This window comes from Eutrigla gurnardus (genome assembly GCF_963514095.1).
Source record: "Eutrigla gurnardus genome assembly, chromosome: 11".
Taxonomy (NCBI): domain Eukaryota; kingdom Metazoa; phylum Chordata; class Actinopteri; order Perciformes; family Triglidae; genus Eutrigla; species Eutrigla gurnardus.
Window position 1 is genome coordinate 9,919,790 of NC_139925.1, and position 53,768 is coordinate 9,973,557.

General features: G+C 43.3%; 4 protein-coding genes across 6 annotated transcripts; 3 read left to right on the top strand and 1 right to left on the bottom strand.

Moving 5' to 3' along the window:
- Positions 1–2,535: 2,535 nt before the first annotated feature.
- slc25a28 (solute carrier family 25 member 28) lies at positions 2,536–8,668 on the bottom strand. Its single transcript, XM_084020996.1, has 4 exons — positions 8,145–8,668; positions 5,637–5,865; positions 4,808–4,864; positions 2,536–4,367 (listed from the first exon to the last, which is right to left on the bottom strand). Exons 1-4 carry the CDS (start codon positions 8,487–8,489, stop codon positions 3,817–3,819), a joined length of 1,182 nt encoding a protein of 393 aa, XP_083877122.1. The 5' UTR covers positions 8,490–8,668; the 3' UTR covers positions 2,536–3,816.
- Positions 8,669–11,808: 3,140 nt separating this feature from the next.
- Positions 11,809–17,247, top strand: pyroxd2 (pyridine nucleotide-disulphide oxidoreductase domain 2). Its single transcript, XM_084021159.1, has 16 exons — positions 11,809–12,071; positions 12,465–12,484; positions 12,584–12,677; positions 12,754–12,827; positions 12,937–13,092; positions 13,260–13,413; positions 13,534–13,595; positions 13,674–13,771; positions 13,860–14,001; positions 14,104–14,238; positions 14,320–14,392; positions 15,290–15,443; positions 15,644–15,795; positions 16,014–16,120; positions 16,463–16,583; positions 16,846–17,247. The coding sequence occupies exons 1-16, from the start codon at positions 11,948–11,950 to the stop codon at positions 16,914–16,916; spliced, it is 1,737 nt and encodes a 578-aa protein (XP_083877285.1). The 5' UTR covers positions 11,809–11,947; the 3' UTR covers positions 16,917–17,247.
- Positions 17,248–18,102: 855 nt separating this feature from the next.
- LOC311020867 (uncharacterized protein) lies at positions 18,103–26,202 on the top strand. Of its 3 annotated transcripts, none has more exons than XM_084021117.1 (16): positions 18,103–18,298; positions 20,791–20,873; positions 20,960–21,040; positions 21,134–21,190; positions 21,281–21,490; positions 21,678–21,791; positions 22,225–22,270; positions 22,415–22,505; positions 22,601–22,742; positions 22,846–22,950; positions 23,028–23,121; positions 23,223–23,256; positions 23,348–23,422; positions 23,584–23,686; positions 23,779–23,900; positions 24,002–26,202. In XM_084021117.1, the coding sequence occupies exons 1-16, from the start codon at positions 18,241–18,243 to the stop codon at positions 24,135–24,137; spliced, it is 1,551 nt and encodes a 516-aa protein (XP_083877243.1). In that variant the 5' UTR covers positions 18,103–18,240; the 3' UTR covers positions 24,138–26,202. The 3 variants fall into 3 exon arrangements, with proteins under 3 accessions (XP_083877243.1, XP_083877242.1, XP_083877244.1); XM_084021116.1 differs by having other exon boundaries at positions 18,105–18,298; positions 23,345–23,422; XM_084021118.1 differs by having other exon boundaries at positions 18,106–18,298; positions 21,281–21,463; positions 23,345–23,422.
- A 2,909-nt stretch (positions 26,203–29,111) lies between these two features.
- On the top strand, positions 29,112–52,137 carry loxl4 (lysyl oxidase-like 4). Its single transcript, XM_084021908.1, has 15 exons — positions 29,112–29,252; positions 30,342–30,692; positions 31,543–31,820; positions 31,903–32,117; positions 38,525–38,563; positions 38,976–39,189; positions 39,278–39,455; positions 44,224–44,378; positions 44,471–44,638; positions 45,087–45,249; positions 45,344–45,587; positions 46,512–46,627; positions 46,929–47,065; positions 49,273–49,384; positions 49,472–52,137. The coding sequence occupies exons 2-15, from the start codon at positions 30,368–30,370 to the stop codon at positions 49,540–49,542; spliced, it is 2,415 nt and encodes an 804-aa protein (XP_083878034.1). The 5' UTR covers positions 29,112–29,252; positions 30,342–30,367; the 3' UTR covers positions 49,543–52,137.
- The last annotated feature ends 1,631 nt before the right edge of the window (positions 52,138–53,768 follow it).

Genomic DNA, 53,768 nt, shown 5'->3' on the forward strand with positions numbered 1-53,768 from the left:
GTTTAATAAACAACACAATTTTATAGAACATGTAATAAGGGATCCCTCCACCGTGTCACTATAGGCCTAGGGGTCTAGCCTTTTAAATGGCAAATGAACATTTATATTATTAATATTAAGTTTTCATGACCTCTATCAAATTCGTCCACTACATCTGACACCAACGGTCATGTCCTATACCGGGCAGATTAATTGAACCACTCTAGCAAAACCAGCAACATACAGCCAAACCAACACAACAACAACGCATTCTTAGTATCGTCATTGTATTCACAACGTATTACCATGCTATGCATCATTCAACGGCCGTGGCAGGCCTGTAAGTGTTGTATTTTACCTTGGGTGGCTTCTGGTGGAGACGCCGCCGTCATCGAAGGCCGCAGGCCGCGCCGGTTGGAGTTTGAATATGGAGATGATTTAATCCAATGGAAGTCTGTTTGTTCGTGTTTCAATCCCGTTTGTTGTTGAAACCAGTCTGGAAGTTTGGCAATGATCATGAGGGGTGGATTTATCTTGGGAGGAAAGTCACCTTATGTTATATCCATGGAAGAACAGTGACATTTACGTGTTTTTGTGTGTTTCCAGCTGCTCGGTGAAAACAGAGTTCGGCGTTAACATGTTAGCTCCTCCTGCTGTTCTAGCTAGCTTCGTTTAAACTAGCTAATCCACGCTTGTTTCGTGTAGTTTAGTTTACTTCTCGCTCCTCCGTCCTATGGGTATAACGTTTGACTCGTTAATTACACAACTCGGTAGCTGACTTTCACTGCAAAGTCGGTATATTTCTGAACCCGGACTCCTCCAAACACTGGAAAAACCGGCGAAAGCTGCGGACAAACGTTTTTGACACGGGGTTAAAGGTTGGCCACGCCCACACTGATATAGACTTTTAATTGGCTAGCGACATCTCCGGGAAAACCAATCATATTTACAACTGTGGTGGAATCGTTAATCCGCGTCATTGATATATGATAACATAAATTTGTTTTCAGATTCAGATTCTATACACAAAATATAAATCAAACAATAAATTATTATGTAATGTTATAGATATTTATGTCGACAACTCTGCATACTTATACACTTTTACTTTTGGTAGGCTAATGTAAGCGGGCTATATTTTGATGCTAACATTTTTGTACTTTTACATAGGTAGGATATTGATTCCAGGACTTTCAGGTTAGGCCTTGGCTACATGCTAGAGAGAGAGAGAGCGAGAGAGAGAGAGAGAGAGAGAGAGAGAGAGAGAGAGAGAGAGAGAGAGAGAGAGAGAGAGAGAGAGAGAGAGAGAGAGAGAGAGAGAGAGACTCTTACACAGTGTTAAAGAAGGGAGTAAATGACCAGACTAAATTGTTTACTCATCTCAGACTGCTGAGATTTGGAGCAGACAGTCTCAGCAGGCTCAGTCCCAGTCTCCCACACAGACAGACAGACTCTCTGTGTCATTTCTGCACATATTTCAACCCATTCTCGCTCATGTAAAGCCTTTCACTCAGGCCCTCATGCATTTTAATGCTGGAGACAGGGTGGATAAGAATTAGCAGCATCAGTGGAGGAAAGAGAGACACAAAAACAGCATTGGAAAGGCCACACATAGTGTACAAGTATAGTGGGAGAGAGAGCGACAGAGACGGTTCGTTAACACTGTTTGAACAGGTGTCTGCCTGACAAGCATGGGTGTGAGTGTGAGTGTGTGTGTATATATATAGAGGCTGAGGTGGTGGAGCTGTCACTCCTCACCACGATTTATAAAATCGTTAAACTTGCTGCTCTTACTGCTGATGTGTCCACAAATTCTAACTGAAGGATTTTGGTGTTTGTAGACCTAAAGGGCACACAAACCTGTTTTAATTTATAAGCCGATTTCCCCATTTACATGCATATAATGACGTCAACCTCAGCAAAGATCACGGCAGTTAAAGAGTCCTTCAAGCACAATTATTCCCTCGGATTCTTGCCTAATCTCACACTTAATGTCTCAAAGGTCCTCTTTTCATTAAAGGGTTTCTCCTGCAATTTTGAACATGGATATGATAACTAGTTCTAAAAGGTATCAAGGCCTGCTATCTCCTATTCATGGAATTTGTCTTTGTTTGTATTCTCTATCTTTTTAGCAAGTGGTTCAATATCCAATCAACCTTTCAGTACATTTTTACTTTCTAAGGTTATCAGAGTTTACTTTATCACGCATCATTTCTTGTATTCCAAAGCTTTTCTCTCCTGGACATTTGCACGCAGGCCATGTGTCTACAAGTTCAAATTCCATTTCCAGTGTTCAGGGTCAAAGTTGAAATCCGCACCTGTGTTCAAGACTAAACAACTGTACCTGCCACCATGTGTTTCTGGCAGTACAGATGTGGCACGGACATTTTCTACTTTTCCTCCTTTCCATTCTTTGATTTCTATTCACAGACGTAAACAAAGACTTACTTTTATACACACCCAGATTGTTGTTTTTGCAATGACTGGTGAATAGGCAAAATTACTCTATTACTATTCAGACATATTCAAAGACATCAAATCAAAAGAGAGCTCCCATCATTTATGAACAGCGAGGGGAGCCCCGCTGCTCCGTCTTTATTCAACAAGTGCAATTCAGTGTCGGAAACAATCAGACATCAATCAATAAGAATGACTGTCAAGCACAGATATTGAAACTCAGTAGTTCACAGGCTGATAGCTTCAGTTAATGCACGAAAATGACCGTCTAAATGCTGCCCTGGTCTGCTTTGCCAAACATGTATACAAGGCATTACTGGTGAGTATTTGGATGGTCCAAGGGCTGATTAAAGAGATAAATGTGGGGGAGGGGGGGGCTAAAGGTAAAGTTTAAAGCAATATATTTCCTGGAAATAAAAAATACCATTTAAGGAATCAAAATTATTAAAAATAAATTAAACTCTTCAGATACCCCCAGAGATACTGAATATTTGTAGTTCTGTCCAATTATATCATACGTTACAATATTGTACTTCGACATTTGAGAGGGGGAAAAAGTATTAATCATTATTCCTTTAACTGCATAAAGCAAGAAGAAAAAAGAAAAAAAGGGAATTCAAACACTACATTTCAATTTACACTTCAGTTAATCAAGATAAAAAAGATGGTCTTATCTTTTGCTCTCACTTTGAGTTGCCATGTTGGCAGGGTTTCATTGCATTTCTACAAAGCTATCTGGAAACTGATCCATGCCAGGAAATGAATGTGTGTAACAACAAAACATTGTCAGCGAGAGTTAATTTGCTTAAAATGCTGCAATATTTCTAAATGGGATCAAATCAAAAGATACTTTTAACGCCTGTGAACTTACTTTGACAATAATCTTATGAGATATTTTAAAAGGGGTTGATTTATTCATACAGAGAGGGGTCTGGAGTCAATTGTAATTTTAATTTGCAAACTCAAGGCTTGAATGGATGATAACAAAAACCTGGTCCATGGAGTCGACTAGGTAACACTACTGCCCTCTGCTGACTGCTTTTCCAACTCAGAACTTGTGCGTTCTTGACATTTATCCTCAGCCTTAACAAACGTAGTGGTCACTAGAATGGCTTGAGTAAAAAAAACCTCAAGTTTTACTAGCTCTATAATAATGGGTGTAGTGGGTTATATTCTACAGGAGAGAAGCAAGATAACTCAAACCATACTTAGTCTTGAAATAGCGTAGCAGAAACAGGACTGACTTATCAAACTGTCTTTGAAGAGGTTTTTTCTTATCTGCGATGTCTGAAAATCACGGGACAACCGAGGTGGATTTTAGTCTGATTCTATGTGCGTATTGACAGAACAATATTAGAGAAAATTAAACCAAGGAGATATCTACACCTCGGCCTCCATGTGCTGCGATCTCCTCTTGTTGTGCTGGTGTTTGGTGAGTCCATACTTGAAGAACTCATAGACCGACCAGCTGATGGCTGTGGAGGGCATCTGGTAGATGATCCTCGCCTGGACCCCCTTGAAGAAGCCCTTCAGGCCGCCCAGCCTGTACACTGTCCTGAAGGCATGGGCCAGGCCTGAGATGTGTCTGTGGGCTCCTTTGCTAGAGGACAGGGAGCTGATGGCTACAGACTCCTGGGTGTTGAGCAGGGTCTTGCAGACGTCTAGCGGTGTGGTGGATGCAGCCGCGATAGCTCCAGCCAAAGCTCCGGACAACATATGGGATGAGGGATTGTACTGTCTGTGGGGGTTGAGCTGCTCCTGCAGGTACTCGTAGGTCATGAAGTGGAGCGCCTGGAAGGGCACGTTCATGGTGAGTTGGGTGGTGTAGCTGCGGTAGAACGCACCAGGGCCCTCTTTTTGCCACACGGCGCGTACACAGTCCTTGACGCCGCGGTAAGGCGAATTGTACATCTGCATGCGCTGCTTCACAACTAGGGACACGTGGGTAAAGGATTGATGGAGGAGAAGGCCAAATGTATCCAGGGTCGGCAGTGGGAAGATGAGCAGGATGTAAAAAAAAGAAAAAAGAAAATTAATGAGCAATTACCTACTGTAAATCAGTCTTTAAAGCACAGAGAGATGTAGTTGAACAGCGTTTGCTCAGACAGCTGCACTCCATCTAACAGCTGCACATGAGGATTACGACCAGTGTCCTTCTACTAACATGTTTGGGCAGGTGGACTAGAGGCAGCTGTGGGAGTCAATATGTGAGACCATGGTTAAGGCCAACATGTGAAGATGGTTGACCCAGGCACCTGCAATTTCCTTCACTGAAATGTCTGCATGTACTTTTTGTTTGGAGGCAGAAAATCTCTTAATACTGTCCTAATTCTGCGGTGAAAGACAAATGGCATCGTGAAGTTGCCCTTACCTTCAGCCGGGTTCATGATTGCGTCGTGAAGCAGTGTGGCAAAACACCCAGCCGTTCCTGAAACAAATAGACCTTGGAAATGACTACACGTTGAGATAATCATGAAGACTACAGAAGGGAAATAGAGGAGGCTACGCTGCCGCAAAGAGGCATAGACATGAGAAGCCTCCACTGCCTAAAAGCTGCAGATGTCATGCTCAAAACAATAAATCATAGCAGAACTGGTGCATATTCAGAAAATTGCTCATGTGTAAAATAGAGGTCAGGCTCACTGAAATCAGGTGGCCAAACCTGAGCAAAGAGAGACACCTAGTGGACAAGGCAGTTCATTGCTCCTTTTTTTTTTTTCAAAACAAAAAGTAAGTTAAAGAGGAGAGCGAAGATGAGATGGGAGAAAGAGGACTTACCCAGCCTCCCACTAAACTGGAAAAGAGGGGAGAGAGTAGGGAGAACAAGGAATAAGGAAATGGTTGATATTCAGATCACGGTTTTCAAATTTAAATCTTTGGTTGAATCTCTTTCTATTTAGTAGCCACGGTGAATTTTCTTCACTTGACCCACAAAAGGACAAACGGGTTTAACTTTACTAAAAGCCAACAGCAGATCCACTGCCTTACAGTGAACTATGAAAAATGATCTATCCAATTGTTAATGGCCTGAAACAGGGGGGTTACACCTGGTCAGGCCATGTTAACGCTATACACGGATTAGGCTGAGTCAGCAGCTTCATAGAGATCACACTGACGGTGCTTAACATTAGCCATAGATGATCTGTACATCTACGGTACAGGTCACTGTTTAATGTGTGTGTATGCGTGTTTTATGGTACCATTAGCCAAATGACTGTTAGCCCCTGGGTGAATGACATCACTTAGAGTCTTTTTGAGTTTCTCATAGCTGGCAAAATAGAGGGCATGGGCAGGTCCCGCTCCGACGGCTGTTGCATTCAGCCCTCTCATTGGCCGCCAGACTCCCTCTGTGGCTACAATTCGGCGAAGGGCATCCATCACATTCCTGTAGCGGGCTGCGGGGTCGGGCTGGAGGCTCTGCATTCGTGTCTGGAAAAAGAGCACAGCTAGACTGTAGCAAAATTCAACAGCGTGCTCCCTTCCCACCTTCCCATTCACCAGGGCTAGGGGTTAAGTTCAGTAATATGTTCACTGAATATAGAAATAGAATGTAATTCATTATTTAAGTCTTACCATATGTCTGACTAATATAACAAAGAATAGCATGCCAATGAAAAGAGTCCTGAATAGATTGCAGTGGGAGTGAGAGGTCATATAAGGGAAATTCGACATTGTGTGTGTACATGCATAATTGAATAGAAGGAAGCATGGAGTAACAAGCTCCAAGGTCACAAGGGGACATAAGCGGACATCCTGTAAGCCTCTTTTCCCACTGACCCTGAAGCACACACCTTTCTCTCTTCCTATTAACACACACAAACACACACACACACACAGATAACTTATAAGATTACAGAAACCTTGCCTAAATAACAAGTGCAATTGCTCAGCATTTCAGTCACCTACTAGTTGCTATTTAGAGAGGGCTGCCTGGGGTCACACTGGGTGAGTGTCTGTCTCTGAGGAACAAGCAGCGAAATAATCTCTGAATACCAAACTTCCAGCTGAATGGACAAACTTCCTCCCCACTGTGAATGTGTATGTGCATGCGGGTAGCGCTCTAGCAAAAGCCATGGCCTCATGTCACTCCATACTACAGCTGCGGAACGCAGGGCCCAAAGACAGCCAGCCAACAGTGGTATGGACTTCTTGCATGAAACAGCTATGGGTCTGGCCTGTTTGTTTATGGAATATTTGCACATCTAGGAAGCAATGACCTTTGTGCTTTACTGCAAACACTACATCAAGGCCTCTTTGGGGTCAACACTGTGGCTTTTAGGGCTTCTTTCAGCGACATATGCAATGCAATTCAAATTCCAGTCATGTGCACTGTGCAGTATACACTCTAGCAAGGCAGACCTACAAATGCCACACGCTTTTAAAATCCGCAACCAATTACTGGGATTTAGGAATATGTTAAGGGAGAATGGCAGCCTATCCAAAACTATAATTACACAACAGTCTCTTAAGTGAGAGGCTTATTGCAAAGGAGCAAACGTCTTTAGTTGGTGTAGGGGGTAAACTAAATAGGAACCCTTTATAGATAAAAAAAAAAGGAATGTTAGATGTATCTCAAATATGTCCAGTTTGCAGCAAATAGCTATTTATCCGCATTAATGTGTGGCTAATTATGTGCTTCATCTTGCTGAGTCACAATGCCCCTGATCCCCAGAGGCTTGCTTGGAAAAGATGCAGGGATGCGATAGCTGTGAAGCAGAACGACAAGGCCTGGAAAACATTGGCCTTGTGTAGGTCCAGGGCTGGACAGGCTGTTGCAGAGTTAGACTACAGGTGGAGGAGACATGGATGAAGCACGGGCACATACACAGCTTTACAGTCTGCCATGGACAGCTGACTATGCTAAGCTCATTGCCACTTGCTCCAGCTCATCCCTGTGTTATACAATGAACGCTGCTGCATGCCCCCCCATCTTGCAGGGCAACAGACAATATAGCTGTGTTTGAGTTGAACAAAAACAACATTTGTGCACAACAAAGAGGGCCACGTGACAAGAACTGTGAAGTTGCATGACTCTCATGTGATAAAATTCGTTCTAAAGAGTAGGCCTACTGCATAAAACTACCAAACTGTGTGTTGGGAAAGTAACCGTTGGTGCTGGAGGGGGCAAATTGTGCAGTGTGCTTTATTTATGTGTCTTGTAAAAATAATAATAGACAAAGTTACAAGAAACAACCAAATTAAACTATCCCCCCGTCGTGTCCCAGAGCTGTTGTTGCAGCTGGAATTAATAGCGTGTTCCTCTTAACTCTTGCTACTTGAATTAGTTGGCTAACTTCCGTTTTGCTTACGTACGCGTTAATTAACTATGTACTATTATAATCCGTTAACGGAACGTCGATTTGATGGTGTTAGATTCAAGCAGTAACCAAATGGCGCCCCCGTGTCTCACCCAGCCAAATGGTTGTCATAACTACTAGCCAGTGGCTAACGTTAGTCGCGCTAATATTATAACAGCATTGCTAACGAGTTAGCTAGTAGGGATGCGGAGCGCTAACTGAGCCGACTGACCTTGTCCCCGCAGCCGTCACCGCTGCAGCGTGTTTAGGTTAGCGGGCATGCTAGCAAGCTATGCTAACAAACACGTTGGCTACGATGATAACAAAACACAGAAACACGACGGAGACGCGAAAGCACTGCACATTCATACGACGTTGCGGGTCAGCCGGTGGGCCACCGAACTATGCTACCTTGACACAGTCGATGGGGAACATGAGGCAGTGCTCCATGATCCCGGCCACGGCTCCAGCCAACATGTGGGTGCTAGTGGAGGCTCCCTGTGGCAAACCCTCATAGTCTGGTTCAGAGTCCTCCGTCGGTGCATCTTGTGCACCGCGGATTAAATCAACAGTCTGTAGCTCCGTTTCCCCTCCGATCCGGGGCGTCAGGCTCCCCACGATACTTTCCGAAACTCCCCAGAATCTGCCCCCCAGCCATCTAACTTCTGCCCCGGCAGATGCACCAGCAACCCCGGGATCGTTGCCTGCGCTCTCCGCTGTCATCCGACGCCTCCTCACAAATCCATCCGCTTCCATGAGAAACCAGGTGAAACGTATTTAGGCAGAGCGGACGCGGCGTCTCGTGGGTTGATTCCGGTCCTGAAGTTTCACATTCCCGTGGGCTGGTATCACGGCGTCTTGCCCGCTGTACCGTTCCCTCCCCGCCTCTATGCTTCCCAGCCAGGGCCAAGCGAGGGAGGCCGCGGCGGACAAATACACACCGAGCACCACCACAGGCCGCGACGGGGGAATGACCTCTGATTGGTTGCTGTAGCCAGGTCCCTCTCATCCTATTGGGCGACAGACACGCCGCTCATGACCGAAGCCTTCAAACGCCAATCAAGTGGCAGCTTACTGTAAAGGCGATCGTGCCTGTAGGTCAATGCAGGTCATCCTACTAGATTCTTCTTAAATAGCCTGGAGAAAAATGTGTTTACACTTAGTGCTCATCTACAGTGTTGTGATCTACAGCTTTTAGCCAATATTGCATGTTCCCGAAACTTTTTTCCAGCTTACATAACGGAGCCCTGGAGGACCTTCAGCTCACATGTTTTCACGTCAATAATCTTTCTCATTCTGTTTTTTTATCAGTAATAAACAAAGTTTTTTAACAGTTACCTGAATCAAATGTGCAGTTTTCTTTAAAACTAATATATATATATTTATTCAGAATAAGAAAAACAACAATTTCAGCTTTGGAGAGTTTATTATCTGTTTATTTATTAACATATAACAATTTCAAAATGATAAGAAAAAGAATGTGCAACTGAAAACCAAGTGAAAACATTTACATGTAAAGATATGAATAAACAAACAGCACATCATGTTTTCACTTTAGAATGTTAGTATCACAATGAAGTAATCGTGTTTGGATCAGTGTAGGGCTGCAAACTATCACTTTACTTATCTTTTATTTTTGATTGAGGGTTTAGTCTACGCCCCCCCTCCCGCGACCCTGAATAGGATAAGGATAAGCAGTAGACAATGAATGGATGGATGGATGGATGGATGGATGGATGGGTTTAGTCTACAAAATATCAGAAACAAGTCTTAAAAGATATACCCATAACCAATGAGCTATTTGCTTGATATATTAATTCAACAATTCATAAACGTTTCAAATTGTCAGCAGTTATTATTCTGTCGAAGAAGTGAATTAATAGACTAATTGGTAGTGACTGACATTTCTCCACACCACACAGAAAAGTCTTTTGGCTCTTTCTTGTGCTGCTGTTGTTCAAATACATTGCGTTTTGCAGTCATTCTCCATAATCAAGAAACATGACACAGTAGATTCTTCAAAATCTATAGCCTTTTTTTCATATTTAAATTAATTTAGTTTTCTCCCGGGTCACATGATACTTCCTCTTGAAGCAGAACGGGGGTTTCTTGGCATGACTTCAGCTAAATCCAAGGTGTGTAGGAGATGGGAAAAGGTCAGAAGAGGTCAAAACTCCAACATATTTACTGTAAGACCAACAACTTTGGCTTATGGCCTTCATCAGACCTCATGGGTAAAAAAACTAAACACGGTAAACTTCCTCAGTGTAGGAAGACACTCACAAACGCTTCTTATTTTTAGTAACACCTTTTATGATCTGCTCTGAGACAGGAGCTTAGATTTAATAATTAGGAATGTTGAAAGCTCCAGGCCAAACATATTCACCACCCTTTTGTCTGAAGATAAAGGAGCACTTTTTTCCACCCAGAAAATGAGGTAATTATGTTTTGGTCCGGCACTGTTATAACATAATTGAATTTTCTCTTTTATTGCCTGGGAGAGCCTTCAAGGGCTGTAGTGTTGAATTTCTGCCGACAAAGGGGAATGAAGTGTTAATTTCTGCTTACAAGAAGAAATCTCCTGCTTCTGATCTAGTTATGGTTGATTGGCTGTTGTCCGCAGACGTTCCTTAAAGGAAAACCAAGCAGACAGCATATCAGGGTAATTTCTCTTCCCTGAAACTAATGCTACTCTAATACACCAAGGGAGAGGCATGTTAGGTCTAGCAGGAAACTCTAGAGCACCGTAACACCTCATTTCATTCCCACCGCCAAGAGAGTGCACGATCTATACAAACCTCAGGAATTATTTTACACTGTCTAAGCAAAACATAGTCAAAATCCCCCATTATATAGACGGGATGTGAAGATAACTGGATTCTGTTCTGCTGTGTTTGGTTGTTTTTGGACCAATTAACAACCTTCCTTCCTTAGATCCCAATGGACAATCCCCCTTTTTCTATCTACTCCCTGGACTGCTGCTCAGGCCCACACTTGATGTATGGCCTCTTATCTTATTAATGCATGGTAAGTGAACCACTAGGCCAATATGACATCTTCAAAAGCAGCACTAAGAAACCATTCCTTGTTGAGAGCTCATCTTAAAACTCTTAAGGTGGGTCGTTACTGTGGACGTGAGCCCGACCCCCGACCAGCTGAGAGGGGAAGTTTTGAGCTGCACATTTTGATATTCTTTTTTTCATATATATTTTTTGCATATTATAAACAAATACCCACACAAAAAACTCACGTGTGCTCTGTGGAGCTGAACATGCACTTTGACCTCAGTGTATTCTGACTTTTAAAAAAAAATATTACATGACATATTTGTAAATTGTCAATATCTAAAAAGAGCGTGGAGCAACCAAAGAGACTGCAAGTTACTGTCATCAAGGTATTTTTTTTTCATAAACTGATTTCCATCTCTTACGGAAACAATAAACAAATGTGAAATGAGTAAATAAGAATTTACTGAAAACCACGACACGGGGCTCTGGAGCTGGATTAAATGGAACAACGGTGCCACCTAGTGGACAGTTGGATAATGACAGGCTGATAGAGCCAAACCCGTTTAATGAGCCAACAATCTCACGCGAAACATGGGTTCAAGAAATGACCCGGAAGTAAACAAGTGGCAGACACGATAAGAGCCGTTGGAATTTAAATCTAAATGCAAATGCTTCCTTCCAGATGCTCCTTTAGCATCAGATACAACAGATCTTCCTTTACGAAAGGAAAGGAGATTAAACCATATGCCATATTTATACTATAATTACTTTCATGCAGACATATAGTAATTGGAATTGTGTTGATAGATGTGTGTGGACAGTGGTACTAATTTAATGGTAGGCCTATTTGTATGTGTCATGTTACAAATGTTAAAACAACTAAAACAACACATGAAATGTAAATACAGCAAACGGTCAAACAGGAAGGATTAGCTGCTGGAACTGAAGCCGTGTGTAGTGTACACACTGGCTAGGCCCCCTATGTAGTGTACACACTACAACTTCTGGCAAACTCAGCCAGCTCTGACCTCGATCGATCTGATTGGCTGACGGATCCGTCGGCGCCTGAAAAGTTAAAAACTTTTCTCAACTTTTTTCACCCAAGCGACGCAACGGAGCGGACCCACAATTCTTTTCGGCATGTGACGTAACTCAATGGGGTCAGTCAACGGCAAGGTGTAGTGTGTACGCGGCCACACTCCTGCCATGGCTGCAGCGGTGTGGACTGGTCGAGGACGGAGCTCCGTAATCGTTGCGGGTGCAGTGACGAGATCCAGATCCAGCCGCGCCGCGTTAAAGTCCCAGTATGACGCAGTGGTCATCGGAGGAGGTGAGATCTGTCAAAATGTTGCGTTCAAGTGCAGTGCCGATATGCCACAGGATAACAATGACGGCATGTGTTTCTGCAACATTGATACAACGTGGAAGCTCAGTTTGAGTTTTTTCTCACTTGTTAAACGCATCTACCCGTCTGACAGAAGCGGTTCGGCAGGTATCTTGCTACGCATTTAGTGCATTTTGAGTTTTGCAAGCTTCATCTGGAATGCTCAACTTTGACCTCATTAAACTGGACTATAAAAAGTGCTGGAGAGCAGCTTGGACAAAAAAAACTTTATTAAAACTGAATCTGCTGTTTGTCTGACTTTGAGAATGTTTAGTCATTTCTGTGGTGAGTTTACATTTTTTAGGAAAACTGTCTGATGCATGTTATGTTTTATTGCAGGGCACAATGGACTGGTGGCCGTGAGTTACTGCATTGGTTTCCCAGTATGATGCGATACATTATAAGGTTTAACAGCAGATTAAAGGTGTGTGTGTGTGTGTGTGCGTGTGTGCGTGTAGGCTGCCTATCTCCAGAAGGGAGGACTGAAGACAGCCGTGCTGGAGCGCAGACATGTGCTGGGAGGAGCAGCCGTTTCAGAAGAAATCTTTCCAGGTTAGGGTTTGATCCACTGTGTCAATCAAGTCATGCTCAAAAGAAGAGTCAAGAGTAACAATATTCTCGTACACAGGGTTCCACTTCTCCAGGTGCTCCTATTTGCTCAGTTTATTAAGACCCCACATATATGCAGACTTGGAGCTCAAGGTAAAGATAGTGAAGTCTGTAACGTATATGAATTTGGCTCATGTTGAGGAAGGTTTAAAGTGGTTTGTCTCGTTTGCTGCCGTTTGTTTTTTCATGCACGTATCTTCAGAAACATGGGCTGAAGGTTTATATGAGGGACCCCCATGCCTTCACCCCCATGTTGGAGGAGGGGGTGGGCGGTGCCCCTCCAAGGTCTCTCACCCTGGGCTCAGATCTGGCCCTGAATCAGTTGGAGATCGGCAAGTTCTCACAGAAGGACGCTAAGGTGAATGAAGCATCATTACACTTTAGTGCAGATGTATTAAGCTCTTGTTACAATAGTAAGAACTGGAAAGTTCTGACTCTCTTCTGTAAAAAATGTATTTTTCCTCACACAAATCCACATCCCACTCACCCTCATTTCCCCCCCCCCTTTCTTTGACGTGTACCCAGGCTTTCCCAGAATACAATGCGTACCTTGAGAAGCTAGCAGAAGCTATTCACCCTCTTCTGGACTCGGCTCCTGCCGACATCCCGGGTATTACCTCCGGATCACTGAGGAAGAGGCTGGCTGCAGCTAAGACACTGATGCCAATAGTCAAATGCGGTGCGTTTGTTGCATGCATGCTCGAGAAATAAAAAAAAAAAAAACATTCTAGTTTCTATGCCAGAATAAGAAGTGAATCACCATCTTCTCGGTCACTTTGTTTTGCTTCTGAAATTAAAGGTCTGAAACTGGGCAGAAACGTGCCAGACTTTTATGAGCTTGTATCTGCACCAATCATGAAGGTTCGTGATAGCTTACACCAAGTTTGCCCTTGATTAGTTTCGACCTATTGCATCGAGCCTGACTGCTCTGCTCCGTAGATCCTCAATCGGTGGTTTGAGTCGGAGCCGCTGAAAGCGACGCTGGCTACCGATGCTGTGATCGGAGCCATGACGAGTCCTAGTAATCCTGGCAGTGGGTGAGGCACATTCGAGGATAACCCTGGGGCATGCAAACACTCTTACAGGTTCAACTGCATTGAATTAAACACCGCCCTTGCCCTGAAGGTATGTGCTCTTGCACCATGTGATGGGAGAGCTGGAGAAGGAGAAGGGATCGTGGGGATACGTGGAGGGAGGCATGGGAGGCGTGTCTCAGGCCATTGCTAGCTCTGCTCGAAGCTACGGTGTAGACATTTTCACCGAGAAGGTAACGCATGAATGAATTCCACTTATTTTTGCTGCTGTGTACTTTGTGGAAATTAGATTCCTTCCTTATATTTAACCCTTACACGACGCGTGTCCTTGGCAGGATGTAGGACAGATCCTGGTCGGTTCAGATGGTGCTGCCAACGGGGTGGTGCTGAAGGATGGCACAGAGATCCACAGCAAAGTTGTTTTATCAAATGCGACCCCATATGTTACCTTCAAGAAGCTCACGCCACAGGTAACGCGGAGAAACGAACGCCATGTGTGACCACTGGCACCAGACATTATGACTTATTCTGGCTTCCTGTTTTCATTGTAGGCCGCCCTTTCTCCGGAGTTCATCAAAGCCGTAGATCAGATAGACTACACCTCACCTGTGACCAAGATCAATGGTAAATCTCCTCTTTCCTGTTAATTGAGCTGCAAAAAGTTTAATTTGCTGTTGTAGGAAGATTTTTATCAATTTTATTCAAAGGTGCTGCCTGTCAGAACAATATAAAATGTTACCACTCCTGAGATACAGAGGCCTTTTTCCCTCTTTAAAGCTGACCGAAACCATGATAATGTTTACCGTCATCGCAAGCAAACAAAAAAAAAAAAAAAAAAGATGCCACATAGGCTACAAGCTGCAAGGCTTCCTGTCTTGTCTCGGTGCAGATGTAATGTCTCATGCCATGTGTTCACAATGTTTAATTGAAACTTAGCGAAACTAAGGCGACTGGGATTTTTTTTTTTATTTGTGGTGAACCACTACTTACACACTTTGAAAGCTGCAAGGCAGCGGCAAGTTGTAAGGCATACTTTGCAATAAGACACAAACAGATGTAGTGTATCAAGAGGGATCAGCTCCAAGTCGGCCACTATTGAGTATTATTGCTGTATTATTACAGTGTGCTCCTGGTGCTGTAAACACAAGTTTAAACGTTTTGGGGTATTATAATAAAACGGCGTAAAGCGCACACAACTAAGAAGATATTTACAGTGCTTCTGCTTCCTGTGTGGTGCCATTTGTAGCTCCTGCTTGTTAATTACAGTTGAGCTGTAGGGCTTTATTACTCAGGAAGTCTGTACTTCCAAATGATCCTTTACAGTGCATAGACTTGGTTTATGGTGAAGGAATTTGGCAGCGTTCCACGGAGCATATACCTTCCACTGTGCACATTGTAATTCAAATATTTAGTGAGCTAAAGATTTAAAGTAATATTTTATTTAAATAAATGTCTTAAATCACTATCTATGGGGTAACACAATTGTTATTTAGCATCTCTTTTTCTTTATTTTTTTTACAGTGGCAGTGGACAAGCTACCAAACTTCCTAGCATCTCCCACACCAGATGATAAACCCGGACCTCACCATCAGTGCTCCATTCATCTCAACTGTGAAAGTGTGGAGCTGCTGGAGACCGCATACAAAGAGGCCATGAATGGACGTCCTTCAGCAAGGTACACACTCCAAGTTAGCACTTTATAGCAACCAAATCATCCAGAAATACGACTCGAGGCAATCACAGTAAAACGCCAACATTCGTCAACGTGAGGACAAACCGCCACAATTAATCTTTCTAACATACTTTTTCCCCCCCTGAATTTTCATCAACTACTCACCCACCATCTTGTATCGCCATGCCCCTCTGTTCCTGTAGACCCATGCTGGAGATGACCATCCCCTCTGTGTTGGATCCCACTCTGGCGCCCCCTGGCTGTCACGTGGTGTCACTCTTCACCCAATATACCCCCTACCACATAGAGGGCAGAGAGTGGACTGACCAGGACAGGGATGCCTATGCAGACACTGGTTTGAAACACATAAATGATCCAGGAGGATGATGAAAATATTGTTTTTAGTTATTTGATGGCAGATTAAAGACAGGAAACGGTTAATCCAAAGTGAGACGTCCACCTTTTAAGGCCAGGATCTGTTGAAATTCTGGTGTTTGAAGTTAATACTGAATGTTTAAAATGCCTACTGACTCACCTGTTTCAGTGTAAGCCTGTGTTTGTCTGTCTGTTCAGCGTTTGACTGGGTGGAGCGATACGCCCCTGGGTTTAAACAGTCAGTGGTGGGCAGGGACGTGCTGGTTCCACCTGACCTGGAGAGGATCTTTGGGCTCACTGGAGGGGTACATACACTGTAGACATTGTAATGCCGAGCAGCAATTTGACTGTTGATCCACAGCTGATTTGCCTTCCAAAAGCCACTGTCCGACAGATGAGGAAGTCATTCTGTGTCCTCCGCGTTGTTCTGTCACTCATTATCTGCTCAGGGACAGACCCGTTGTATAAGCAGTTAATGGTTACAGACTGTTTTAATGCAACCAAGGAGTCCGAATCAAAGGTCACATCAGCCGTGTGAGATGACGCCAACCTTTACGAGGCCTTTAAACAAAGGCCAGGCTACATTTATCATAATAAACATATAGCAATATGTTATATGAAGAAACATTTTGGTCTCATGTTCACAGAATATCTTCCATGGATCGATGTCACTGGACCAGCTCTACCTAGCGCGACCTTTGCCCTCTCTCTCAGACTACCGGACACCTATTAATGGGCTGTACCTGTGTGGCAGTGGCTCTCATCCAGGTTTGTATTTAATGCTGATCCCTGAATACGGAAGTTTGTTGAGTGCGTGTGGTTATATTGCAGTGTAACTAAAATAATGAATGTGGTCTGGCGAAGAGCACAGTTCATGGACCTTTGGATGAAATCTCCTCCTTACTGCTGATGATAAAGAAATAAAGTCACTTAATGATGTCAAGTCGCAGCGAAATCGGGTTCTGATTTTTTTTTCCACGTTGAACAAGATTAATTCTTGACCATTTTATATATTTTGGTTTTTTTTAAGGTGGTGGAGTAATGGGTTCTCCCGGCTGGAACGCAGCGCTCACCGCCCTGGCCGACAAGAAACGTCGCTGAAACATGTGACGGCATCACATGTTCAACCTCTCTTTTGTATCGTTTATGTGAATATGACTGATATGAGAACTGACACAGGATGAGAGAGGCAAGGAGAGACTCTTTAAAATTGGTTTCTTTATAGTGTGACAAAAGTCCACCAGTAAATCACTCCTGATATTGAACATAGTGCAATACTGCCACGCTAAATTCCGCTTGCAACATCACTTATGACTTCATCTGAGTCAGCAGAAAAATCACTGATACTGTACTAAATGTTTAGAATAACTGACACGTGTCCTCGTAAAACACAGTGGGACTTTTTACAACTTTGTATGAATTAATTAAAATGAATTCAAGCAAATGCATTTCATTTTCTTTAAACTGTGCATAACGATGCCATTGGTGTGTAATCTAATAGGCTCTTTCATAGCAGATATGATTTTGTCATGAAGGAAAACGCAGGTGCTTCTAATAACATCAACGATGACTCTGTAAGTATCAGGACCCTGAAACTGAAGCAGCTAAATGGAATCCAGCCATCATTCATTTGATTATTTACACCAGTGCTTACCCAACCATATACAGGACATGATGTTCAGTGTATAAACATTAAAACAATTAACATTAGATGCTTATTAAGATAATGTCGGATGACTGTTTAATTGAATGTGGGCGTTTTAAGTATGACATTTTAAATACCATATTATGACAATACATCAATTGTATTAATAATATTGTATTAATTCTTATTTAAGTAAAACGTGCAATTACTTTGTTACTGTACTTAAGTAGAATTTATCAGGTATCTGCACTTAAGTATTTATTTTCCTGAATTTTTTTTTTTACTTTATACATTTTAAAACAAATATCTGTGTTTTCTATTCCTTACCATACAGGCTCGTTTTCGATTATTTTTTCTTACTAAGACTCAGTTAGCCTTACAAAGAAACATCCAGTAAAAATGTCCTTCACATGGATACTTTAGTACTTTTCAGAGCCTGTACTTTTTCCACTTTGACTTGAGTTATAGTATTTATGAACACAAGTATCTGTACTTTTACTCTGCTTATTTATCAATCAGATGCACGGATGAATGTAACTCTCTGCTGGTGCGACGGTGAGCTGTGAGCCGTTCAATAATCGATAACGGTGTACTGTCCCTTTAAGACGCCGCTGTTCAGGGTGGATCCAGCGTCTGCGTTTGACGCTCAGGAAGTGGACTAAACCACCGAAAGATTCCCGCAGATTCGATATCGATCGTCCCGATGTTAGAAACGCGTTCACCCTGACCGAAACATTTGTTCAAACCCGTCTGGTGGGACATCCGGGACGAGAATGCTGGATGGTTGCACTCATGAAATTCACCAGAGACATATGCAGGCTGCTGGGACTCGGGAGTGGTAAGAAGAAAAAAAAACGTCCCACTTTTCTCTCTCTCTCCCTCACCCTCTCTCTCTCTCTCAAAACTTTCTGAACTCGACCACAAGTCAAAGTCGATCCCGTGTGCGATAACGAAGCGCGCGCGCGACGATGAAAAAATGTGGTCGCTAACCGACACGCGGCTCGTTTTAAGCAGTTTTATCTGCGAAGTTCAAACCGAGTTCTTGGTGTAACAATGAAAGTTCCCCCTCCTGCCAGTTACACCCTTCGCTTGCACCACTTCCAAGTTTGCGCAGTCGGTGCCGTCAAGGGTTTTTTTTTGTGTGTGTTTTCTGTGCGTGTGGTTGTTATAACGCACGCGAACACACACTAACTATTTTTTACGTGCACGAGGTCAGCGGTGAGAAGATGTGCGGTTAAAAAAAAAAAAAAAAAAAAGCCGCACCAACGTAGATTAGAAGCACATTCCCCGGGTGTGTTGGTATGATAACAATGCCTCTCGACTAGGTGGCAAAAAGCCTCCGCAGCCCCAGAACTTGCGCAGTGATACATTTTTAAATATCACGTTATGCGTCTTTAAATAATGTCATGTGCCAACACTTTGTTCCTCTTCGTGGTTCTCCCTCTGTGTGTTTGTGTGTTTCGTTTAATGCGAACTGTGGAGCAGGTTAGTCCACTGATTGTAATCTAAATGGGCTACTTCAGATGTCACATTTTCAGATTATTCATAATAATAATAATAATTCATATCACTTTTATAGAGAATTTAGGTTCTCAAAGACACTTAACATGAGATGCTGGAAAAATACAGAATACGAAAGTGAAATAAAAACACCCATGAGTGGAAAAGTACTAATAAAAAACAATTAGGGGTTTTACAGTTCAGGTGTGGAGAGGCAGTGGGAGTCAGATTATTACATATTATTTCCCTCTGACCAGAGAGCAGGCTGCATGTTTGTGATGATGAGGTCATGGCATATAAACTGCCCTTGGCATGTTAACTCAACTGGGATGGACTATCTATGCTATTTCAATGTCGTGCAAACACATCTTTAGTCAGTTTAAAAATCACCTAAAACCACGACTCTTGATTTATTAGAGATCGTGTTAGAGATACGCTTATGTCCTCTTTCTCTGTTATTCTGTGTAAAGAGGGGAGAAAAGACGACACAGCGGATTTCTAGGTTAAAGCTCACGTCAGGATGATACTGTTATTTTACATTCCTGTTGAAAGAGCTCACCTTTCAACTCAACACTAATTTAAACAGTCTCCTTGAAGGGGAGGGAGGGGGACAAAGACTCTTTTGTTGCTTTTTTTTTTTTTTGTCTCCTGATCTTGGATCATATATTTGATATTATAGTTGAAATTTAAAACAAAAAGCCTGATCTGGGTGATGGGATGGAGCTGCGCGTTTCAGCCGTGGTCGTTTTGGTGACATTTGAGTCGTGAGCCAGACGCGGACAGCTGAAATTCCTTCCGCTTTCTATGCGTGCTCGGAGACGCTAACTCGTTGCAATGGTAGACTCGCTCTTTACCTAAGCTAATGAGGCCTGGTTCGACGGATGCAACAACAACGACAAAATGTGCTGGAATGTACAAGGATGGTGCAGCCAGTGACTTTTGAGTATTGTGCAATCGTAGAGTTTCAATCGCTCCCATCGATGTCTCCCGATCACAACATGAGTCACAGACCAAGTATGAATTTAGTCACTGCTGAGCAAATGGAAATCTGACGCCGGACAGAATCCTGCATGGTCCAGTGTTTTGATCTCTTTTGTCTTTTAAGTTGTGTGCTGCCATTGGGTTTAAATTAGCTTCAGGGTTCTGGTTTGATTGGCTCTATGCCCCCCCAACACACACACACACACATTAACATTCAAGGCAGTGGTTGTTTGTTTTCCGTGACTTTTTTCAACCGAGTTACTGAGAAAAGATACCATGTTCTCAAACAGCAGCGTCTGAGGCAGCTGTGTGCTGCATGTTGAGCCTGTGGCAGTGGAAAAGTTCTGGGAAAACATCTCTCTCTCTCTCTGCAGACTAAAAAAAGAAATGACTCGAAGCAATCAACTCGCGTGTGCATTTTTATCTCATGTTGTGCTTTCCTGGCTCTTTTTATATATATATAAAAAAGCATCATCCTCCCCCGTCTCCACCTGGTGACATTTAGAGTTTCTGATTCTGTTATCAAGGTCAGACCTGAACGTAAATCAGGAAGGAGGACAAATTCATGCTCGTTGATGTGTATAAAATAAAGTCACTTTACATGTTGTGTAGAGCAACATTATTGCAAATCATCACTGTTGTTATTAAGGCATGTGCAGCTGACGTCTGCCTCAACACACTTTACTATTTGATGGAGCATGATTTGAGTTTAACATGTTGCATAATTTTAAGAATAATAACTATTTACCAGATGAAAACTGTTTTCACTGACAACATATCTGGTTCCCAAAAATAATAAACAGTGTAATCGGGTCCCAAAGAGCTGATGTGCTGTGTTTCTCCCAACAGGCGCTCCTGCCCAGCAGCAGGAGGAGCAGATGGACTGTGAGGCCACAAACCCCGACCCGGGCGACGATGCTACTTTGTCACAGGTAAACAAATGGTGTCAGACTGACTGGGCATTGTCGCAGCTGCAAGGGTGAAGGTGCAACGTTCATCTGTGTGCATTTGTGTCTAGGATGCATTAAACGGGGAGGAGGATCTGAGCGAGGAGGAGAAGGTCAGACGAAGGGCAGAGCGACGCAAAGCCAAGAGGAAGGTCTGCACGAATCCTTACCTTCCCTTTTTAAAGAGCTGACCTGTTGCACCATTTTAATAAAGTCATGCACGTTCTGATGTGTATCTGTTTCAGCGCCGTCGGAAACGTAAGAAGCAGGAGCAGGTTAAGCAAAATGACAGTGTTGAACGGGTAATAATCACATTATTCCTTCTAGGAATGCACCCTCCTTTTGCCTTTTTACTGTGAATAACTGGATATCTGTATGGTCCTCCGTGTTAGGATGACGAAGACGAGGATGGGGGTGCAGAGTCTGAACTGGATGACAGCGAGTCGGAAGCAGAAGTTGGTGCTGAAGAGGAGGAACAAGTGGAAAAAGAGGAGAAAAAGTTTGACGCCACTCCGATCATGGCTCCTGCAGGACTCAAAGGACCCCAGAAGGGCCAAGCCAGATCCACTGAAGAGGTAGAGGAAGTACACTGTATTATGCATGTAAGAACCCTCTGCTGCTATCATTTGACGTTCTAACAAGACTCAGTATGCAGGTTTTAACTCCACAGTAGAAACATCTCTAGTTAAAGCCAATGAATCAGTCGGGGGAGTGTGTTTGAAATTAAAGCCTGCATCTTGTTGGCCCAGATGGCACATCATTGAACACCAGACTTTCCATGTCCCCCAGGAGCCCGAGTGGGATGTGAGCAGTGCCTTCTTTGCTAATGCTGCTAGCCACCTCAAACCAAAAGGATCAAGTCGCAAGTCCAAAGAAAACAAGGAGAACGAAGCCAGGAGAGAGGTGAATGAATGCTAATAGTCGACGTAAGATACGTCATAGCAACAACGCCGGTCATAACAATGCACTATTTTTTCTTGTGGCAGCAGAATGTTTGTCTGGCAGTTCCAAAGTCTGATGTGTGGAAAAGTGGACTCTTGACCATGAAAGCAGATCTTTGTGTGTGTGTGTGTGTGTGCACTTGGGTGTTGACTTGTGGTACCTCAGCTATAGGATGAATACATGTGAGGCTACTGTCTGTTATTGCATAACATAGTTGATGCATTGAACAAAAACACTCTTCTAAAAGCTGTTTTGATTGTTAAAAACTTCTGTCAGCAATTAATTTATGCATTCAAATCAGAGTACTTCCTGTTGAAAATGTTCAGAACTTGACAATCAAGTACACTGTCACAGCTTTTATCACAAACTGATCAAAACGGTCGGTTTCTTACAGACAAATGGGACGGACACCATGACCAAGAAAAGCGCGTCGCTGACAGGTGAAGACTGGTTCTCGCATGGCAGCGTACATAACCAGCCTTTTAATCAAATGACTAAAGCAAATCACCAAAGCCACCAAAATAATCGATTACACATTTCCTTTGCCAGAGAATTATTTACAAGCATTTCTTTGTTTCTCGCAGAAAAAGGCATCAAGCTGGTACAAGAGGGGCAGTACGCACAAGCCGTCAGTATGTTTACAGAAGCAATCAAATGTGATCCGAAGGATTACAGGTACGTCTGTGGGCATGAATAGTTTATCACGGAGGGAGTAATTCATTTTAAGAAACATGTAATGTATCCTTTTTGCATTTAACTCCGTCCTGCAGGTTCTTTGGGAATCGATCCTATTGCTATTACTGCTTAGAGCAGTGCCCTCAGGCCCTGGCAGACGCTGAACGCTCCATTCAGATGGCCCCAGACTGGCCCAAAGGACACTTCCGCAAGGGGAGTGCTCTCATGGGAATGAAGGTGGGTACATAGCATGTAATCAAATACATTTCTGCTGAATAGCTTCAGGTTTATAGTGCGATAGCATCGGCCTTTGCTAACTCGTGTTTTATGTGTGCTGCAGCGGTACGGTGAGGCAGAGAAGGCCATGGAGCAGGTGCTGAAACTCGACAAAGACTGTGAGGAGGCTGTCAACGACCTCTTTAACTGCAAAGTGCTGCAGTTAATGGTAAATACATCTGCAAACAAAGTGACAAAGGTAACGGAATGAAAATAACCAATAACTCTGTATTTTATTCTCCTCAGGAGCTTGGTTTCGAAGAAGTGCAAAGTGTCCTACTGCTGGAGAAATTCACAACCGTGCAGGCCGTTCTGGCATCGTGTTCTGATGCTGCCAGAGGTAAGATCACATTGCATTTCCCTTTTTGGAACACTGGAGAGTAGTGATGCAAGCCGTCGCCTTTTTGTTTCTATTGATGAAGCTCACTTTTTGTTTTGCAGCTGGGAGCCAAGATCCATCGGGTGTGCAACCAGGGTAGGTTTCAACTAATCGTGTATCGGAGATGTGATTTTTTTTTTTTTTATGCTTTAAGTCACGTTCTTTTTCTCTGCCTTTCTCCCAGAAGCCCTTGCCCATCTCTGTGGGTGGGAAATGTGACCACTGAGCTAACGGAGAAACACCTATGGGACCTTTTTAAAATGTACGAACCTAATTCACGAATTGAAAAACAGTCGATGAACACACAACATTCTATTCCTGATTCAATAATTGGAGAGAGACTTCAGCAAACACCTGTGTGTATTTAATAATTAGCAAGGTGGTTATTGACTTCTCTATTAAGTTGTTTGCCTTGCATTCTAGGTACGGTGACATCGAGAGCATCCGTGTTCTGCACGAGAGATTCTGTGCCTTTGTTAACTTCAAGAATGCAAACATGGCAGCGCGTGCCATGGAGAAACTGAACGTGAGTACTTCTTTGGTCCCCGTCGATATTCAGTCGGCTTGTAAAGAACATCGTTATGGACTTAAGAGTTGCATCTATGCCTCTTCTCACAGGGTTATTGTATTGAGAACACTCGTTTAGTGGTGCGCTATCCGGACCGCCGCACTCAGAGGGTCCTTCCTGTTCCGCTTAAGGCCTGTCTCCCTGTCACACAGCAGGCAGGGGCAGCTGCTGGGTAAGAAGCACTTTAGAAACGCTGAAATCACACACTAGGACTGCCGTTTTCATTGCTTTTGTACTTTTTTTCTATTTTATGTCATCTTCTTATCTTTGAAGACCTCGACGACGTGGCCCGGTGAACGGAGACGAGTGTTACTTCTGGAGAACCACCGGCTGCCACTTTGGGGACAAATGCCGCTACAAACACATTCCTGACCAGAAAGGCAAGGACAGGAAGCCCTGGCAGCCTTGAGCTCGGTTTACTCTCTGCCTCAGGAAACTGGGACGCTCAGACTACGCCGAAGGAGCCGGTACTTACTGCACCAGGTTCTCTGGGCTTCAAATATTTACTGTAGCAGAATGGACCCGACTAGTCAAAAGGAACAGAGCCAGCACGAAGCCTCCAAGGCGAGGGAAGTCACACATGTGCCACAAAAGACTGGGAGCATGAAGCTTTTTATGTCGACTAAAGACTGTACTGGATATTAGTCCAACGTTAACCAGAGGGCAGCGACAAAATGACCTGGTGTAGTCTTTGTTTTCAATGAAAACCTTCACATTCGCAGCCCTTCATGACACACGGTGGCCTTTTACCAGCTTAAAAAGTACAACCCGGCCTCACAATGCAACATAATGAGGAAGTGAGACTGCCTTGTCCTTGGTGGAAAAAAAAAAGAAAAGAAAAAAAAAGAAGTAATGGCTCTGACATGTACCACAGCAACGAAGAGGACTCCGTGTGGTTTTTCAGAGTTGATCCGGGGGACCATCAGTCTTTAGAAATTCCATCACAAATCGGTGTTCCTCCCCATTATTATTATTATGTTTTTTTTTACTACAGTCACTCAACCAATACTTCAACTTGCAGTCTGTGAACCAGACTTTCAACTGTGTAGGCTTAGCCGTGGCCCACAACTGCTCACATCAGTCTGCGGTTCAATCTGGGACTTCCCACTTGTTGTTTCGGTTCCAATATCAACGCATTGGCCGCCAGACCAAAGATTTACCAACAGACGTAAGAGAAGTTTCAGGACCTCCCCTACACACATGAGGATATTTTAGCCATAAGCTACAGAGGCCCAGAGAGCTGCCTTTTATACTGTGCCGTGTAGCCTTGGTTAAGATGATCATACATGGGGCATAAGAACCACACATTTGTCTTGAGGGGTTTCAAATTGTATGTATTAACGCTTAAATTAAGTGCATATTTCACTCTCTATTGGCTACCGCTTTAATGAAAGATTGAACAGACACTGTATGCCTGTTCAGTTGTCATGATGGAAGCAGTGATAGAAACACAGAACCTGCTAAATGTCTATGCAAAACTAAAGTGCCGACTTTGTGTCAGACAAACATACACCTACTTAATGCCTGTGAAATGGCAACGTCAATGACAGACAAATTCATACTGCAGTGACTTACAAAAAGAGTAAAAAGTTCAGTCTTGTGCGCCCACTACTTAATGGCCACACGTGTGACACGATCCACTCACAGAACTTTTAGAATATTGAAAAGCAGTGTTTTTGACCTGAGGGCCTCCATTTCAGTATTTCAGTGAACCAAAGAATGCTTCATCTCATGGCTCTGCACTGAAAACAGCCTTGTTCTTTAATGAGTTTCATCAGTAGACCGTGCATTCAAACTCGTTGGTGTGTGTCCGTATCATCCACTAGATACCCACACAGCTACTACACCTGGTGTCAGTCCACACTACATTCACTAGAAGCCTATGCACAGCATAGTGAGAGTATTTATTTCCCCTATTTATACCAACGTTTTTCTCTTTCTATTCCTTTATGTCCCCTTTTCTGTTTCTTTCTGGCTTTAAGGGGAACGCATCATTTTAAACCGTTTGATGCAAAAAATGGTCACATGCTGCACTTCTGCTTTTCTTGTATTTACTTTCTGTCTTGTGGCAAAAACTTGCTAAAAAGGAATTGGACACCAAACCTTAAGACTGCACTTGTTGATTTAACCTACTTGTTTCTATTTTGACCGGTGCTGTTAACTATGGTCGCTCATTACATCTAATTTTGCAGACTAATAAAATGCATTGGATGTTACCAGAGCATATTTTTTTTATTTAATCTTTTATCAGAAATTGGACAAAAGATTTCCCCGAGTTTAATTTTAACTATTTGATGTTTGTTTTTTTAAAGTCTTACCTTGTTTGAAACTATTTCAGGAAAAAGCATCTTTAATTATCATATTACACGTTGATGACCAGAGCGCGTCGATCCTGTTAATCATCCAACTATTTTGTATTATCTTTACTGCACTGCAAAGAGACTTTTATATTTAATAAATGTATTTGAACCACCTGTCTGCATCTACGTGATTAATGGCACGACTGGGGAGGAAATGTCTGAGGTATGCAGTTACTCTAATAATCACTCATTTTCCGGCAGTGTTGTGTGGTTTTCCTGTCTTCCACAAGGGGGCCGTGTTGCATGTGAAAGTTTTGTACTGAAATCTGTCACCAATTTAAACAGCCTATGCAATGACTACACTTTCATCTTTTTTTTTATCAGCAGGAACTAAGATGCTTCTTAGTCATTTCTAATACTTTAAGAAGTAAATCAAAGCAGGCCTGGCTGGTGAAGGGGGGGCTTATGGTAACCCTGTGATCTCTAGTAGGAGACCACTTCTGTGGCCAGCATGAGAGATGCATTAGGGAATCTAACCACACAGACCAGTGGGAGATGGAGGCATGACCAACACTACTGAGAACGTGGGAAAAGCAACCAACATGATATTCTGAAAGCGATTAAAGCCTAAAACCTGCAAATGCACGTGTAGTCCGTGCAAGTATGAGAGCAGATTTTCACATGACGTACTCAAAGGGAGAACCACTTAACCTGTGACACCAGTTGTATAATGCAAGTGTATATAAGTGATTTTAAAAACAGCGTGTAAAACTAAGGTGATGGATTTGAAAGGAGTGGGCATTGAAATATGCCATTGGAGTGTTTTTATGAGCTTGATTCATGCTAGGGACTAAAATCTGAATTTATTTGGCCTCCGCTTTGACTTTTCTTCTGACTAAGAACAAAATAATAGATCATATTACTCCGGTTCTCAGATCTTTAAACTGGCTCCCTGTCTGGCAAAGAATTGATTTCAAAATACTAGTGTAGCACTGAATGGTTAAGGGCTCATAAAATCTTCTGCTGAAACATCCAGACCTCTCCGATCGTCTGGGTCTGCTCTGTGTCCCCAGAGTCTCGGGACTAAACATGGAGATGCAACATTCAGTTTTTATGCACCACATGTGGAGCAAACTTCCCGAAAGATGCAGGTCTGCTGCCTTTCAGTAAACAATACAATTCATGAATTCCTTATACTGCACTGTAACTTCTATTCCTTTGATATCCTTGGTTTTATTTTTGATTTCTATTCTAATTGCATGTTATGTGTTTCTTTCTAGTGCACCTTGCGGTTAATGCAAAGCTGGCCTGTGATGCTAGATCTAATGAGATCAACCTCTGTGTAGCTTTCTGCACTCTCAGCCCTATAACCCATACAACATATCCTCTATACAGTATGTGCAAACATGCTCCAAGTTAAAGCATTATGAAAGCCTGGAGAGACTGTGGTGGGGGGGGTTCTGTCGTTTGAAAAGGCACTTGTTTATTGTTGGAGAGCATGTATTTATTTCATTCCTCCACAGATTGTGGGTAAGGGCAGAGCCGGCTCGGTCGGTGTAATTAGAGAGGTGGGGAGGGAGAGAAAGCGTTTTTTTTGCCACAGAGTTGCTCAGATACTCTTCGCCCTCAGAGAGCCCTGCGATGCCCCAGCACACACACCGGGCCGTTAAGTACTGGCACACCGGTCTGCACTTAATTAGTCTGATATGCAATAGTTATAATGAAAGAATGTCACACACAGCACTGGCTTATATTTTTAACCTCAGTCCCCTCCTTTCCTTTCCTTTTTTTTTCTTTTAACATCTCTTTTTCCTCTCCGTGTCGGCCTTGGAGATCCCTCTGATTTGGCCCCACTAATAGGGGGTCTGCTCTTCCTGTTCGGGTTTACCAGTCAGGGAGGGACCACCATCCTGCCACCCAGTCGCACCATCACTCGCACACACAAATATCTCAATTACAGCTTCAAAGTTGACACGTGCGCACACAAATACACATATATGTAACGTATGATTTTTTTTTTTTCACCCTAAAAGAACTCTGCATCCTTCCTCCCCTGTCATGATTGTAATTTGTCATGTCTATGAATAAACCGTGTCTCCTGAAAAAGGTGCCCGCTGAGGTTTACTTCAAAACTGGAATACAGTTTATCAACAAAACACCCTGAGGCCCAACATTTCCAAGTAGCTAACTTTGTCCCGAATCCTCCCGAAATGACTCAAAAAATAAATAAACAAGTTTCAAACCTGCAGAAAAAGGCCTTAGACATCTGGAGGAAACCTAAACCAGATCAGGCCCGAGAACTGAAGTGACCCCGGCTAGAAAGACATAAAAAGAGCCTTTTTATCTCCATCAACGCTGGTGTGACTCAAATCTTTATGCTCTCTGTGCCCTGATGATAGGTTAGACTCCAGTAACAAACTCCTGGGCACGGGTGGCGTATGGCACATTCTCATCAGTCACGCGCACCATGGCTACTGTGAGGCTGGACCTATTTTAGAGTTGGTGGTTTGCGGCCATCTCAACAAGGAAATATCTACCCTGTGGTAAAGGGAGCTTCTTTAAGACACTTGGAGCTTGATGTTTGAAACTATTCTGGAACCAGAGTCCTTCCTGTTGGTTACATTTACACACGTTCCCCCCGAGGGTTTTTGTATAACGCTCTGAGCGTGGAGTTGTGTAAGGCGTCTTCAGCCAATCAGAGGACGGGAGGTGTAAAGAGGCCAGAAAAAACGCTTGATATGATTATGAAAATGAATAAATGAAGTCAATTTCTGTTTAGGGAATAAGGCTCATGTTTGCTGGAAACACCATCACATTCATCTATCTGCGAAGTCTAATCTCAAAGCAAAGTATTCACGCACAATTATACGCACAATTTAACGTCAGGCAGGAAATAGAATGAGTTAAAATGAGGAATTCTGTCAGTGGAGGGAACTCGCCGCTTTGATATATTTTTGAATTTCTTAGGACAGCATTATGCAGGCAATTAGGGCTGCACTCACACAAACCAGCGTTAGCACTTGAAATACGTCAACACTTCTATATGGGAGAAAGATATAGAGGGAAAGAGAGCACAGGCGTGAGAGAGGGAGGGAGGGATATAGGGAGAAGGAGGGCAGAAGGGAGGATTGACTAAGGAGAGCATTTAGTAGACTCACTCCTTCACTCAGTCACTCTCCCCTTGCCGGTGACGTCCGCCACTGCAAACATTTGCTGCCTGCCAGGTGAGTGAACTTTCACCTTAACTTCTCCTTTTACATTGTTTTTTTTCTTGCTAAGGAATATTGTTTTATTTTCACTTGATTCATCAGTTATTGTTTCATTTAGTTTCTTAACACGTGTGCATTTGAAGTGTAACAGGTGTAACCAAATTGAGATGCTTTCTGGATTCTTTACTTTAACTTGATTCATAAAAAAAAAAGAAGTAGAAGAAGAAACAGTCAGCAATAATATTGCCAAATTTCAAACATTTAGAGGAAATATTTTTGTTCACAATAATGTTTTTTTTACATTTGATTAAGCAGTAACAAGAGATATACATGACTTATATTATCTGCTTCTTTCACTATGATTTACTGAGTCTCCAAAGTCTGTTTGTTTGTCTGCTGCTGGTTTGATCCTTTATAATTTGATCGTCCCAGAAGACAAACAGTCTCACTGTGTATTTGTGTGTTGTTGTGTGGCGTGCAGTGATTTAATGTGTCTGTCTCCACCACTGCTTTCGTGTTTGGCTGTGACACTTGTTAACCCCCAGTTAAAACCTGCCTCGGTCTGTCTGGTTAGTGAGCCTCGAGGGTGATGTTTATTCACATGAAATGCAATACAAAAGTGCATTGGTGTATCTCTAATTATAACCTCATGTTTGACATGAGTGAAAAGTTAGCCCATTCATTTGATGTGTTTCTGACTTGCATTGCATCACAAGATTGATGCTGCAGCATTGACTTAAATCACATATGGTAGAAAGGAGTCATCTTTTATGTGATTGTGAACACTGTATTCTGCCATCCCAAACCACTTGATTTTTTTTGTCCAGAGGATGTCACCGTTGGTCCATTATCCAGGCCAGGCAAAGCTCCCAACTGGCTGTTTGACTTGAAGGGAATTACTCAGTCTTAATGCACGGTAGTTTAAGTTTCAGGTGTTTCTTATTACAGGGAAATTAGCCTGGAGCTTTAAACCCGACGGCTTAATTGACAAGTCAGTTAAATGACTCCTCTGGTTAGTTTAACATTAATGATTATACATAACTTGCACCGTCTAATTCAAACAGAACAAAGTGAACCATGCGGTGTTTCATCTCTTACCTGCAGACCCCCCTCCCCTCCTCTCAGTCACGATGACCCGCAGCCTCTGCTTGAGCTCCCTCCTCCTCCTCCTCCTCGTCCTGCTGTCCCTCTCCTCCTGTCCCGCTGGAGCCGAACCGCGAAGGACCACCTCCCCTCAGCGCAGGGCGGCGCGCGCGCCAGCGGCCAAGGTGCGTTTGGCGGGCAACAACGCGCGCGAGCCGCACGAGGGGCGCGTGGAGGTGCTGCACAACAACACCTGGGGGACCGTCTGCGACGACGAGGTGGACCTCAAGATGGCCAACGTGGTGTGCCGAGAGCTGGGCTTCCAGAGCGGTGTGACGTGGGCACACAGCGCCAAGTACGGAGAAGGAGCGGGTGAGAGAGCACTTCCTGTAACAGATAGCAATTAAGCCCAGCAGTGGGACGGTTGGATGAAGAAAGGTCAAATGTCGCCATTTTCTTGTTGAGCTGAGTGTAAAACAAGCTATGACAGGCCTTTGACATGTCATAACAGGGAAACTGTAGGTGTAATTAATTTAATTAATAAGGCTTCGGTCCATTAAGCTTTACTAGTTCAGTAGTTAACGATATTAACGCCTATGCTCTTCCTGCCACTACAAGTAGAAACGCCTGCTCTGAAAGAAGGCCCTTTGGATTCTCTGAGTCATTTATTAGATTTAAGATGTCTCCGAACTCAATGGCAGGCAGCCATGTTGGACGGTGCCACAATGTGCCCTCCCCCGCAACACACTAAATGTATGTCTCCGTGAGGAGCCCACCAATTAACACATCCAAAATAACACCATAAAGCGACTAAGATAACTTGTCCTGGGATTTGGAGCCTACATCTCGTTAAGGTCTCCCGGCAGGCTGGCAGAGCAAATATATGGGCCAAAAAGGGGCATTTGTTTTAGAATAATGACAGCATTGGCGTGCCAGAGTTGTGCAACACTTGCTGTGGTTTATGGACATTCTTTACTGCTGCTTTTAAATCCAAATTAAAGAGAAGGTTGAGTGGATCCGAGGAGAAGGATCTACAGCAACCTGTCCTTGTAAAATACTGTGTAGCTACCGCTAAAAACGCAGCTAAGGTGAAACCCTAAATCAGCGTGCCAGTTAAAGTCAAGTGTTGGGTGTTTAGGAACTGATCCGGGGCGCACAGTCTGTCTATTGAACAATCAATGCGAGTCTGCGAGTGAAGTAATGAATTTATCCTATCCACAAGGCCCAATATGGATGGATAATGTACGCTGTGACGGCTCAGAGAAGTCCTTGAAGGACTGCAAACACAACGGCTGGGGGGTGAATGACTGTAAACACTCTGAAGACCTGGGGGTGGTGTGCACCCCTGAGCGAAGGCCGGACCTGGCAGCCATTAGAGCCAACGGTGTCGGCCCCAGGCCCAATGGCGGCCCTGCACCTCAGTGGCAGGGCCCCGTGGCCACGCGCTACTACGGAAACGGACATCAACAAGAGCTCCCTAGGTTCCAAAGACACCACCAGGTAACACAGTTCACTTCTCACACGTTTCCCAATGTCATTCACCGGAAGGCGTGTTAACGGTAGATGTGATGTCGCCAAAAAGGGTCACAGTAAGGTGCAAATCGAGGAGGTCCGCCTTCGTCCCATCCTCATGGCCACCAAGAGGAAGAGCCTGATCGCGGAGGGCGTGGTGGAAGTGAAGCACGCTGGGAGATGGAGGCAGGTTTGCGACCTGGGTTGGAGCCTCAACAGCAGCCGAGTTGTGTGTGGGATGCTGGGCTTTCCGGAGGCTACTCAGCACAACGTCAAAACCTACAAGTAAGTATGAATCTTTCCAGCTAGCTTGACTGAGACATATTTCATGAGTTTTTTTTTTTTTCTTATTGTACATTACACTGGGCTGCAACATGCTTGCCATTCAGCCCAATGTTACGTGGATAAAAACTCATCCTGAAGAATGAAAAACAACAACAGTGGCATCCCATTTACAGCCACTGAGTAAAGGCCTTTTGTTGGGCTTATCTTCCTCCCCCAGCCACTTCTGCCCTGTGTCCCCCTTTACTCCTCCCCCCTCCCTTCCTCAGGATGATGATAAAGGAATCCCTGTCCCCTCTACTGCCCTTTCTCTACACCTCTCTCTAGGCAAATCACCTCTGCTCACCTCATAGCCTCACTCCCTCTCTCTGATGCTATCTTCAGCTTGCAGCGCTCAGACAAACAGCCCCACTTTAACTTTTAGATTCCCATGCCGAAGTGTAATATCACTGCTGATTGTGCTTTAACTGCCCCATCGATAGTGTGTGTGGGACAGAGGTGGCTGTTGGAGGGCGGGATGAGAGCAACGTGGAGCAATTCCTTGTGGTACATTACAATGCTGGCACGTTGCCGGAGACACATTTATTTGCTACTGACAGGGATAGTTAGACATTTTAGAAATTACCCTAATTTGCTTTCCTGCAAAGAGTCAAATGAGAAGATACCAATGTCATTAGTTTAGCACAAAAACTGTAATGAGGAGGGAAAAGCTGGCCTGACCATCAATCAGAACCTGTAAAGTTCATTAATAAACATGTTTTATTTTGTTTATTCAGTCTGTAAAAAAAAAACATTTTATTTATTTATTTTTTTTGGTAGGTGGGGTTCTTTTTTTTAACCTTTGGACATACACAGGCTAGCTGTTTCCTCCTGTTTCCAGTCTTTATGCTGAGCTAAGCTGACCGGCTGCCGGGCCCAGCTACAAATTTAACTGACAGATACGAGAGTGGAGGGCTATCAATCTTCTCTAACTTCTGACAAGAAAGTGAATTCCCCAAGTGCTGAGTCCGTCCAAATACCCATCGCCGGCATGCACATGTGCATATTCTAATGGAAACACTGTTCCAATGAGACATATACTTAAATTCATTGTATTTAGATGTCTCACTTTGCCTCTTTAAAAGAGATCTATATTTCCTCTACTGAAAAAAACCCCCATTGACAGTAGATTTTGAGAAGGTTCCGCTCTTCGACCACAGGAGGACCACACATTTGCAGAGAATGACTCCACTGCTATTATAGGAATGAATAGTGTCGGACCATTCGCTGTCCTCAGTGGGACCCAGTTGGATCTGGTTCCTGGAGGGTTGCCGGCTCTAGGTGATTCACAGTTCAGCTATTCCTTCCCTCTCTTGGCCCGGCCTTTTCTGACTCAACTGGCGACAGACCGCAACATCTGCTCTGTACTGTAGGTGCTAGGTTCCTCTTTCTTCTTAAAGGCTGTAACTGAGGGGGCAACCCATTTGTTTTATAGACTTTTCTAACTTTTTTAAATTGACTTTACAAACATCCCTATTGGAGCGCACTCACTGAAAGGATTTCTGCATTACCCTTGAATTAAGCTGCGCTGAACTCTGGAACACATAACTGGATTCTATTGTTGTAGAAGGGCATCATCAGGCATCATATCTTCAGCAATAAAAAAGGTCCTCAGTATGTGCTGTGGTGGAACAGCCTGGCCTGACTCTATCCAGGATCATTTATTAGAGCACAGCTTTCCCCGCATTGCAGGTGTGATGCTTTTCATTCCCCACCCGCAGCACAGATTCACCACTTAATGCAAAGAATGGGAGAGGAGAAGCACAAGTAATAGTTGAGTGAGGAAGCAGATGGGTAGATGTGGATGGATGCAACAGAGGAGATTTGGCTGCTCACCAAGAGGAGAGATATGACAGAGGGGGACCAGGCTGCTGTAGCATGAAGGGGGTTGGACCGAAGCCTGCAGGGAATCTGCTTGGTGGCTGTTTCAGGATGTTGTTTTTTTTTTTTAAATCTCTTTCTAAGGTCAAGGAAAAGAAACTTGAACAATAGCACTCAATGAGCTCTTTAAGCCCTCGAGCGAAGCCACAAAAAAGTGCTTATCCAACATATCTGCTTCTAAATGCACAGTGAAAAGTCATTATGTTGATTTTTTTTTTATTGTATGTGTTAATTATAAAGGCACGGAAGCGGTTGTGATTTGAAACATCTCGGTCTGGCTGTCCTGAGTATGACCTAGTGTTCTCCTGTAGGCGCTATACTGGTCTGAACCACGATGATGTGTTTGTTTCCAAATCTGTAACAGTTTATAGATGCACGCTGTATTTGTTCACTCCCAAAACGCCTATTTGGCTTCAAGGTGTAAACATGCCTCAACGTCTAAGCTGCCACTGATAAGTAATTTTAGCGATAGTGATAACGCGATTTATTTAACAATATTGGGTTTTCAGGGTGAAAACATATAGTTGGCTCTTGTATTGGGATTTCTATAAACAACCGACAGTTACATCCAGAATACCTGAAATACGTGTTATGCTGTTTCAGCCTTTACTTATAGGTAATTGTAAGGATTGCCCTCTTACTGAAATTGCTGAACTTGCACTGTAATTATAATTACTGTACAAAATGCGAGCGGAGTCGAGGAGAAACAATTGGGCGCGAGACAATATGATGTTCAGTTTTCATGTAACATATTCCACTTAAACGGTCGCCAGAAAAGCTACGGGTTGTGTTGCATGGTTGGACCACATTTAGCCGGTGACACTCCCCCCCCCCTGTTTCTCCAGCTCGCTCAAAGTCTCCCAGTCCATTCTTAGAATACCATGCCATGTCTCTCTGCCTCCCTGTGTCTCTTGGATGAGACTCTGAAGATGCCATAATTACAGGTTGGTCAGGACCAAGGCTCTCCGGGTTTTCTGCTGAGGGTGAAAAAACACCCCCAATTATAGCCGAGAGAGAGTAGACATAGTTGGTGAAGGAGGAGTAAGAGAGTAACGAGAGAAAGAGGAGACGGAGAGAATGTACAGGAGCAGCAGTCACACCAGCCAGATTTTCGCTTGCTTGTGTAAAATATGTCCAATTACAGCTGCAGTTTGCAGCTCAGCCCGCTGTGTCAGCAGCTGTCCGTCTTCCTCCGTCACCTTAGTGATTTGGAGACTGAACCGGCATTTCATTTTTAATTATGTTTCGGCTGGAATTTTATGATGATGAGGGTATCATTTTCAGGCTTTTGTGTGACATTTTTGACTGACCCAGTCTGACGTCTGTGTGATCTTCCTCAATGACCTTCTCTCTCATTTTTCTTTTTACCATCTTTTCATTTCCTTCCTGCATGCCGGTGGTTATTTTTGTGATCCGGAACGGACTGGAAGCCAGCTTTCATGCATAGTTAGCATAGTGTTTTTTTTTATCAGCTCACTCTGGTCTGCATGGAAATATTTAGCAACTATTTGAAATTCAAAGATACGTAAAGCAGGCTAAATAACATTTTCTAAAATATTTCATAATGGCAGCACTGTGCTCTGTACGCTGTGTTTCATCTTGGCCTTCTTTTGCATTTTTCTTTAGCTGAGCGTCCGTGTTGATATAATGCCTTGATATGAATTGCAACATTTTTTTGCATTCTTACAACAAAAGTTCTGCTGCATGAAGATGCGATTCACCAAGGCAACAACAGTTTAAATCTGATTTGCATGCCTTTTTCTGTGATTTTGTATTGAACATTAAAACCCAGAAGACCTAGAAATAAAGCCAGGGAGCATAGAGAGGGTGATACAACCCAAACAGTGGTGCAATGCCTGTCTTTAACAGGCAGGTGGGACTCCCTATCATTAGCCTCTGTTCTCTTGGCATCACAACAAGTGCTGGAAACACTGTTTGCATTCTTAAAGTCGAGCTGAAATGAAAAACAAAATATGACCTATGCTTAGATGCTAGTACCAACCAATTTCATTCGTCCATTAATCAATCTGCAACTACGGCTCTGCACAGAAGTAGAGAAGATCGTGATCAAATCAAAAGTTGTTTCACTTAAAGCAAGGCTGATGTATGATGTAAGTTGGTGGTGAAGCATGTAACGCCGTCCTAATGCTCATACTACCGATTACATGCGTTTGACTTAGACCTAATTTCTTTTTATTCTATATATTTTACATATTTTAAAAGTGACATTTAAGCACTTTGATCTCCTTTGAATCAACTTCAGCATTACTAAACAGTGCTGTAATTCAGTCAAATGAAAGACCTGATGGCTGAAGGTATAATTTATAGCCTGGGTAGTCGTCGTTTGGGGCTCTGAAGAGGAAAAATGGTTAGCTGATTGGTCTGTGGTGAGGTCAAAAACAAGTCACAGACATGTTTGCCTCATGGGAAAATATATGTGCGTATGCATGCTCCTCACTGTCTGTCCCTGATGGCATGTTACTGCAGAGCCACATGGCAGACACATTGAGCATATTTTACAAGTGTAATTCAAGACACTGTAAATAATAAGTGTTAAATTCTATACAATGCACCAGTACAATTTACAGCAGGTCACGTGACCCCTCGGCTTTATTTAGAGCAATGCACTTGAGTTAAAACTGGGGGACCTTCCTGCCTCATCACGCCAAATGTTTGATAGCTTTCAAAGGCAGAAGTAATACTATATAAAATGCTGAGATTTAATTTCCATATGTTCATAATTTAATCTGCTCTGAGCCACATTTGTGCTTCATATGGACCTTGAGAAACGACCTGAAGTCCATATGACGAGTGTTGTTCACAGATAACATCTGTAATTTGAACACTTCTGTTTGTGACATGATTGCTGAAATGAGTACGGCACATTTTCAAAGTATTTTTTCTGACTAAATGCTAAAATCTTTGATGAGAGGTCTGTTCTGGCCCATCAACTACTTACAGCATCAGGTTGTTATGTGATTTTGGAAGGTGTTCAGTCAGCAGTCCATGACTTCACACAACCATCTACAAGACAATGCTTCTCTTGATTCCAACATCCTCAGTTTATTTTGAAGTTGTTTTTTTTTTAACCTTTACGGGAATGTCTAGAGTTCATGTCAGAAATATTCAAATATTTATCTACCTGTGCTCTCATACAAATATCCTTTTGACATCTTTGTTGCTTTAAAGGGGTATACCGCTAAAACCAGCATTTGAGAATTTTTAATGATGTTTTTGTTTGGAACACACACACAAAAAATGAAAACCATTTTAGCCTCCCACACTGATGCCATGCTGATATACAGCTCTGCAGTGATTAAACTTGAAAAGAAGTGCGTGCTTCGATGTACAAGGCATTTTAATGGAAACAACACCTCACCGGCTCATTTTGATGAATGTCAGTTGTACGGGTTAAGAGCCCATGAACAGTTTCGGCTACATATTCTTGACAACTGGTGGACAATACGGCGGCTGTGGCTCAGGAGATACAGTGGGTTGTCCACGGATTGCTTGCAAGACATTGACATTGAACCCCAAACTGCTCCCAATGGTCAGGTCACCTTGCTTCAGGGCTGCGATCGGGCTGTGAATAGCTTCCGTGCATCTCGTGTGTTTCTTGTGTTTTGGTGTTATTGATGTGAATGCCTGAGATGGTGCATGCACTTTGCAGCGGTTTGAGGATGTCCTGGCATGGTCTATGTGGCATGTCTGCTCTGCATGTCTGCCAAGAGAACAGAAGGCTTTCCTCTCCACCGCTCTCCCGAGTCAGCCAGCACACTTGGTGCATAAATCCGTGTTTGGCTCTGGCAGTCCTCAGACGTGCAGTGCACTGCCAGGGTTTTTGTTTGTGTATCGTGCTTGGTCAAACCCTGTTTTCCCAGAAATGTTGTACATCACTGATGTTGAATGTCATGATTTGTTTGGACTGCGTTTGGCTTTGGAGGTTAACAACGTAGTTCAAAATATATATTTTTTCTATCCTTTATAGTTTTTACATCCTGTAATTGCCACAGAAATGCTAAAGTCCTATATTCAAAGGGGCTGTGTTAGTTTAAAGGGCAAGTACATTTTATTGAATGAAACGTGGGTTATTCTGATGAAACTTACCCAGCAGCACATTCCTGTTGAACACTTATCCGTATGCTGGGGACAGGAACTATGGTTGCCCTGTAGGAAAACATGATACACAAGTTACTCTAAGCATAAACAGTAAATAGAAAGCAGCCCACGTTCCAGATGGAAATATAAAGCAAGAAGGAGAGACGGGAAGTGTTTGTGCCGCTACTCGCTGTGGCAGCGTCCCTCCTGTGTGGCCAGGTTACATATAAAACAAACAGCAGATGCTTCAGTATATCCTACACTCTCTGGCTCTTTGCATGAGAATTGGTGACCCAGGTCACCTCACAGGTTGATGTGTGTGTGTGTGTTGGTAACCTCAGCAAATATACAGATCTGATAGAGCTAACATCTGTTCTTTGGTTCTGTTGCAGGAAAATATGGGATACCAAGGTTGCAGATCCTTCAACACGGTAATAAAAAATTCCTCACGTTTCTTAGCTATATTTGACCTCACTCATTTTATAACACTGTGAGATACTGGCAGACCTAACAAGTTGGACTTTGTTTAAAGACACCGAAAACCTTTTCTCAATCAGCTTCTTGCTATAAATGATGGGGTTAAGGAACATGTTTTTGATTGTGTCACCATCACGTCAATTAAATCTAAGAAAAACAAAACCCACACAGTCCTGATAAAGCAGAATCGTTTTTAGTAGTTAAACCTTTAATAAGCAATAATTTAAGTGTTTTTTTTCAAGTTCAACTATGATTCTTGCTACTAAAGCCATGACTATTTCATGTTATGGAGAAATGGTGAATATTTAAAACTAAGTTGTCAGGGGCTTTAAGGATATATGACCAAAAACTTTCTCTTCTTTCTAGATTGAGCCTCATGTCAAAGAAGAAGGGATTCTGGGTAGAAAAAGTTCACTGTCGGGGCACTGAAAACAGCCTGTCAGAGTGCCTGTCTCAGCTTTCGATTCCCCGTAGTCCGAGTCCCTGCAAGAACGGGAGACATGCCGTCGTCAAGTGTGTGCCAGGACCTCAGTTTGCTCGTATCTCCTCAGGAAGACCCCAGGCCCCCTATCCAGTTGTGGTAAGATTAAAACAGTAATGCCTAACATGGCACGTTCATACAGTGTGATTATGTAAGCTGAATTATATTCCCTCTGCTGCTTGTACAGCCTGTGCGTCTGAAGGCCGGCCCCAGGCTGGGCGAGGGTCGCGTGGAAGTGCTCAGAGACGGAAAATGGGGGACCATTGTGGACCACATGTGGGAAAGACCTGCAGCCAGTGTGGTGTGCAGAGAGCTGGGCTTTGGTACTGCAAAGGATGCCCTGCAAGGAGCCTTCATGGGTCAAGGTGAGAGAAAGAACCGCTGTTGCTCAGAGCAAAGGCTTCCACATAACTTAGACGGGAAATTCTGGAAATGCGCTTTTCATCTCGTTGTTTTGAGTGTGCAACTTAAGATGTTTGGATGTTTTTGTCATGCGCTATGGCATTCCACAGAAGACAGGGAGTCTTTATCTTAGATGCTGCACCCGTCTGCGTGAGCTGATCAGATAATGCACGTGGGCATTTGTGGTTGTCTGCTTGTCTGTCGGTCTGTTCCTGAAAGTTACCTTGTGAACCTGCAAATGTGTGTGATTAAAGGAGTTTTGTGCCAGGACTACCAGCTGCTCAAACATGTGCACACACACACTCCCACGCACACACACACACTCCCACACACAACATGTAATGCTATAAGCCATAGTGGTTTACGTTGGCATTCGGTAAACCAAAGCCACAGACATAATCTTGCTAGCTTCAAGCAAGCTTTTCATTCACTCGCTGAGTGCTGTGGTCTTTTTCCTTCGATTTCAATTTGACAGCATCGGTGATGCACAGACTCATTCACTATCCAGCTGCGCCAGTGGTTTCCCCACCCTTAGGAGATGTGAGAACGGCTTCCCCATGCCTCAGGCTAGGGTGTAGCCTCTAATCATGCTGATCAAGATGAAATGTGGGATGACAGTCTGCTGGTTTAGCTGTTCAGTTGATCATAGGGTATTTCCTTATGTGTTGGATTAGTCCCTTTTATCTTTTAACCTCTTCAATTGATTTTTCTGTGGATGATGTCAGTTCTGCTACTTTTTTTTTTTTGATGAGTCTAACAGGACTAAAACCTGGGTTTTCTGTTGGCTCCTCTAAGGAGACTTATATTGCAGCAGGCTTCACACCCCATGCCGTCTGGTTTCAATCACCACTTTAATCGTTGGGCCAGAATTCAGATTCATTGTGGTCGCAGCAGTCTGAGGCAGAGAGAGGTGTTTAATTGTCAGGAGGGGTAAAAGAGCTTTCAATTTTCTACCTAAAATAGGTTTTCTCTGATCTAATCACAAAGCTGCATTTCTGTATGTGCAAGTGCGAGCTTATATATCCTTGCATGGTTGTGTGTATGCAATCAAATCTGTCTGTTAGAATTATAACATCAAGATGTGGCTGTGGTTTGATAAATGGCAGGTTTAGGTTCTACTTTTACCTCATATAACTCCTGTCTCGCTCCAGAAAATGCAGGTTTCCTATACCATGTTTCCTGGTTTGGTGATTCATTCGCTCACACCCTATTTGAGCCCACCGACAAAGGAGCAGGGAGCACTCTGACTGTTTGGTCCTTTCATGACCTTCATATTAGCTTCGTCATTCTGTGTGGTACGTTGGTGCCCGATGCAGACCACACAGTGCACAGGTGGGAGAAAAGTTTCAACCAGTAGATGGATTTAAATCAGCATCAAAGACTTAATGTGGGCTTTGAATTTAAATTAGATTTAAATTAGTACAGACTATTGCTTTATACTGTATTAAAAGCTCCTCTTTCACTTCATTAATTCCCCGCAGCCATCTGAAGGCATCAAGACAGATATTTCTGATAAATCTGCAACATCCAATTTGAGAAGTGCTGCGCCAGAGCGCGGTGCCATTACCCGCAGCCTCCGCTGTGTTCACCTCGATTAAATTACATGCAAATGACACCAGGCTGCTACAGAATAACCACACACATCAGACTGGTGGGCTGTAACGCGCGGCATATTACCAAAGCTCATTAATCTTGCTTGCCCAAAATTTACAATGTGAAATACAGTCAGATTATGACTGAGATATTGTCGGATGTCCTACAGCTACTCTGTGTGTCTCTACTTGCCCCCCAGGGACAAATTGGAATTGAATTGAGTTGAATTGGATTGATGCAATCATATAAACTACTTCACCAAATATTATTTTTTTATTATTTTCTCCTCGCATCATAAAACAGCAGATTTGTGGTGTCGTATCCCCACATTGTGAATACACCATCCAGACATCAATACGATTTCCTGGATAAGCGTTTCTCTGTTTTGTTTAGCTATTGTCATCATGATTTGCACAGCTGTCTCGGAGCAATGAGACCCGTGATATGACTGGCTGCGATTGTGTTTAAGAATCACCACACCCTCTGATCTATATTTAGCCTCCCTCAGCCCGTTTGCACTTTTCCCTCTGCACATGCATAAACCAAAATAGTAGGTGTGCTTGGAGGTGACCACACAGCCATTGCGCTGAAGACCTATCGCTGGGCGTTTATCGTTACACTTGCACAATTAAAAGGGCCCGTAAACACACTTCACACACTTGCACTCTTTCCCACACATGTGTGTTCACACACACACACACACAGTGCTCTGCCTTTTTGTCTGTCCCTGTCTAACACTTACATATGCGCTGCCATTGCAGGATGATAGGACTTCAAAGTCGTCTCACGGCTTCCTTTCTATAACATGCTGCCTGTTAGACATTTTACCGTGACATATAATTTTCCATGTGCTCGAAGCCCACATAAACACAGGGCCATATGTCGAAAAGGTCTAATTTAGACTCTTTGATAGAACAAACCCTCATTGAGAAAGACTTCCTGAAATAGTGAATTGTTTAAGATGTAGTTTTGTACAAATGTAAGTGCGGTTAATCCCTCTTTGAGATCAGTGTATCTCACAAAGCATCAAGATTTGAAGATAGATTGTCATACATTGTTCACATGAAACTGAATTACATTCGCGTTCTGTCAGCGCATGAAAAAAAATAATCTCTTCTTTAGCAGCAGGGCGACAAGACCCCACAGGAGTGTGTGGGATTATTTATGATGAGCGAATGTGATAATGCGATAAAGATTGAGGCTGTTTGGCTGGAGAAGGAGGTGGACAGATCCTGGCTTTGAATGTGGTCTCACTTATCAGATCTGTTGAAACACTTTCTTGCACATATGCACTTAGCTGCGGTGTGCAGGTGGTATGCAGTCCCTCGCGGGCGCATCCCCCTCTGGGATAAGAGAAGTTGTCACCTCGTTAAGCAGCTTCAAAACCCTGTTGACAGAGGAAAAGGAAACATTATGTTGATGCTGGTTGGCTTCTAACATCTCAAAAGGCCCACAGGCAGGCGGATCTATTTACAAACTTACATGATTTTAGCACTTGGCCGAGAAACAGATCTAACTGATGACAGAGAGGTCTTGTGCGAGGCAGAGAAAGAGACGTTCCATGGAAAGAAAAACTACACACACGACATTAATGTGCCTAAAACAGAGCATAATTTCAGAGAGGAAAATAACTGGGTTTCCCTTGCAACCACTAACCAACTATTTATGCTATTCTCAACAAGAATGTGACCGATGTTACCCTGTTTCCATCCCCTATAAAGTCAATTTCTCTAATCTGTCCAAATGATCTGCCAATTTGAATTATATGGTAATCAAGCTCAATCTGTTTCTTGTAAATACTAAATTTAAGCCACCACATTTATAGTTTTCCTGAACGTTGCTCTCATGTCGATCCTCGACATTTTTATGTTGATGTTCACGGTTTGATCATTTGTGAAATTGATGTCAGGGACAATGAAAGTGAAGAAAATAGTCTAAGCTGTGTTCTGACTCCATCTGCCAGCTCTCTAACTCCCATCATTATCACATTCATCATCACCATCACTCAGTTAAATTACAGGGATTTCCTTTTTTGACCAACATTGTTATTTTAGTACATATTATTTTACATACATAAGGGGAGTAAAACACCCCCAACTGCCCGTCGTGTGTGTGTGTGTGTGTGTGTGTGTGTGCATGTGAAGTGCGTGTGGCCAGTTTCTTGGGATTTATTTCGGGTTTTTGTGGATTTCCCAAAACGGAAGTTTAAATACAGCGTGTCACTGTTCATTTTGAGGATTCCTCGACTGGGCCCCATGTTTGTCTTGATAACTTAAACAGTGGGAATTTGGATCTAGTTTACGGATAGAGGCGGAAGTGGTTTAGATGCGTCTTTCTCATACGTCTGAACCCACGCACGGTGACCAGTATGGAAGCAGGCCTGCAATCTACCAAAACCAACACAGAGACAGATTGGGTTAGGCTGCAATCTGGTCCCGACCATTCCAGTCATCTTCCTTCTCGCCCTTCTTTCTTGGTTTTTCTCTGTTTCCCCCCCCCCCGTTTTTTGCGGTTTGGTTGTGTTTATTTCAACGCTGCCTCAATTCCAAGTTTGCAGTTTGTGCGTCTTGTTTTAAGAAAACAGTGAAGCCATAGTTTGTTCTGTATCTTCACATACTGGAATCATTACGGCAGCAGCTGTTTGCTTTCACAGAATCCTAATCTTACGATTTGTTTCCACCATCTTCTATGTTGTTTAGAGATTATCTGGTTTTAAACGACAAACGAATTCTAGTGAAACTCTTTTATTTTGTCGCCGCAGATTTGGCCTTGTTTGCTCACCCAGGGTGGTGGGCTGCACACAACGTTGTTGTTGTGCTTGAAGCAACAGAATGGTGGTAATGAGGTGTGACAGATCCTTAAAGTAGATGTTGCTAGTGCTGCTGCTTGGCTTGCAGGAGCATTTTGTCACAACAGATAGGAACTTTTCATTGTTGGTTTTGACGCTAAAATCGAGAAAGCACATTCATATGAAAGGAAATGTGTGAAAGCATGTGTGTGTGCTGCTTCTGCATGATAAAGTCGACTCATGCCTTTGTGTCTACGTTGGGTGGCCCCTGCTCTTCAGTTATGATCATGCTCTTCTGGCTTCTGTAGTTCCCTCCTTTAAATCTACTTCATCTCCTCCTCCCCCTTCAGGTACGGGACCTATCCATATGAACAGTGTCCAGTGTATGGGTACAGAGCGCTCCATCCTAGACTGCTACTTCCAGGAAGTCCAACCGTGGACGTTCAAACACAGCCAGGATGCCGCAGTGCGCTGCAACGTCCCAAAGACCGGAGTGGAGAACACAGTACGAAAACTACGCTATCAAAGCACATACAACACCAGCTTCCACTGATGAAGCATAACCTATTTAATCCCTTTAATCCAATTGATTTTCAGGTGAGGCTTGTTGGCGGTAGAGTCCCATCGGAAGGTCGTGTGGAGGTGTTGATGGAGGTTGGCGGTCGTAAGCGTTGGGGCTCCGTCTGTAGTGAGAACTGGGGCATCAACGAGGCCATGGTGTTATGCAGACAGCTCGGCCTGGGCTTCGCTGCCAGCGCTCATCAGGTAACAACCTCCCCGACCGACACCACATCAATTACTGACAGCGAGGTGGCAGCGAGCATGTCATTTTGATCTCTGATTGTAATGCCACCCCCTTAATCTGGGTAATTATGAAGAAACTTTGTCCGAGTCTAATTATCTGTGTCTAAAATGATGGGCAGGATGTCCCGAATGTCACTCCTCCCACATCTAAAGTAATTAGTGTAATTTTGAAAATGTCAGACCAGATTGTTCAGAGGTATCATTCCTCCATGATTTGTCAAAATCCCATCAGCAGTGTCTGAGTTATTGATGAAAAACAAAGAAACAAACAAACAGATGAACACATGGAGGCCAATCCATAGTCACAGCCCCTGTAGTCACTGTGGAGGACACTGAGCTATGATGCTGCTCACTGATAGAAAACCTGACAAGTTGCCCTGTGACCCCATTCGTGCCCTTTCTTTGATAGGAGACCTGGTACTGGCCCGGTGGCCCAAACACAACTGATGTGATTCTCAGTGGAACTCACTGTGTGGGCACAGAGTTTTCAATCCAACAGTGTCGCCGCAACAATCATGTCTACTGTCCTCGCGGAGGTGGAACCAAGGCCGCTGGGGTCAGCTGTTCAGATAGTAAGTCCAACCATTTTCCCCCGAGCTCCCCCTTCTCCTCCCTCCGGTTCTAAATCTGGTCCTAACGTATCCTCTCACATCTGACCTGCTCCAGCGGCACCGGACCTCGTTCTGGATGCCAAGCTGGTCCAGGAGACGGCCTACCTGGAGGACAGACCCCTCCACCTGCTGAGCTGTGCCAATGAGGAGAACTGTCTGTCCTCGTCTGCTGCCAGGATGAACTGGCCTTACGGCCACCGGCGCCTGCTGCGCTTCTCCTCCCGCATCATGAACATGGGTCGCTCCGATTTCAGACCCAAAGCCACAAGAGAGAGCTGGACGTGGCACCAGTGTCACAGGTAGAGCCACCCTCAGGGGTTTATGGAAGCGTTACACTGCTTAGGTTGTTGCAAATGCAAAGAACTGTTTAAATACTTACTATATATGGGATATTGCGGTTGCACTTGTGGTAATACTAAGTGTTTTTTCGGGGGGAAATATTGTGAGAAACACCTGTTCCTGTACAAAATCATTTTTAGATGCATTGATGACATAGCTCCCTCCACGTTGAGTAATTTGCGTTATATTTAATTTAATTGCATTCAATTGCTACCAGGAAAGAAAAACAGGCTGAAGTGTGATCTCTGTGCCAGTGCACGTGTGGTTTGACGAGGGAGGTTGCATGCAACGCGGTCGTTAAAACACAAGACCCTTTGTCCGTCACCGGGCCCCAGCAGCATTTTGTCCATTAGTTGAAAATAGGCGAAATTTTGTCCTCAGGTCTACTCTTAACAAATTCCACTCAATTGCCCACCTCTGTCAGTAAGTTTCTTGTCAGATGACGAGAGCAGGCCTGCCGCCGTTTTAAGCCCCCAGTATTGAGACGTGTGACGGCCGGCAGTGTTGTCATCTCTCCCTGCATGCACGTGTCTGCGGAAATGACGGCAGAACCAATCCAGTAAGCGCAGGTCAGATGTAATACAAAGGACAGGGTGGCCCCGGCACGAACAGGTCCGTTTCAGTTTGTTACGACAACACATCAGCGCTATGGATAGTGTGATTCAAAGCCCTCTATTCACTCCGAACGAGTAAACAGCTCAACCACGCCGACGCTAAAGCAAGCTCCTGTGAGAGGTGTTACGGTGACACCCCATTCATGTTCAAGCAGTGAGGTCACCAGGCTACAAGCCATAGGGAGCCAGTGTTCAGTCAGCGTAAATGCACATACTCATATATGCACACATACACACTCTCACCTGCACTTTCTCCTTCTGTCGTCCCAGGCACTACCACAGCATCGAGGTGTTCACACATTACGACCTGCTGACTCTGAATGGCACGAGAATCGCTGAGGGACACAAGGCCAGTTTCTGTCTGGAGGACACGTATTGCCCTGATGGTAATGTTCACCACTGTTCATGAGTCCCAGTAAACATATTCTCTCTCATTAGTGACAGGAAATGAATATCGATATTTCAGCTACAGCTATTTAGATCTTGTTTTGACTTTGTGGTTAATGTGTTAGATCACCGCTGTGGTTGTTTGTTCACTCTCCATTTACTTGTTATATAATGGAGTTCATACGTAGTCTGATGCAATCCAAGGAGCTAAAGACTCTTAAAAATGACAGGGAATGCTGAGCATCAAATGAGCTTTGATGTTGTGATTGATAATGCTGTTGGTGTGTGTGTGTGTGTTAGGACTCCAGAAGCGGTTCTCCTGCTACAACATGGGTGATCAGGGTATCTCTGTGGGCTGTTGGGATACGTATCGCCACGATATTGACTGTCAGTGGATCGACGTCACAGATGTACGGCCAGGAGACTACATCTTCCAGGTCAGAGGTCATTTTGTACTTCAATCGTTCGTTAGAGTACACTTCAAAGTAGTTTTTCATGTCACATAAAGAAAGAGTTACACGGGATCTTAAGGTGGACTTCCTCGTGATAAGCGAGCGTTTCCATGCATTTCAATAAAACCTTTACGTCATCGGAGTCATCACCTCAACCATTCCTCGGTCTGTCATTAGTTGGACCCGGGTCAATCAGTCGAGTCATCGTGGCGGTCTAGACTCAAACACATCAAGGACTTCATCTCACATTATCCTCCATTTCCAGTTACGACTACTGATCCCATCATGTACGCAGCAGTCCTCAGATCTCACGCTGCTAATTACCTCCCAGATGTGGCCGATTGGTTACACTGTATCTGCCTGTCTGATAATTACTTACTCTGAGAGGTCAGTCTCAATCTTTGTAATTACGCTGCTTTTCTCTCTATAGAAGATGGATTTACTTAATTTACTCATAATAGATATGACACACACACACACACACACATATATATATATATATATATATATATATATATATATATATATATATATATATATATATATATATATATATATATATATATATATATATATAAATGCATGTTCTTACTGGATGTATTTAAAGCGTTTTGAGCAGGGTGTAATTATAAAGTCGTACATCGCTACAGATCGGTGTGGAGGCGGAAAGAAGTGGGAGAAAGAAATTGGAAGAACTACTGAAGGTGAAAAGGTCAGGGTCATTTGAGGAGAAAAAGCAAGAAGAGAACATAACCACATTTAACTGAGAAGAACATGAGAGAAAAGAGAGAGTAAGCCAAGCAGGGAGTTAGTAATTCACCAAGGCTGCAGCATTGGGGAAAAATACAAGTATCTTTTACAGCAGCACTAGTTTCTCTAGTAAAGTGCAGAAGATGCCTGACGTTTCTGATCTTGGGCTTTACAGATGGATTCAGCAGGCCAACCCTTGAAACACCCACTGCTAATGAAACACACCAATTACCCAAATTAACCATTGCCTCCCTTTAGTCAAACAGCAGCGAGTGCCCCCTTCCATTAGCACAGGCTAATTTGCCACCAAGGAATTCCTTCTGCCCTGTTTTTTATTTTTACTGCCACTTTCTCACTGAGCAACACATTCTGCCAAGCCTCGTACGCTCTGGTCCAACACTGTAATTTACCCAGAAAAATTGAGAGACAGCTTTTGTGCATTCACCAAGTGTTTTTTTTTTTAGTTTTCTAGCCCTTTTTTAGTATAGTTTGCCTTCACTCTGCCTGTTGCTGTTTGTAACGTGTACTTAAAGTGGGTGCAGCAGTTTACAGAGCAGCTATTAGAGTAAATGGCTTCTCTGTATTATCACCAGGCCAGATTAAGAGAATGGCTGTATCAGCAGTTATGGAGCTGCTCTGCAAATGACAGACTATTAGTACGAGTACGGTGTATGGCAGCACTCACAGTAAGACCGAGTTCAGACGTATAAACATGCTTATGCATAACTGCTCCGTTGCAACAGACTTCAATTTCAGGCTAATTCCGTCCTTATGATTGCATATCTGTGCCGAAGTGAGGAGCAACCGCATTCCTTGAGCTTCAGCTGTAAAGTTGCACAACCTCTCACGCAGCTTGTTATCATGTTTCGTGTGGGCAGAAGTGTTTTTACGTGTTTTTCATACAACTTATAAAGTATTTTATGATGAGCTTTCCTTAAAGATCTGCCGGGATGGTGCTTCGCAGAACGCGGGGTAAAATGTGTAGCAAGTGTGTTTGGCTGTAGGCTACCAGGGGAACATCATTCAAGGTTAAGTCCATGAGAAAGCGGTGTATTTATCTTTCCAAATGGGAATACGGTATGGAAAAGTCATCCAGCTTTTTATAGATGAGAAAGGGATTGACTATAAAAACAATACCAGCCTGGAGTGCTGTTTAATAACAGGGCCCTCCAGCAGTTTTACATCCAACTGCTCTTTATATCAAATGGTTTTCACAGTGTGTAGTGAACGGAGAGTTATTCCTTCCTTGACCATGTGCTTGGTGAGCTGGAGATACAGTATTCGATGAAAGTGAAAACAACAGAGTGATAAATTTCTCCCCGTTTTCCCAATAAATGTTTGTCGCTCGGATGAAAAATGGAAAACGCTGCAAGTCAGGAGGTGAGAAACGCTGTGATATTGAATCGCTGTTAAAAAGAGGTTTTGTGTTTGTCATTTTGCAGGTGGAAGTCAACCCCTCGATGGACATGGCTGAGTCTGACTTCATGAACAACGTCATGAGGTGTCGCTGCAAATACGACGGCCACAGAGCTTACATGTATGGATGTCATGCAGGTGAGGACCGAGAAGCCTTTTCCTCCTTCTCCCTTCATCTTCATTTCTCCTCCTCCGTCACTCATCTGTTCTTTTCCCTCCTTATAGGCGATGCCTACAGCGCCGAGATCGAGGACCTGTTTGAGCACCAGAGGCAAATCACCAACAACTTTGTGTAGCCCATCCCGGGGCCCGGTGCGAAGGCCTTCCAATGGGGCCCACAGACTACTCAGGGTGGGCTGAGGGCGAGGGCCCCAGGCCCTTGGGACCTTAGGACCCACAATAACACAGCAAAATGGCGCCTGTTCATATCCTTGGCAGATGTGGATAACATATTCATCAGCACATCATCTCACAGCAGCGACCATTGAAGAGACTATTGACAACTTGAGTGAAGCAGGTGCCCCGACGGCTCAACGTGTTTTTTACTCTAATTCAGTAAAAACGATATTGGATATTGATTCGAACTATACAGATTTTTGGACGACTGGTAACTTAAGTTAGTTATTCAAAATGTATACGCATGAAAGACCTTTATGTCGCTATAACTAATCTGTCACAAAGACAACGGGGAAGAAGGTGCTGTTGGGAAATCTGATTCCCAATCTAGAAGATACAATACTCTGAGGGAAAATAATAATGTTGTGAAATTGCGTAATTTCTGTTGCAAATGGCTGATTTAATGCACATTTGTGATGATGATGTTACCCAAATTCAAATTTTGTAACTGTTTACGCTTTTACATTACTTCAATATTTGGTTCTCTTAAACAATGCTGTATGTCGTTACGTTTCAGGGGGAACAGTGTTGTACAATGCATTCTGGGTAGTTTTCTTTCACAGTTAATTAGATATTTTATCATTGGTTCGTTTTTTTAACAAATTCCTTGTTTGTGTAGTTCCTGTAGTTTCATCTAGAATAGGTAAGAATAAGTCAAATGATTTTTATAGAACAAAGCACTTTATCTTTTAAACATCAGTATTCTAATTTTACCCCCAGTCTTTTTTAAAATTAGCCACCAAATTGAGTTCTTAGGGTTTTTGTATACAAAACACTTTATTGTGTTTTACATTTCCGAAAGTGAAATATAAGGTTTGTGTTTAGTTTTCATATACAATGTACTATTTATGCTGTAACTTTATTTATTCATGGATTTCACACATACACACACAGCATGCTCAGTAACGAGTTTAGCTTCAGTAACGCTTAATTAACAATGCTGAGTCATGTTTTTCAGATGTTATTAACCAGAAAGGAATTATTAGACAGTTCCCATGATGCAGATGAATAATTGTTGATTTATTTTAGTAATTAAAACAACTGTAACTGTACAGCTTTCTCCTCCAGTCTGTCTGATGGGAGGGAAAGCCAGGCTGACAAAACCACAGTATTGTGGCGGGCAGGCAGGCTGGGATTAGAGAGCGTATAAAAAAACCTTTTAATTACGTCTGTTTTGGTTAGACATAAGGTGACGGTTAAGGTTATGGATATAGTATGTGCTTTATAAAGAAACACTATGGAATTGTTACTTATGGAATCAGAGAAAGAGCGAGAATCTGGACTTCCGTCTTTACACAAATTGCATGAAAGATTGTGATTGTCAGAGAGATTTAGCGGTGATTAAGAGAAAGGCTGAGAAAGTCGAGCAGAAAGAGATGAAGTTTGGAGAAAGACTTATGCAGACAGACACTTTTTAACTACCAGGAGCTGCCTTTTTGTAGGCAGCCATACAGAGACCACAAGCTGGCATTTTCAGCTCTCCAACGAGAACAACATGTTTGTCCGGGAGAGAAAAAAAACAAACTCCAACAGTAAACATTCGGCTTATTTTTTTTTACTGAAGCCGGGCCTGCTAAAATCTACTTCTTCCTCTCCTACACTTTCTCCGCTAATGTTTTCACTCAATACCAAACAATGATGCAACCCCATGTTCTTTACAACATGGAACTTATGTTAATCATGTTGTTTCACCCCATTATTGTGTTTGATGTGTTTGGCTTAACGACTTAGTGGTTAAAACTGTTAAGATGTTTTTTTTTAATGGCCAGTCACAAAGTCATAAAGACCGTGGACTCGATGACTTTAGCACATTGTCTTCCTCCTCACTGTGCCTTTATGATTATGACTTCATGAATAAGGCTTACGAATAATTTGTTTTTTGAATAACCTTTTATAACCATGCCCACATGGCCAAACTACAAAATAAAAACTGTTGGAGATACAGATGTTCGAAGGTAGAGCTGAACGTCTAAGATGAGTGTTTGCTGATGTGCTTTTCTGTTGTTTGTGTACAGTTGACATATTACAGTCTGTTCTGTGTGTTATTTAAAATTATATGCCATTCCATATCTTAAGTTGGGTTATATTCACCACTCACATCATATTACTGTATTGTACCCATGCTATAGGCGTAGCACTGGGACATTGATTTCCATGGCCAGTTATGCTTTTTATTTTGTCTTTAAAGCTGAGAGTGTGAGCTATGACGGTGCTTATCTACAATCATATTCATAGAAAGCTGTACTCTCAGGGACTTTAACCTCATCTAAAAAAAAAAATAATGTTTCATGTGATGTGATTTAGGTTGCATTTTAGCTGTGACGCATACACTCTTACAAAAAAAAAAGTAATCTGTACCCACATCTGTGTGGAGGAAAGTTGGGATAACTGTGGATAGACACTGGCTGAGTCAGGGGCGAATTTCAGAAAAAGCCCGTATCATGATCCATTCATTCATCATTACTGTGAATCAATAAAACTTCATCACATACCGAGCTGTCCTCTGCTTCCTGCCTTCTTCGTGCCGCTTATACATGATGCTGCAGTATTTGTGGTGTGAATTGTGTGTTTTCTCTGCATCAGGAAGACAGCAGGTGCTATATTAAATGAAAGATAAATTAAAGTTATTTTGAGGGAGACTCGAGCACTCTGGGCTCGTTTTTTAGACGTGGAATACTGGAACTTCCCCGAAAATGACTAAGACGACCTTTGCAAGCTGTTTCTGTGACTTAATACTTTGCAAACATGTGGGAAACGAGAAATCACCTAACTACTTCAGCAACAAAAATACACAAGTGTCCAGGAGTTAACGACTAAATTCTAGCATATCAAACTGGGTGGAGTATTCAGCGATGTCTGGAGAGGAAATTTACTCTTAACAAAAGTCTGATTTGATCACAGCTGACAAGTCCACCCAGAAAGAAAACAGCGGTGCTGTGAAGTGGTCACTCGCTGGGATGAAACAGCTGCCGGGCAAACAGGAAAGGAATACTTGAAAGCACCTGGATTCACAGAGTGTACTCACACATTCAGCATACTGTGTTCCTGTAAACACACAAGCAAGTGCACACATACCAAGTAAAGTGCACTTCACAGATAATATTAGAACTTAAAATCTTTTTATCCTGTTGAACTTCTGAACTGGAGAAAATGCAGGTTTGAGATAAATCCACTTGTATCGCTTGTTCTGTGGAAACGATAGGAGCTCATATGATGTCATCACACTGGCAGACCCTCCATACTGGTGTGTAGGACTTGTGACTTTGTAAGTCAGAGCTTGATCACATCTCCGGCGCTGCTTGGACATGTGGACCCAAGCGAAACCAAATCACTCGATCAAGACAAAACAAGAGGAAGAAAGCAATTTGAGGAAGAAAAACAAGTTGAGGACAAATGAGCAAACTCATAATTTTGTGGATAAAGGAGCGAACGAAGCGAGAGCTGCGTGAGCGAACGTTCATGACACGCTTTATCCTTCGGGCCCACTTCCTGTTTGCTGCACGTGTTTTAATTTGGGAGGCCCCCCTTTGCCACCCCACCCTGACCCGATGGGGACCACAGACAGCTCCACAATGGAGACTGTGTGCGCTCTCTGAATGACAGACCTGTCCATACAAGCTACAAGGACCCCCCCCCCCCCCCCCCCCCCCCCCACACACACACACACACACACACACACACACACACACACACACACACACACACACACACGCAGACAAACAACCGGAGGGAATAACAGATTTCGCCGTCATCCCTTTAGGGTGCAGTGTTCCATGGTTTATATGCAGACAGACATGGCGAGGGACTTTTCTTTGTGATCAAACTTCAGATTATTGAGCAGGAATGTCGTCCTTTGATATGGAGACCCATTGGAACCGTCTGTTTCTGTGCTGTTGTCATGACAACGGGCTTTTTTAACCTTGCGAGGACCAATGAGATGCTACTGTATGATCTAAGAACCCGACAAATGCTCGTTAGTGATTTCTTCCACTAAAAATCGATGATTATTTTGCATGTGTACAGTATGTGTGTGTGTTAACTCATCACCTGGGATTGTTAATATTTACTGATAAGGAGATGCTTTCCTGAATAATGAATGCATTTGCATAATTGTCCCATCTTGTTG

Excerpts from the sequence above, each read along its gene's own strand:
- slc25a28 (XM_084020996.1), bottom strand. The coding sequence starts at position 8,489 with ATGGAAGCGGATGGATTTGTGAGGAGGCGTCGGATGACAGCGGAGAGC. Across the intron at positions 4,865-5,636 it reads TAACAGTCATTTGGCTAATG|GAACGGCTGGGTGTTTTGCC; the intron begins GTACCATAAAAC and ends TATTTGTTTCAG. Across the intron at positions 4,368-4,807 it reads AATCATGAACCCGGCTGAAG|TTGTGAAGCAGCGCATGCAG; the intron begins GTAAGGGCAACT and ends ACGTGTCCCTAG.
- LOC311020867 (XM_084021116.1), top strand. The coding sequence starts at position 18,241 with ATGGTTGCACTCATGAAATTCACCAGAGACATATGCAGGCTGCTGGGA. Across the intron at positions 23,423-23,583 it reads CTATGGGACCTTTTTAAAAT|GTACGGTGACATCGAGAGCA; the intron begins GTACGAACCTAA and ends CTTGCATTCTAG. Across the intron at positions 23,687-23,778 it reads GTGCCATGGAGAAACTGAAC|GGTTATTGTATTGAGAACAC; the intron begins GTGAGTACTTCT and ends CTCTTCTCACAG.
- loxl4 (XM_084021908.1), top strand. The coding sequence starts at position 30,368 with ATGACCCGCAGCCTCTGCTTGAGCTCCCTCCTCCTCCTCCTCCTCGTC. Across the intron at positions 45,588-46,511 it reads ACGTGGCACCAGTGTCACAG|GCACTACCACAGCATCGAGG; the intron begins GTAGAGCCACCC and ends CTGTCGTCCCAG. Across the intron at positions 47,066-49,272 it reads CAGGAGACTACATCTTCCAG|GTGGAAGTCAACCCCTCGAT; the intron begins GTCAGAGGTCAT and ends GTCATTTTGCAG.
- pyroxd2 (XM_084021159.1), top strand. The coding sequence starts at position 11,948 with ATGGCTGCAGCGGTGTGGACTGGTCGAGGACGGAGCTCCGTAATCGTT. Across the intron at positions 12,072-12,464 it reads CGCAGTGGTCATCGGAGGAG|GGCACAATGGACTGGTGGCC; the intron begins GTGAGATCTGTC and ends GTTTTATTGCAG. Across the intron at positions 15,796-16,013 it reads GGATGCCTATGCAGACACTG|CGTTTGACTGGGTGGAGCGA; the intron begins GTTTGAAACACA and ends CTGTCTGTTCAG.